The sequence below is a fragment of the Plectropomus leopardus genome, chromosome 23, assembly GCF_026936395.1.
Source record: "Plectropomus leopardus strain MGB_pleo_1.0 chromosome 23, ASM2693639v1, whole genome shotgun sequence".
Lineage (NCBI taxonomy): Eukaryota > Metazoa > Chordata > Actinopteri > Perciformes > Serranidae > Plectropomus > Plectropomus leopardus.
Genome location: NC_142198.1, coordinates 3,882,054 through 3,941,211, shown reverse-complemented (window position 1 = coordinate 3,941,211; position 59,158 = coordinate 3,882,054). Strand labels below are relative to the sequence as shown.

Here is a 59,158-nt window from a genome sequence, read left to right as displayed (position 1 = left end):
GCTCTTTATCTGGTTTGATCACAAGGTTCGCACTGAAGCTAACTACTTTATAATAATGCGTTAAGACTCTGAACTTTTTTTCAGTTATATTTCTACCGACAGTCCATGAACGCAACATCAGCATGGCCATTAAGAGGAAAGACACGTGACTTAAGACAGACGGGACAAGTAACTTTTTTGTTAATCACATTTACATGCGTACATTTTTTTTCGCTAACACATCTAAAAAAGTACAAATTATAACTTTCTTTTTCAAATAATTGTCAGTTCGTAGAGTCTCATGAGAGCATTTTTATCCCACTGTACTTTTTGCGTTTATGTCACATAAAATATTATATTAATTTTAAACCAAATAACTGAGTGTATATTTTCGCTAAGCATTGAAGTAATACAACATTTTCAAAACTCAGTAATGTTACTCAACATGCTCAACATCCATGTCGAAATCCCGGAAACTTCCGGTGTTCCGTGACGGTCACCTGACAGGACAAGTGACAGATGTTTAATCAGCGAGTTCGCTTTGCCTTACAGAACTCAGCTGAGCTGGACGCAGTTTAAACATGTGTGGGCTGATTTGTGGACCAAAACTCGCCGCGTGTGGGATTGTGTTGAGCACGTGGGGAGTTATAATGTTGGTGAGTTTTCATTTCCTTTACGTTTCTTTAATCTTCGGTGATCAACCTTGATCCAGTCTCACTCAAACCGTGTCCAAAGAAGCCTGCTCCTTGTAATGAGGTTCTGAGTGTATTTCTTACTTTCAGTACTGTACTGTATGGGAGACAATTGATGACAAGAACGGCAGTAAAAATTAAAATTTACAGAATGTGTAGATTGTGGTACATATCATTGTAGGCATATGGTTTTGTTTTTTATGTTTTCTTTTTTGTTTGTTATTTTTTGTTTGTTTTTTTTCTTAGAATTACTTATGTATTTTTATTTATTTAATTTTTAAATTATTAGTATTTTTTGAAAAATTTTGTTTTTTATATATACATATGAATATGAGACATTTGATTTGATGACCATAGGTGACATTTTAAGTGGAGAAAAGTTCAGTAAAATATAAACATATAAAAAATACATACAGAGAGAGAGAGAGTTTACTCAAGCTTTGATTATTCCCTGTATAATGTTAATTACACTCTGTATAAATATGGGCCCTGAAGGTTAAAAATGTCTGATAAGATAAAGTGCCTTGCAGATTTTCCAAAACATTAATCTTAGTTATAACCTTTAGCTTCAGTTAGATTTGACATAACAAAACCCATCAACTGTGCGTTATTGACTGCAGGACTCATGACGTGAATGAGCCTCTCAGTAACAGGTGTCTTTCTTCTGTTTCAGGCCATGCTGGGGATTTTTTTCACCACACATTCAGCTTTGCTGATTGAAGATGTGCCGCATTCAAGTAAAGCATTCAACCTGTGAGTCTTTAACTGTCACACCGAGGCTTTACGTGCACTGAGGCTGGATACCTGTCAGAGTTTCATATTAGCACTAGACCTGTTTATCTGCTGATTGTAGCTTGGTGTGGATATATCAGTATCTATGTGTGTGTTTGTTATAATTACAGTTCTTAATGCCAAACTGGAGCTGCCTTCTGAACTGCATACTTTTTCTTTTTACTTTTAGTAGCTCCTGCAGTTGACCTTACAAAGTATTTACTGTTGCATTCAGTATGAACCCAGCCGCGATATACTACTTCCTCATAATATTGAACTTTGACCGTGTTGCTCATATATCTGTTACCATGGAGATCAAACAAATTGCCATTCACTGCTCGCTAAAGACAGAGATTGACCCAGAGAGCTCCTCTGTCGCTACTTTGTAATGTTTAACTGTATACATTGTATTTTAGGGGGGTCCAAACTTTTTTAAATGAGGGCCAGATTAGAAAAGGTGAAAAATGCTTAGGGCCCAGCAGCTATTAAAAAAACAACAACAAAAAAACACCATACCAATGAGATAAATGCAACTGTTTCATTGTTCAGTGAAAAAGTATTCAGCTTTCCACTGCTCCTGGAAACGGACTTTCCGCCTCTTTGCCACAGCCATGCTTGCTACCTAGCAGGAACTTTCTCCTGTTAGGTAACTATTATGTTTGCTTGTTTACCATCTCAGTCAGAAAAAAGGACAAAATAAGCTCAGAGTGAACACTGTACTGTAATTCACAAACACAACTGTAGGGGCTGTATTCACAAAGCTCCCTAGTATATTGAGTTGCTCTTAGTGACAAAAATGTAAAAAATTCTTAAAATGATGATGTCTTTTAACCCTTTGAAACCTGAGCATATTGTGTTGATTTCTTAGAAAAGGGAAAAGGCAATGAGCAACCTGATTAGAAATGACACAAAAATTAGAAAAAAAAAATAAATAATACAAGAAAATTACCTGAAAATGTGAGAAAAGACAAAAGGAAAAAAAAGTTAAAAAGAAATAAATAAACATGTAAATGACTTGAAAATGGCACTTAAAATAAAAGTAACTCTGTAAAATAATTTTAAATATAGAATTCTAAAAACAGTTTTGTGGATATTTTTCCCAAGCTTTGTTTTTTAAAACGAAATAAATCTTCAAGTGTAATTTCTTGCAATTTGTGCAGTTGTTCACATCCTTTTCCCCCATTTTTGAAAGAAATAAAAACAAGGCTCAGGCTTTAAAGGGTTAAACGGCTTTATCAAGTAAGGATATAATGCCAAAAATTAAGTTATCACAACACTGAGATATTTGGCAACTGGAAATGCAACAGTACAGCAGTATCGCTGTAGACTCGGACGGTATGTAATATTTTATACCTCCATTCCCTAATGAAATAATATGAATAAGACTGATTTTGAAACAGGGAAAAACAACTGTAAACCTTTCCATTTCAACTTTCTGTGCTTTACATTTGTAGGCATCAGTGTTCTTGAACGTTCTTGCTGGGTTCCTTTGTTCAAGTCAGTATGCTAAGCCTGGCTGTCCACATCCATCGTTTTACTGAAGACACACACATTGATACTGATCTTCTCTTCTCATTCGTAGAAACTGTTAACAGCACATCTTATTTTTATTCTTTCCTAACAAAATGCATATATTAGAGGTCAACAAATTATTGGCCTAGTTGATTATTTGGGTCAATATTTGGCTAAATATTGACAAAAAGATTTTCATTTTTGTTGTTAATGCATATTGATTCCAAATAACAGTTAAAACCTCAAAAACCTCAATTTTTCATCGGCTTTTATGCTGCTGTGTTCCCCCTCAGTACTGACACTCCTGAGCTGGTCTACGAGCTTTACAACAGGGTGGGCTACAACTGCTTCATAGCGTCTGCTATCTACATCCTGTTTGGAGCATTCTCCTGCTACCAGATGAGGCTCAACCAACGGAAGGTGATGTCATTTTAATAAAACATTTTTTATTTATGGGCACCTTTCAGGACACTCAAGGTCACCTAACAAAAAACAACAGCAATAATAAGCAAAAATTAAAATTAAATTCAAATCATTACTGCTGCCGTCTTAAAGTTGTTGTCATATAAGTTTTCTTTGACTTGTTCTATAGGAGTACCTGGTGCACTAGTGCCACCTGCTGGACTGAGGAGCTCCCAGCAGTGCACTGACAGCAGGAGGCTCTCCTGTCCACTGGTTGATGTCTTCTGTGTCAGGGTTAAAATTCTTAATCATAAACTAAAGGGAGGAGACTGGACACTGTGTGAGAGCAGATCAATACTCCGCACCTGCATGTATTTAAGAAGAGATCAATTCTACCTCGGCTCACAAGTGTTGAAATGCAAGCAGATTTTCTCCAGTAACTGTTGTTGTTATGTCTTAACTTGCTCTTTAATACCCACTGTATTGCAGAATGTATTCCTGATTATTGCCAGTATCCCACTGTGTTTGTAATGCTAGTCATCAGATCAAATTACTGATTTCTTTCAGCTTATTTCTGTCACTACATAGCCTCAGAGAAATCGTATTATGAAGGTTGTAATTGTTTTAATATCCAAGTTTACAGTCCAGCATTTCAAACATTAAAAGGTATATATGTGTAACATTTCCAGATTTTTCATTGTGTAAGCTTTAAAAAACCCTGTATATTTATGTGTATATATATATATGTGTGTGTGTGTGTGTGTGTGTGTGTGTGTGTGTGTGTGTGTGTGTATGGGTTGGTTGGTTGGTTGGATATGAAGTCTGCACCAATGGCATATACCGAGCGGCCAGTCAGACCAGAGGGGAGAAACAAAACAGAAAGCTATGGCTAAAGAGAGGGAGGAGAGCCGGCATCAGGGCGAGGCTGACCCGACTTAGACCGACCAAGCCTTCCTCTGGCTAACGTCCAGTTGCAGGAGAGTGGAGTGGATGAGATGTGACTGAGGCTCACTCACCCAACATCCTGGATCAAGCTGTTGCACTGGATGGGCGGACCTTGTTCAGAGCAGACAGGACACAAGACTGGTAAGTGGAGAAGAGGAGGGCTTTGTGTCTACATAAATAATGCTTGGTGCTCAAACACAGTCAAAGTGGACGGACCGTGTCCACCAGATGTTGAGTTATTGGTGTTGTCTGGTCGTGGTCGTATCTGCCCAGAGAATTCACCAGTGTTTTTATAATTGCTGTGTATATAAACCCCAAATGCAAAATTAAAAAAATGTACTGCAGGAATTGTATGATAACAACAATAACAATATAATTAATTTGGGAGTGATTTACACTGAGACATGGTAATGATTTTAATGCAGATGGAATCAATTCCTCAAATTTAGCTACAGCACATTCAGACAGGCATCTACTACAGTAAATTCTGCCGAGTGGTGTGTAATTAGGTAATAAGAAATCAAGTCATTAAGTTATGATCAGACATATACTAGTGCGGTAAACTATAACAAACTGGCTGTCAAGTTTTCCAGGTTGGGTGTGTAAGACTAAGAAAAAGTCTGAAATTAATTATAATTTATTATACGTTTACTATCACTAAGCTTGAATCAAAAATGGCAGCAACTGCACCTCCTCACCTAGTGGCTCAAGCAATATGAGCATTTATATGACTGGGAGGAGTGGATTCATTCAGGCTAACATAATCATCAGGACACAACCAGGACTCAGTCAGTTTTTATAGACTTGCTTTAATGTGATGTTGTCTATTTTAATTGAAATCTCAATCTTAATTTGTCTGTCTTAATACATCTATTTTAGTTTGTACTTTATTGTAGCTTTGAATTTATTCTTTATTCTGGCCCGATCGTGTTTAATTCAATCAGAACATTATTCTGTGTTCACCACTAACATTCTTCCAAAAGCATTAACTCTTATTTGTATGGTTTGTGGTTGTTATTTTTGCTCTGTAATTGTCTTTTGTCTGGCCTTAGTTGGTATAACTGTTTGGCTCATATTATTATGTTCTTCACACTATCTGTCAAAGCACCTTGTTAACTCTGATTTTAAAGGTGCTACATAAAGAAAGTTACAATTATGACATTCTTCCGATATTTTGGACAACATACTGCATCGAAGTTTTTAGGTATTTTTTGACAACCTATGACGTTTTTATGCGATTTTGATGACATATTATACTATGACATTTTGGACCATTTTGGATAACATAATTTACTATGATGTATTTATGCCATTTTGGACCATATAACATACTATGATGTTTTTATGCCATTGTTGATGACATACTATACTATGATGTTTTTAAGAGGTTATGGACCATTTTGGATGAAATACTATAGTATCGCGTTTTTGTTTTTGGTTTTTTTTTGCCATTTGGACCATTTGCCATTTGGACATACTATACTATGATGTTTTTATGACATTTTGGATATTGTCCAAAATGTCATAAAAACAATAATAACAATACTATGACATTTTATGCCATTATTGACAACATACTCTACTGTGACATTTTTATGATATTTTGGATGATATACTGTACTATGACATTTTCATGCCATTTTGGAAAACGTGACCTTTGAAGCAATTTTGGACCTTTGAAGACAACATACTAAGCTGTGAAGTTTTTATGCCATTTGGACAATATACTATACAATACTATGACGTTTTATGCCATTTTTGACAACATGCTCTACTGTGACATTTTTATGACATTTTGGATGACATACCATACTATGCCATTTTCATGCCATTTTTTGACGACATACAATAGTATTACGTTTTAAGGCCATTTGGGATCATTTTGGACAACATACAATACTATGATACTTTTGTGCCATTTTGCACCATTTAGGACCACATACTATATACTATGAGTTTTTTTATGAAATTTTGCGCCATTTTGGATGACATGCTATACTATGACCTTTTTATAAATTTTGGACCTTTTATACTATTACGTTTTTATCAACTTTTGGAAAACAAACATTTTAATCATACTGTGATGCTTTTAACAATTTTTGGATGACATACTATACAATGTTGTTTTTATCAATTTTTGGACGACACTATACTATATTGTTTTTATTAATTTTTGAACATCATACTACAGCTGAAAACCTCTTATCTGAGACAGCCATAGTATAGTATGGTGAAAAAATGACCATAAACATCAAAATATAGCATGGCAAAAAATCCACAGAAAAAGACATAATAATGAAGTCAATTTGTTAACTAGGTTCGGGAGCATGACTATGCCCCAACACTCCTCTAACACACCTCTAATTACCTGCTTGCCTAATTATACCTGGTCAGCTCAGTCTGTTCTGTTTGTCTCAGATTTCTCGGCCTGCCCTCCCTTTCCCTTGTCTGTTTGTGCCCCAGCCTTGTCCATTTTCGTCTCCCCTCTCCTTGTTTCTACCTTGTTTCCTTCTCCCCTTGATCTCATTGTTCATCCCTGTGCACACCTCTCCTATGTCTCCTTCCAGGCACATCTGGAAATGAAATCAGGTGGACACACAATGACACGGTACCTCCAATCTGAGTATACCTCTACCCGGCCATCAAGACTTCCTCCCAGACCATCCTTTACCAGCGTCACCCAGATTCTGCTACTCACATCTATTCATCAACCCCTACAACCAAACCTTCAGATTACATTAAATCTTTGAATGATATACTGTTGTGGCATGGTCCTTGCTAGTGAATAGTCTGTCAAAAAATGCCAGGGTATGACATGTCCAAAAAAAGCTGAAAAACTCTTAGTATAGCATGTAGAGACACCTCATAGTTAAAACAGCATAAAACAGCATAAAACAGCGTGCAGAGACACCCCACAGCATAGAATGTTGCAAAAACAGCCAAAAACACCATAATATAGCATGTCGAAAAAACCACCTAAAATGCCACAGGCTACTATGGCGTGGTGAAAAATGTCAAAATATGACATGTCCCCAAAACAGATTGAAACCACATAAAATAAAATGCCAAGAAGCATCATATTGGCTTTGCAAAAACGGCCAATAACACCACTATTCACAATCTATGCGTCTGTCTCGCGGGATGGGCGTGCCCAGGTGCACGAGCGAATTGCCGGTTTCTGCAGACACTCATCCGTCACGCCGTTTCGGAGGCTAACAGGTTTCCTGTTCATGTTGGCCCTGCTCGAGACCTACAGCTACATCCTGGATCAGTGAGTCCCGTGACGCTGCAGAGCCTCGGCGATGCCTCGCGTGCGTCCGGGACTCTGTCGGTGCCGATGGTGGTGAGTCAACATGACTGGACTGTTTTAACACATGCAAACTTTACGCAGTTGAACTGTAGTGACCGGGACAGGTTCAGTTTCTCTCTCTCAAATTCCGTCGTGGACTCCGCTGGGTCGCAATCCTGCAGTGAGGAAGCAGAGGACATTTCAAACTGTCCAAACTGTCAATCGCGAAAGTTCTGTGGGACCCGAAACTGAAGCCGAGGAGACTTTTTGGTGGCCATTTTAACATCAGAGGCAACACTGTAAAGACCATCCGACTCAAATCTGGACTGTCTGAAACAGACAACTTCCGCGAGACTGTTTTTGGTACCTGATATCAATGTTTAAACGAGACAGAACTGATGGCGGGGGGAATATTGTCTTTTATGTGAAAGACAATATAAAATGTGAGTGAGAGGTTTTGCACAAAAATAATTTCGTCTCAGCAAATGTCATTTAACAAGTATTTATAGACCTCCCTCTGCAGACGACACTTTCTGTGATGAACTTGCTGAAGTTTTGATGCAATCCCAACAAAAAAGTAATTCTCATGGGTGTTTTTAATGTGAATTGGGATGATAAATTTAAGAGAAAAGAATTAAAAATGATCACAGATAAATTTCACCTATATCAATTAATTAAGGGCCCGACAAGGATAGCACAAAAACTGACATGATATTTACCAACAAGCCATAGAGAGTATTCAAAACTTATAATTAGGGTTGGGCGATATGGCCTAAAAATAAAGTTTTTCACACCATTTTTTTCCTTCCTTAAAACAAACTACAAATGACAAAGCAATGACTCAAAACAAGTTTTGTTTTTGCTTTTAGCAATAAAAACTAAAGGCATCTGTTAATATAGTAAACTGAATTTCACATCTGTTAATAAAATAAACTGAATTTTCCTTTAGGGGTTAAAGTGCAAGCTGCAAACTTGTCTTTAACACTGAGGGCTGCAGTAATTTCACAAAACATATTTGCATTAATTAATGTGTATCATATCTTTAGCAATGTGCAGTGTGACTGTATCAGTAACAGCTTCCAGTGTTTCTACATCACCTGCACTCATCTGTATTAGTTACACTGAGGGTTTAAAGAACAGTATAACGTCCTCTGCAGCTGCAAAAGGCCCACCATCACTACAACTTAAAGAATGAGTGAAATCAAAGCAAGGCAGGTGGGCACCAGGCCCCCAAATCACTAAATCCGCCCCTTAGCATTTGGGCTCAGTTACTTTGGTTTGGACAGGAATGTGTGGCATGAGCTGCGCTCTAGTATCCAAATGCGCACAAACACCTGGTGCACAGTCTGTATTCAGGCACATTTCATAAAAACAAAACGATTTTTTTGAAAACTATTTTTGTGCATTTTGAGTATTTACTCTCTGACCAACTGCTGTCGGATGATCTGTCAAATTTCCCTCTTTTATATGTTGAGGTAGACGTGACCCCAGGTTCTTCTTGGAGATTACGTGTGTGGTCGGGGGCTTTAAATCGGGAGAAATAGCTTATGGGAGAGATGGGACGCCGGAAGACACCGGGAGAGGGCACTGAAAAATGGGAGGATTTGGCAAGTTTGCTTCTGTCTCCTAAGGGGAAAGATACAGTGTACTTTGTCGTCCTACGCAAACCTCGCTAACCTTTCGGCCTGCAGGGGGGTCTCTAGTCTTATTAACACTGTAGGGAAACTGCAGATTTACAGCGGGTTGTTGTCCTGTCATACGGGAAAATGCTTCCACTAATTTCGGCTGCTTTTTTCTGGCTTAAAATCGTGATTTCCATTTTCAAAAATCGCCCTGAACCACAAATTCCACATAATTGAGAAAATTGATTCATCGCCCATCCCCATTAATGATTTAATCACCGGTCTGTCAGATCATAACTTTACCCTGTTTGCGAGAAAATTGCAAAAAATAGATTTAGGAACACAGCAACTAAGACTAGGGCCTGTCAGTGCATCCCAATAGCCTAACAGGCAGAATTTATCAGTGAAATTAATAACTTGAACTGGGATGATGTCCTGTCCTCTGATGAGCTAGACTATGGCTGTAACACCTTAACTTGTAGAATCAGCTCTGAAGGAAAGAGTTAACATGGATGTCCAGTTAGAATAAAAAAGTACAAATTATTTACTCGGATTCAATGTAAACTTAAAGAAGCTGATTAAGAGCAGAGATGCCACAAAAAGCACAAAGAAAGCAATTAAAACTACGATCAACATGTTTATCTACAAAGGTCCAAGAAAATAGACTTATTCATGAGCTAATATGAGTTAAATCTTAGTTTTATCTTAATATAATAAGTAACACAAAAGGGAACAGAAAATTGATCTGGAAAAAACACTGATAACCTCACAGGAAAGGACCAAAAAATTTCAGGTGATTATGAACACTATAATATAGCATGTTGAAAAACAGCCCTAAAAATGCCATACTATAGCATGCCCAGACACATCATAGCATAGAATGTTGCAAAAAGAGGCAAAACACCATTATATAGCATTTTTAAAAAAATGTCAGAAAATGCCATACTATAGTATGGTGAAAAATGTCAAAAAGTGACATGTCCAAAAAACAGCTAAAAAGCATATAAGACTGCGTGCCGTGAAATGCCATAGCATAGAAAGTTGCAAAAACTACCCAAAACACCACAATACAGCATGTCGAATACATGACAGAAAATGCCATACTGTAGTATGGTGAAAATATCAAAATATGACATGTCCCAAAAACAGCTGAAAACGCCTGAAATAAGGTGCCATAGCATGGAAGTTTGCAAAAATGACAGAACATACCATAATATGGCATGTGAAAAAAAAACTGAATGAAAATGCCATACTTTGGTGAAAAATGTAAAAATATGACATGTCCAAAAATCAGCTAATATGAAATAGCGTGCTGAAATACATCATAGCATAGCTTGTTGAAAAACAACCGAATACACCATAATATACTATGGCGAAAACTGTCAAAAAATGACATGTCCAAAAATCAGCTGAAAACCACATAATATAGCAGCCAAGACATGTCGTAGCATAGAATGTTGCAAAAAAGACCCAAAACACCATAATATGGTATGCTAAAAAAAAACGATCTACAATGCCATGCTATAGTATGGTGAAAAATGTCAAAAAATGACATGTCCAAAAATGAGCTGAAAACTGCTTAGGATAGCATATACAGGCATGTTATAGTACACAGTGATGAAAAGATATTTCAAAACAGCTCCCAGACCCATAACATAGCATGCTGAAAAAATGACCAAAAATTCAAGGCTATAGTATGGCAACAATGTCTAAATCTGACATGTCCAAAAAAAAAAAAAAGCTGAAAACCACTTAGTGTAGCATGTAGAGGCATGTAATAGCATACAGTGTTGGACAGACTTCCCAAGACAGCACCAAAAACCATGAAATACCATGTTGAAAAAATGACCAAAGAAGCAAGGCTATAATATGGTGAAAATGTAACAATTTGACATGTCCAATAAACTGCTGTAAACGACTTAGTATAACATGTTATAGTATGCAGTGCTGAAATGCATCCAAAAACAGCCTCAAAACCCATAAAATAGCATGTTGAAAAAATGACCAAAGAAGCAAGGCTATACTATGGCGAAAATATCAAAATTTTACATGTCCAAAAAACTGCTGAAAACCACTCAGTATAGCATGCAGAGACATCTAATAATATGCAGTGCTGAAATAAATCCCCAAAATGGCCCAAAAACCCATAAAATACCATGTTGAAAAAGTGACCAAAACAGCAAGGCGAAAATATCAAAATCTGACATGTCCAATAAACTGCTGAAAACCACTTAGAATAACATGTAGAGGCTTATTATAGAAAAAAAGACATTCCAAAACGGCCTCAAACCCCAAAAAATAGCATGTTGAAAAAAATGACCAAAGAAGAAAGGCTATAGTATGGCAAAAATGTCAAAATTTGACATGTCCAAAAAAACTGCTGAAAACCACTTAGTATAGCACGTAGAGGCTTGTTATAGTATGCAGTGTTGAAAAAACATCCCAAAACGGCCTCAAAACCCATAAAATAGCATGTTGAAAAAATGAGCAAAGAAAGGCTATTGTATGGTGGAAATTTCAAAATTTGACATGTCCAAAAAACTGCTGAAAACCACTTAGTATAGCACATAGAGGCTTGTCATAGTGTGCAGTGTTGAAAAAATGACCAAAGAAACAAGGCTATAGTATGGCGGAAATTTCTAAATTTGACATGTCCAAAAAACTACTGACAACCACTTAGGATCGTACGTAGAGGCTTGTTATAGAATCCAGTGTTGAAAAAACATCCCAAACAACAAGCCATGAAATAGCATGTTGAAAAAATGACCAAAGAAGCAAGGCTATAGTATGGCGAAATTATCCAAATTTGACCTGTCCAAAAAACAGCTGAAAACCACTTAGGATCGTACGTAGAGGCTTGTTATAGTATGCAGTGTTGAAAAAACATCCAAAAACAGCCTCAAAACCCATAAAATAGCATGTTGAAAAAATGACCAAAGAAGCAAGGCTATAGTATGGTGAAAATGTCAAAATTTGACATGTCCAAAAAAATGCTGAAAACCACTTAGAATAACACGTAGAAGCTTGTTATTGTATGCAGTGTTGAAAAAACATCCAAAAACAGCCTCAAAACCCATAAAATAGCATGTTGAAAAAATGACCAAAGAAGCAAGGCTATAGTATGGCGAAAATGTCAAAATTTGACATGTCCAAAAAACTGCTGAAAAACCACTTAGTATAGTGTGCAGAGACATGTAGTAATATGCAGTGTGGAAATAAATCCAAAAAATGGCCCCAAAACCCATAAAATAACATTTTGAAAAAATGAATATGACCAAAGAAGCAAGGCTATAGTATGGCGAAAATGTCAAAATTTGACATGTCCAAAAAAGTGCTGAAAACCACTTAGGATCGTACGTAGATGCTTGTTATAGTATGCAGCGTTGAAAAAACATCCCAAAACGGCCCCAAAAGCTATGAAATAGCATGCTGAAAAAATGACCAAAGAAGCAAGGTTATACTAAGGCGAAAATGTCAAAATTTGACATGTCCAAAAAAATGCTGAAAACCACTTAGAATAACACGTAGAAGCTTGTTATTGTATGCAGTGTTGAAAAAACATCCAAAAACAGCCTCAAAACCCATAAAATAGCATGTTGATAAAATGACCAAAGAAGCAAGGCTATAGTAAGGCGAAAATGTCAAAATTTGACAAGTTCAAAAAAGTGCTGAAAACCACTTAGTATCGCACGTAGAGGCTTGTTATAGTATGCAGCGTTGAAAAAACATCCCAAAACGGCCCCAAAAGCTATGAAATAGCATGCTGAAAAAATGACCAAAGAAGCAAGGTTATACTAAGGCGAAAATGTCAAAATTTGACATGTCCAAAAAACTGCTGAAAACCACTTAGTATCGCACGTAGATGCTTGTTGTAATATGCAGTGTTGAAAAAACATCCAAAAACAGCCTCAAAACCCATAAAATAGCATGTTGAAAAAATGACCAAAGAAGCAAGGCTATAGTATGGCGAAAATGTCAAAATATGACATGTCGAAAAAAGTGCTGAAAACCACTTAGGATCGTACGTAGATGCTTGTTATAGTATGAAGTGCTGAAAAAACATCCAAAAACAGCCTCAAAACCCATAAAATAGCATGTTGAAAAAATGACCAAAGAAGCAAGGCTATAGTATGGCGAAAATGTCAAAATTTGACATGTCCAAAAAAATGCTGAAAACCACTTAGAATAACACGTAGAAGCTTGTTATAGTATGCAGTGTTGAAAAAACATCCAAAAACAGCCTCAAAACCCATAAAATAGCATGTTGAAAAAATGACCAAAGAAGCAAGGCTATAGTATGGTGAAAATGTCAAAATTTGACATGTCCAAAAAAATGCTGAAAACCACTTAGAATAACACGTAGAAGCTTGTTATTGTATGCAGTGTTGAAAAAATATCCCAAAACGGCCTCAAAACCCATGAAATAGCATGCTGAAAAAATGACCAAAAAGGCAAGGCTATAGTAAGGCGAAAATGTCAAAATTTGACAAGTCCAAAAAAGTGCTAAAACCCACTTAGTATCGCACGTAGAGGCTTGTTATAGTATGCAGTGTTGAAAAAACATCCCAAAACGGCCTCAAAACCCATAAAATAGCATGTTGAAAAAAATGACCAAAGAAGCAAGGCTATAGTATGGCGAAAATGTCAAAATATGACATGTCTAAAAAAGTGCTGAAAACCACTTAGGATCGTACATAGAGGCTTGTTATAGTATGCAGTGTTGAAAAAACATCCAAAAACAGCCTCAAAACCCATAAAATAGCATGTTGAAAAAATGACCAAAAAGGCAAGGCTATAGTAAGGCGAAAATGTCAAAATTTGACATGTCCAAAAAAATGCTAAAAACCACTTAGTATCGCACGTAGAGGCTTGTTATAGTATGCAGTGTTGAAAAAACATCCCAAACAGCCTCAAAACCCATAAAATAGCATGATGATAAAATGACCAAAAAAGCAAGGCTATAGTAAGGCGAAAATGTCAAAATTTGACATGTCCAAAAAACTGCTGAAAACCACTTAGGATCGCACATAGAGGCTTGTTATAGTATACAGTGTTGAAAAAACATCCAAAAACAGCCTCAAAAGCCATAAAATAGCATGTTGAAAAAATGACCAAAGAAGCAAGGCTATAGTATGGCGAAAATGTCAAAATTTGACATGTCCAAAAAACTGCTGAAAACCACTTAGAATAACACGTAGAAGCTTGTTATAGTATGCAGTGTTGAAAAAACATCCCAAAACAGCCTCAAAACCCATAAAATAGCATGCTGAAAAAATGACCAAAAAGGCAAGGCTATAGTATGGCGAAAATGTCAAAATTTGACATGTCTAAAAAAGTGCTGAAAACCACCTAGGATCGTACATAGAGGCTTGTTATAGTATGCAGTGTTGAAAAAACATCCAAAAACAGCCTCAAAACCCATAAAATAGCATGTTGAAAAAATGACCAAAAAGGCAAGGCTATAGTAAGGCGAAAATGTCAAAATTTGACATGTCCAAAAAAATGCTAAAAACCACTTAGTATCGCACGTAGAGGCTTGTTATAGTATGCAGTGTTGAAAAAACATCCAAAACAGCCTCAAAACCCATAAAATAGCATGATGATAAAATGACCAAAGAAGCAAGGCTATAGTAAGGCGAAAATGTCAAAATTTGACATGTCCAAAAAAGTGCTGAAAACCACTTAGGATCGCACGTAGAGGCTTGTTATAGTATGCAGTGTTGAAAAAACATCCCAAACGGCCTCAAAACCCATAAAATAGCATGTTGAAAAAATGACCAAAAAGGCAAGGCTATAGTAAGGCGAAAATGTCAAAATTTGACATGTCCAAAAAAATGCTAAAAACCACTTAGTATCGCACGTAGAGGCTTGTTATAGTATGCAGTGTTGAAAAAACATCCAAAACAGCCTCAAAACCCATAAAATAGCATGATGATAAAATGACCAAAGAAGCAAGGCTATAGTAAGGCGAAAATGTCAAAATTTGACATGTCCAAAAAAGTGCTGAAAACCACTTAGGATCGCACGTAGAGGCTTGTTATAGTATGCAGTGTTGAAAAAACATCCCAAACGGCCTCAAAACCCATAAAATAGCATGTTGAAAAAATGACCAAAAAGGCAAGGCTATAGTAAGGCGAAAATGTCAAAATTTGACATGTCCAAAAAAATGCTAAAAACCACTTAGTATCGCACGTAGAGGCTTGTTATAGTATGCAGTGTTGAAAAAACATCCAAAACAGCCTCAAAACCCATAAAATAGCATGATGATAAAATGACCAAAGAAGCAAGGCTATAGTAAGGCGAAAATGTCAAAATTTGACATGTCCAAAAAAGTGCTGAAAACCACTTAGGATCGCACGTAGAGGCTTGTTATAGTATGCAGTGTTGAAAAAACATCCCAAACGGCCTCAAAACCCATAAAATAGCATGTTGAAAAAATGACCAAAAAGGCAAGGCTATAGTATGGCGAAAATGTCAAAATTTGACATGTCCAAAAAAATGCTGAAAACCACTTAGAATAACACGTAGAAGCTTGTTATAGTATGCAGTGTTGAAAAAACATCCAAAAACAGCCTCAAAACCCATAAAATAGCATGTTGAAAAAATGACCAAAGAAGCAAGGCTATAGTATGGCGAAAATGTCAAAATTTGACATGTCCAAAAAACAGCTGAAAACCAGTTAGGATCGTATGTAGAGGCTTGTTATAGTATGCAGTGTTGAAAAAACATCCCAAAATGGCCTCAAAACCCATAAAATAGCATGTTGAAAAAATGACCAAAAAGGCAAGGCTATAGTATGGCGAAAATGTCAAAATTTGACATGTCCAAAAAACTGCTGAAAACCACTTAAAATAACACGTAGAAGCTTGTTATAGTATGCAGTGTTGAAAAACATCCAAAACAGCCTCAAAACCCATAAAATAGCATGTTGAAAAAATGACCAAAGAAGCAAGGCTATAGTATGGCGAAAATGTCAAAATTTGACATGTCCAAAAAAACTGCTGAAAACCACTTAGTATCGCACGTAGAGGCTTGTTATAGTATGCAGTGTTGAAAAAACATCCCAAAACGGCCTCAAAACCCATAAAATAGCATGTTGAAAAAATGACCAAAGAAGCAAGGCTATAGTATGGCGAAAATGTGAAAATTTGACATGTCCAAAAAACAGCTGAAAACCACTTAGGATCGTACGTAGAGGCTTGTTATAGTATGCAGTGTTGAAAAAACATCCCAAAACGACCCCAAAACCCATAAAATAGCATGTTGAAAAAATGACCAAAAAGGCAAGGCTATAGTATGGCGAAAATGTCAAAATTTGACATGTCCAAAAAACAGCTGAAAACCACTTAGGATCGTACATAGAGGCTTGTTATAGTATGCAGTGTTGAAAAAACATCCAAAAACAGCCTCAAAACCCATAAAATAGCATGTTGAAAAAATGACCAAAGAAGCAAGGCTATAGTAAGGCGAAAATGTCAAAATTTGACATGTCCAAAAAACTGCTGAAAACCACTTAGTATAGTGTGCAGAGACATGTAGTAATATGCAGTGTTGAAATAAATCCAAAAAATGGCCCCAAAACCCATAAAATAGCATGTTGAAAAAATGACCAAAGAAGCAAGGCTATAGTATGGCGAAAATGTCAAAATTTGACATGTCCAAAAAAGTGCTAAAAACCACTTAGTATCGCACGTAGAGGCTTGTTATAGTATGCAGTGTTGAAAAAACATCCCAAAATGGCCTCAAAACCCATAAAATAGCATGTTGAAAAAATGACCAAAAAGGCAAGGCTATAGTATGGCGAAAATGTCAAAATTTGACATGTCCAAAAAAATGCTGAAAACCACTTAGAATAACACGTAGAAGCTTGTTATAGTATGCAGTGTTGAAAAAACATCCAAAAACAGCCTCAAAACCCATAAAATAGCATGTTGAAAAAATGACCAAAGAAGCAAGGCTATAGTATGGCGAAAATGTCAAAATTTTATATGTCCAAAAAAATGCTGAAAACCACTTAGTATCGCACGTAGAGGCTTGTTATAGTATGCAGTGTTGAAAAAACATCCCAAAACGGCCTCAAAACCCATAAAATAGCATGTTGAAAAAATGACCAAAGAAGCAAGGCTATAGTATGGCGAAAATGTCAAAATTTGACATGTCCAAAAAACAGCTGAAAACCACTTAGGATCGTACGTAGAGGCTTGTTATAGTATGCAGTGTTGAAAAAACATCCCAAAACGACCCCAAAACCCATAAAATAGCATGTTGAAAAAATGACCAAAAAGGCAAGGCTATAGTGTGGCGAAAATGTCAAAATTTGACATGTCCAAATAACAGCTGAAAACCACTTAGGATCGTACATAGAGGCTTGTTATAGTATGCAGTGTTGAAAAAACATCCAAAAACAGCCTCAAAACCCATAAAATAGCATGTTGATAAAATGACCAAAGAAGCAAGGCTATAGTAAGGCGAAAATGTCAAAATTTGACATGTCCAAAAAACTGCTGAAAACCACTTAGTATAGTGTGCAGAGACATGTAGTAATATGCAGTGTGGAAATAAATCCAAAAAATGGCCCCAAAACCCATAAAATAGCATGTTGAAAAAATGACCAAAGAAGCAAGGCTATAGTATGGCGAAAATGTCAAAATTTGACATGTCCAAAAAACAGCTGAAAACCAGTTAGGATCGTATGTAGAGGCTTGTTATAGTATGCAGTGTTGAAAAAACATCCCAAAATGGCCTCAAAACCCATAAAATAGCATGTTGAAAAAATGACCAAAAAGGCAAGGCTATAGTATGGCGAAAATGTCAAAATTTGACATGTCCAAAAAAATGCTGAAAACCACTTAAAATAACACGTAGAAGCTTGTTATAGTATGCAGTGTTGAAAAAACATCCAAAAACAGCCTCAAAACCCATAAAATAGCATGTTGAAAAAATGACCAAAGAAGCAAGGCTATAGTATGGCGAAAATGTCAAAATTTGACATGTCCAAAAAAGTGCTAAAAACCATTTAGTATCGCACGTAGAGGCTTGTTATAGTATGCAGTGTTGAAAAAACATCCCAAAACGGCCTCAAAACCCATAAAATAGCATGTTGAAAAAATGACCAAAGAAGCAAGGCTATAGTATGGCGAAAATGTGAAAATTTGACATGTCCAAAAAACAGCTGAAAACCACTTAGGATCGTACGTAGAGGCTTGTTATAGTATGCAGTGTTGAAAAAACATCCAAAAACAGCCTCAAAACCCATAAAATAGCATGTTGAAAAAATGACCAAAGAAGCAAGGCTATAGTATGGCGAAAATGTCAAAATTTGACATGTCCAAAAAAATGCTGAAAACCACTTAGAATAACACGTAGAAGCTTGTTATAGTATGCAGTGTTGAAAAAACATCCAAAAACAGCCTCAAAACCCATAAAATAGCATGTTGAAAAAATGACCAAAGAAGCAAGGCTATAGTATGGCGAAAATGTCAAAATTTGACATGTCCAAAAAAATGCTGAAAACCACTTAGGATCGTACGTAGATGCTTGTTATAGTATGCAGTGTTGAAAAAACATCCCAAAATGGCCTCAAAACCCATAAAATAGCATGTTGAAAAAATGACCAAAAAGGCAAGGCTATAGTATGGCGAAAATGTCAAAATTTGACATGTCCAAAAAAATGCTGAAAACCACTTAAAATAACACGTAGAAGCTTGTTATAGTATGCAGTGTTGAAAAAACATCCAAAAACAGCCTCAAAACCCATAAAATAGCATGTTGAAAAAATGACCAAAGAAGCAAGGCTATAGTATGGCGAAAATGTCAAAATTTGACATGTCCAAAAAACAGCTGAAAACCACTTAGGATCGTACATAGAGGCTTGTTATAGTATGCAGTGTTGAAAAAACATCCAAAAACAGCCTCAAAACCCATAAAATAGCATGTTGAAAAAATGACCAAAGAAGCAAGGCTATAGTATGGCGAAAATGTCAAAATTTGACATGTCCAAAAAAATGCTGAAAACCACTTAGGATCGTACGTAGAGGCTTGTTATAGTATGCAGTGTTGAAAAAACATCCAAAAACAGCCTCAAAACCCATAAAATAGCATGTTGAAAAAATGACCAAAAAGGCAAGGCTATAGTAAGGCGAAAATGTCAAAATTTGACATGTCCAAAAAAGTGCTAAAAACCACTTAGTATCGCACGTAGAGGCTTGTTATAGTATGCAGTGTTGAAAAAACATCCCAAAACAGCCTCAAAACCCATAAAATAGCATGTTGAAAAAATGACCAAAGAAGCAAGGCTATAGTAAGGCGAAAATGTCAAAATTTGACATGTCCAAAAAAGTGCTAAAAACCACTTAGTATCGTACGTAGATGCTTGTTATAGTATGCAGTGTTGAAAAAACATCCAAAAACAGCCTCAAAACCCATAAAATAGCATGTTGAAAAAATGACCAAAGAAGCAAGGCTATAGTATGGCGAAAATGTCAAAATTTGACATGTCCAAAAAAATGCTGAAAACCACTTAGAATAACACGTAGAAGCTTGTTATAGTATGCAGTGTTGAAAAAACATCCAAAAACAGCCTCAAAACCCATAAAATAGCATGTTGAAAAAATGACCAAAGAAGCAAGGCTATAGTATGGCGAAAATGTCAAAATTTGACATGTCCAAAAAACAGCTGAAAACCAGTTAGGATCGTATGTAGAGGCTTGTTATAGTATGCAGTGTTGAAAAAACATCCCAAAATGGCCTCAAAACCCATAAAATAGCATGTTGAAAAAATGACCAAAAAGGCAAGGCTATAGTATGGCGAAAATGTCAAAATTTGACATGTCCAAAAAAATGCTGAAAACCACTTAGGATCGTACATAGATGCTTGTTATAGTATGCAGTGTTGAAAAAACATCCCAAAACGGCCTCAAAACCCATAAAATAGCATGCTTAAAAAATGACCAAAGAAGCAAGGCTATAGTATGGCGAAAATGTCAAAATTTGACATGTCCAAAAAAATGCTGAAAACCACTTAGTATAGTGTGCAGAGACATGTAGTAATATGCAGTGTGGAAATAAATCCAAAAAATGGCCCCAAAACCCATAAAATAGCATGTTGATAAAATGACCAAAGAAGCAAGGCTATAGTATGGCGAAAATGTCAAAATTTGACATGTCCAAAAAAGTGCTAAAAACCATTTAGTATCGTACGTGGGAAGCTTGTTATAGTATGCAGTGTTGAAAAAACATCCCAAAACAGCCTCAAAACCCATAAAATAGCATGTTGAAAAAATGACCAAAGAAGCAAGGCTATAGTATGGCGAAAATGTCAAAATTTGACATGTCCAAAAAACAGCTGAAAACCACTTAGGATTGTACATAGAGGCTTGTTATAGTATGCAGTGTTGAAAAAACATCCAAAAACAGCCTCAAAACCCATAAAATAGCATGTTGAAAAAATGACCAAAGAAGCAAGGCTATAGTAAGGCGAAAATGTCAAAATTTGACATGTCCAAAAAAATGCTGAAAACCACTTAGAATAACACGTAGAAGCTTGTTATAGTATGCAGTGTTGAAAAAACATCCAAAAACAGCCTCAAAACCCATAAAATAGCATGTTGAAAAAATGACCAAAGAAGCAAGGCTATAGTATGGCGAAAATGTCAAAATTTGACATGTCCAAAAAACAGCTGAAAACCACTTAGGATCGTACATAGAGGCTTGTTATAGTATGCAGTGTTGAAAAAACATCCAAAACAGCCTCAAAACCCATAAAATAGCATGTTGAAAAAATGACCAAAAAGGCAAGGCTATAGTAAGGCGAAAATGTCAAAATTTGACATGTCCAAAAAAGTGCTAAAAACCACTTAGTATCGCACGTAGAGGCTTGTTATAGTATGCAGTGTTGAAAAAACATCCCAAAACAGCCTCAAAACCCATAAAATAGCATGTTGAAAAAATGACCAAAGAAGCAAGGCTATAGTATGGTGAAAATGTGAAAATTTGACATGTCCAAAAAAGTGCTAAAAACCACTTAGTATCGTACGTAGATGCTTGTTATAGTATGCAGTGTTGAAAAAACATCCAAAAACAGCCTCAAAACCCATAAAATAGCATGTTGAAAAAATGACCAAAGAAGCAAGGCTATAGTATGGCGAAAATGTCAAAATTTGACATGTCCAAAAAAGTGCTAAAAACCACTTAGTATCGTACGTAGATGCTTGTTATAGTATGCAGTGTTGAAAAAACATCCAAAAACAGCCTCAAAACCCATAAAATAGCATGTTGAAAAAATGACCAAAGAAGCAAGGCTATAGTATGGCGAAAATGTGAAAATTTGACATGTCCAAAAAAATGCTGAAAACCACTTAGAATAACACGTAGAAGCTTGTTATAGTATGCAGTGTTGAAAAAACATCCAAAAACAGCCTCAAAACCCATAAAATAGCATGTTGAAAAAATGACCAAAGAAGCAAGGCTATAGTATGGCGAAAATGTCAAAATTTGACATGTCCAAAAAACAGCTGAAAACCACTTAGGATCGTACATAGAGGCTTGTTATAGTATGCAGTGTTGAAAAAACATCCAAAACAGCCTCAAAACCCATAAAATAGCATGTTGAAAAAATGACCAAAGAAGCAAGGCTATAGTAAGGCGAAAATGTCAAAATTTGACAAGTCCAAAAATAGCTGAAAACCAGTTAGGATCGTATGTAGAGGCTTGTTATAGTATGCAGTGTTGAAAAACATCCCAAAATGGCCTCAAAACCCATAAAATAGCATGTTGAAAAAATGACCAAAAAGGCAAGGCTATAGTATGGCGAAAATGTCAAAATTTGACATGTCCAAAAAAATGCTGAAAACCACTTAGGATCGTACATAGATGCTTGTTATAGTATGCAGTGTTGAAAAAACATCCCAAAACGGCCTCAAAACCCATAAAATAGCATGCTTAAAAAATGACCAAAGAAGCAAGGCTATAGTATGGCGAAAATGTCAAAATTTGACATGTCCAAAAAACTGCTGAAAACCACTTAGTATAGTGTGCAGAGACATGTAGTAATATGCAGTGTGGAAATAAATCCAAAAAATGGCCCCAAAACCCATAAAATAGCATGTTGATAAAATGACCAAAGAAGCAAGGCTATAGTATGGCGAAAATGTCAAAATTTGACATGTCCAAAAAAGTGCTAAAAACCACTTAGTATCGCACGTAGAGGCTTGTTATAGTATGCAGTGTTGAAAAAACATCCCAAAACGGCCTCAAAACCCATAAAATAGCATGTTGAAAAAATGACCAAAGAAGCAAGGCTATAGTATGGCGAAAATGTGAAAATTTGACATGTCCAAAAACAGCTGAAAACCACTTAGGATTGTACATAGAGGCTTGTTATAGTATGCAGTGTTGAAAAACATCCAAAAACAGCCTCAAAACCCATAAAATAGCATGTTGAAAAAATGACCAAAGAAGCAAGGCTATAGTAAGGCGAAAATGTCAAAATTTGACATGTCCAAAAAATGCTGAAAACCACTTAGAATCACACGTAGAAGCTTGTTATAGTATGCAGTGTTGAAAACACATCCAAAACAGCCTCAAAACCCATAAAATAGCATGTTGAAAAAATGACCAAAGAAGCAAGGCTATAGTATGGCGAAAATGTCAAAATTTGACATGTCCAAAAAACAGCTGAAAACCACTTAGGATCGTACGTAGAGGCTTGTTATAGTATGCAGTGTTGAAAAAACATCCAAAAACAGCCTCAAAACCCATAAAATAGCATGTTGAAAAAATGACCAAAAAGGCAAGGCTATAGTATGGCGAAAATGTCAAAATTTGACATGTCCAAAAAAGTGCTAAAAACCACTTAGTATCGCACGTAGAGGCTTGTTATAGTATGCAGTGTTGAAAAAACATCCCAAAACAGCCTCAAAACCCATAAAATAGCATGTTGAAAAAATGACCAAAGAAGCAAGGCTATAGTATGGCGAAAATGTCAAAATTTGACATGTCCAAAAAAATGCTGAAAACCACTTAGTATCGTGCGTAGAGGCTTGTTATAATATGCAGTGTTGAAAAACATCCAAAAACAGCCTCAAAACCCATAAAATAGCATGTTGAAAAAATGACCAAAGAAGCAAGGCTATAGTATGGCGAAAATGTCAAAATTTGACATGTCCAAAAAAGTGCTAAAAACCACTTAGTATCGTACGTAGATGCTTGTTATAGTATGCAGTGTTGAAAAACATCCAAAACAGCCTCAAAACCCATAAAATAGCATGTTGAAAAAATGACCAAAGAAGCAAGGCTATAGTATGGCGAAAATGTCAAAATTTGACATGTCCAAAAAAATGCTGAAAACCACTTAGAATAACACGTAGAAGCTTGTTATAGTATGCAGTGTTGAAAAAACATCCCAAAACAGCCTCAAAACCCATAAAATAGCATGTTGAAAAAATGACCAAAGAAGCAAGGCTATAGTATGGCGAAAATGTCAAAATTTGACATGTCCAAAAAACAGCTGAAAACCACTTAGGATCGTACATAGAGGCTTGTTATAGTATGCAGTGTTGAAAAAACATCCAAAAACAGCCTCAAAACCCATAAAATAGCATGTTGAAAAAATGACCAAAGAAGCAAGGCTATAGTATGGCGAAAATGTCAAAATTTGACATGTCCAAAAAAATGCTGAAAACCACTTAGAATAACACGTAGAAGCTTGTTATAGTATGCAGTGTTGAAAAAACATCCAAAAACAGCCTCAAAACCCATAAAATAGCATGTTGAAAAAATGACCAAAAAGGCAAGGCTATAGTATGGCGAAAATGTCAAAATTTGACATGTCCAAAAAAATGCTGAAAACCACTTAGGATCGTACATAGATGCTTGTTATAGTATGCAGTGTTGAAAAACATCCCAAAACGGCCTCAAAACCCATAAAATAGCATGCTTAAAAAATGACCAAAGAAGCAAGGCTATAGTATGGCGAAAATGTCAAAATTTGACATGTCCAAAAAACTGCTGAAAACCACTTAGTATAGTGTGCAGAGACATGTAGTAATATGCAGTGTGGAAATAAATCCAAAAACGGCCCCAAAACCCATAAAATAGCATGTTGATAAAATGACCAAAGAAGCAAGGCTATAGTATGGCGAAAATGTCAAAATTTGACATGTCCAAAAAAGTGCTAAAAACCATTTAGTATCGCACGTAGAGGCTTGTTATAGTATGCAGTGTTGAAAAAACATCCCAAAACGGCCTCAAAACCCATAAAATAGCATGTTGAAAAAATGACCAAAGAAGCAAGGCTATAGTATGGCGAAAATGTCAAAATTTGACATGTCCAAAAAACAGCTGAAAACCACTTAGGATTGTACATAGAGGCTTGTTATAGTATGCAGTGTTGAAAAAACATCCAAAAACAGCCTCAAAACCCATAAAATAGCATGTTGAAAAATGACCAAAGAAGCAAGGCTATAGTATGGCGAAAATGTCAAAATTTGACATGTCCAAAAAAATGCTGAAAACCACTTAGAATAACACGTAGAAGCTTGTTATAGTATGCAGTGTTGAAAAAACATCCAAAAACAGCCTCAAAACCCATAAAATAGCATGTTGAAAAAATGACCAAAGAAGCAAGGCTATAGTATGGCGAAAATGTCAAAATTTGACATGTCCAAAAAAATGCTGAAAACCACTTAGGATCGTACGTAGATGCTTGTTATAGTATGCAGTGGTGAAAAACATCCAAAAACAGCCTCAAAACCCATAAAATAGCATGTTGAAAAAATGACCAAAAAGGCAAGGCTATAGTATGGCGAAAATGTCAAAATTTGACATGTCCAAAAAGTGCTAAAACCACTTAGTATCGCACGTAGAGGCTTGTTATAGTATGCAGTGTTGAAAAACATCCAAAACAGCCTCAAAACCCATAAAATAGCATGTTGAAAAAATGACCAAAGAAGCAAGGCTATAGTATGGTGAAAATGTGAAAATTTGACATGTCCAAAAAAGTGCTAAAAACCACTTAGTATCGTACGTAGATGCTTGTTATAGTATGCAGTGTTGAAAAAACATCCAAAAACAGCCTCAAAACCCATAAAATAGCATGTTGAAAAAATGACCAAAGAAGCAAGGCTATAGTATGGCGAAAATGTCAAAATTTGACATGTCCAAAAAAATGCTGAAAACCACTTAGGATCGTACGTAGATGCTTGTTATAGTATGCAGTGTTGAAAAAACATCCAAAAACAGCCTCAAAACCCATAAAATAGCATGTTGAAAAAATGACCAAAGAAGCAAGGCTATAGTATGGCGAAAATGTGAAAATTTGACATGTCCAAAAAAATGCTGAAAACCACTTAGAATAACACGTAGAAGCTTGTTATAGTATGCAGTGTTGAAAAAACATCCAAAAACAGCCTCAAAACCCATAAAATAGCATGTTGAAAAAATGACCAAAGAAGCAAGGCTATAGTATGGCGAAAATGTCAAAATTTGACATGTCGAGAAAACAGCTGAAAACCACTTAGGATCGTACATCGAGGCTTGTTATAGTATGCAGTGTTGAAAACACATCCAAAAACAGCCTCAAAACCCATAAAATAGCATGTTGAAAAAATGACCAAAGAAGCAAGGCTATAGTATGGCGAAAATGTGAAAATTTGACATGTCCAAAAAAATGCTGAAAACCACTTAGAATAACACGTAGAAGCTTGTTATAGTATGCAGTGTTGAAAAAACATCCAAAAACAGCCTCAAAACCCATAAAATAGCATGTTGAAAAAATGACCAAAGAAGCAAGGCTATAGTATGGCGAAAATGTCAAAATTTGACATGTCCAAAAAACAGCTGAAAACCAGTTAGGATCGTATGTAGAGGCTTGTTATAGTATGCAGTGTTGAAAAAACATCCCAAAATGGCCTCAAAACCCATAAAATAGCATGTTGAAAAAATGACCAAAAAGGCAAGGCTATAGTATGGCGAAAATGTCAAAATTTGACATGTCCAAAAAATGCTGAAAACCACTTAGAATAACACGTAGAAGCTTGTTATAGTATGCAGTGTTGAAAAAACATCCAAAAACAGCCTCAAAACCCATAAAATAGCATGTTGAAAAAATGACCAAAGAAGCAAGGCTATAGTATGGCGAAAATGTCAAAATTTGACATGTCCAAAAAACAGCTGAAAACCACTTAGGATCGTACGTAGAGGCTTGTTATAGTATGCAGTGTTGAAAAAACATCCAAAAACAGCCTCAAAACCCATAAAATAGCATGTTGAAAAAATGACCAAAGAAGCAAGGCTATAGTATGGCGAAAATGTCAAAATTTGACATGTCCAAAAAAGTGCTAAAAACCATTTAGTATCGCACGTAGAGGCTTGTTATAGTATGCAGTGTTGAAAAAACATCCCAAAACGGCCTCAAAACCCATAAAATAGCATGTTTAAAAAATGACCAAAGAAGCAAGGCTATAGTATGGCGAAAATGTCAAAATTTGACATGTCCAAAAAAATGCTGAAAACCACTTAGAATAACACGTAGAAGCTTGTTATAGTATGCAGTGTTGAAAAACATCCAAAACAGCCTCAAAACCCATAAAATAGCATGTTGAAAAATGACCAAAGAAGCAAGGCTATAGTATGGCGAAAATGTCAAAATTTGACATGTCCAAAAAAATGCTGAAAACCACTTAGAATAACACGTAGAAGCTTGTTATAGTATGCAGTGTTGAAAAAACATCCAAAAACAGCCTCAAAACCCATAAAATAGCATGTTGAAAAAATGACCAAAGAAGCAAGGCTATAGTATGGCGAAAATGTCAAAATTTGACATGTCCAAAAAAATGCTGAAAACCACTTAGAATAACACGTAGAAGCTTGTTATAGTATGCAGTGTTGAAAAAACATCCAAAAACAGCCTCAAAACCCATAAAATAGCATGTTGAAAAAATGACCAAAGAAGCAAGGCTATAGTATGGCGAAAATGTCAAAATTTGACATGTCCAAAAAACAGCTGAAAACCAGTTAGGATCGTATGTAGAGGCTTGTTATAGTATGCAGTGTTGAAAAAACATCCCAAAATGGCCTCAAAACCCATAAAATAGCATGTTGAAAAAATGACCAAAAAAGGCAAGGCTATAGTATGGCGAAAATGTCAAAATTTGACATGTCCAAAAAATGCTGAAAACCACTTAAAATAACACGTAGAAGCTTGTTATAGTATGCAGTGTTGAAAAACATCCAAAAACAGCCTCAAAACCCATAAAATAGCATGTTGAAAAAATGACCAAAGAAGCAAGGCTATAGTATGGCGAAAATGTCAAAATTTGACATGTCCAAAAAAATGCTGAAAACCATTTAGTATCGCATACGTGAGGCTTGTTATAGTATGCAGTGTTGAAAAACATCCCAAAACAGCCTCAAAACCCATAAAATAGCATGTTGAAAAAATGACCAAAGAAGCAAGGCTATAGTATGGCGAAAATGTCAAAATTTGACATGTCCAAAACAACTGAAAACCACTTAGCATCACACGTAGAGGCTTGTTATAGTATGCAGTGTTGAAAAAACATCCAAAAACAGCCTCAAAACCCATAAAATAGCATGTTGAAAAAATGACCAAAGAAGCAAGGCTATAGTATGGCGAAAATGTCAAAATTTGACATGTCCAAAAAGTGCTAAAACCATTTAGTATCGCACGTGAGAAGCTTGTTATAGTATGCAGTGTTGAAAAACATCCCAAAAACAGCCTCAAAACCCATAAAATAGCATGTTGAAAAAATGACCAAAGAAGCAAGGCTATAGTATGGCGAAAATGTCAAAATTTGACATGTCCAAAAACAGCTGAAAACCACTTAGGATCGTACGTAGAGGCTTGTTATAGTATGCAGTGTTGAAAAACATCCAAAAACAGCCTCAAAACCCATAAAATAGCATGTTGAAAAAATGACCAAAGAAGCAAGGCTATAGTATGGCGAAAATGTCAAAATTTGACATGTCCAAAAAACAGCTGAAAACCACTTAGGATCGTACATAGAGGCTTGTTATAGTATGCAGTGTTGAAAAAACATCCAAAAACAGCCTCAAAACCCATAAAATAGCATGTTGAAAAAATGACCAAAGAAGCAAGGCTATAGTATGGCGAAAATGTCAAAATTTGACATGTCCAAAAATGCTGAAAACCACTTAGAATAACACGTAGAAGCTTGTTATAGTATGCAGTGTTGAAAAACATCCAAAACAGCCTCAAAACCCATAAAATAGCATGTTGAAAAAATGACCAAAGAAGCAAGGCTATAGTATGGCGAAAATGTCAAAATTTGACATGTCCAAAAAATGCTGAAAACCACTTAGAATAACACGTAGAAGCTTGTTATAGTATGCAGTGTTGAAAAACATCCAAAAACAGCCTCAAAACCCATAAAATAGCATGTTGAAAAATGACCAAAGAAGCAAGGCTATAGTATGGCGAAAATGTCAAAATTTGACATGTCCAAAAACAGCTGAAAACCAGTTAGGATCGTATGTAGAGGCTTGTTATAGTATGCAGTGTTGAAAAAACATCCCAAAATGGCCTCAAAACCCATAAAATAGCATGTTGAAAAAATGACCAAAAAGGCAAGGCTATAGTATGGCGAAAATGTCAAAATTTGACATGTCCAAAAAAATGCTGAAAACCACTTAAAATAACACGTAGAAGCTTGTTATAGTATGCAGTGTTGAAAAAACATCCAAAAACAGCCTCAAAACCCATAAAATAGCATGTTGAAAAAATGACCAAAGAAGCAAGGCTATAGTATGGCGAAAATGTCAAAATTTGACATGTCCAAAAAAAAGTGCTAAAACCATTTAGTATCGCACGTAGAGGCTTGTTATAGTATGCAGTGTTGAAAAACATCCCAAAACAGCCTCAAAACCCATAAAATAGCATGTTGAAAAAATGACCAAAGAAGCAAGGCTATAGTATGGCGAAAATGTCAAAATTTGACATGTCCAAAAAAATGCTGAAAACCACTTAGAATAACACGTAGAAGCTTGTTATAGTATGCAGTGTTGAAAAAACATCCAAAAACAGCCTCAAAACCCATAAAATAGCATGTTGAAAAAATGACCAAAGAAGCAAGGCTATAGTATGGCGAAAATGTCAAAATTTGACATGTCCAAAAAAATGCTGAAAACCACTTAGAATAACACGTAGAAGCTTGTTATAGTATGCAGTGTTGAAAAAACATCCAAAAACAGCCTCAAAACCCATAAAATAGCATGTTGAAAAAATGACCAAAGAAGCAAGGCTATAGTATGGCGAAAATGTCAAAATTTGACATGTCCAAAAAAATGCTGAAAACCACTTAGAATAACACGTAGAAGCTTGTTATAGTATGCAGTGTTGAAAAACATCCAAAAACAGCCTCAAAACCCATAAAATAGCATGTTGAAAAAATGACCAAAGAAGCAAGGCTATAGTATGGCGAAAATGTCAAAATTTGACATGTCCAAAAAACAGCTGAAAACCAGTTAGGATCGTATGTAGAGGCTTGTTATAGTATGCAGTGTTGAAAAAACATCCCAAAATGGCCTCAAAACCCATAAAATAGCATGTTGAAAAAATGACCAAAAAGGCAAGGCTATAGTATGGCGAAAATGTCAAAATTTGACATGTCCAAAAAAATGCTGAAAACCACTTAAAATAACACGTAGAAGCTTGTTATAGTATGCAGTGTTGAAAAAACATCCAAAAACAGCCTCAAAACCCATAAAATAGCATGTTGAAAAAATGACCAAAGAAGCAAGGCTATAGTATGGCGAAAATGTCAAAATTTGACATGTCCAAAAAACAGCTGAAAACCACTTAGGATCGTACATAGAGGCTTGTTATAGTATGCAGTGTTGAAAAAACATCCAAAAACAGCCTCAAAACCCATAAAATAGCATGTTGAAAAAATGACCAAAGAAGCAAGGCTATAGTATGGCGAAAATGTCAAAATTTGACATGTCCAAAAAAATGCTGAAAACCACTTAGGATCGTACGTAGATGCTTGTTATAGTATGCAGTGTTGAAAAACATCCAAAACAGCCTCAAAACCCATAAAATAGCATGTTGAAAAAATGACCAAAGAAGCAAGGCTATAGTATGGCGAAAATGTCAAAATTTGACATGTCCAAAAAAATGCTGAAAACCACTTAGGATCGTACGTAGATGCTTGTTATAGTATGCAGTGTTGAAAAAACATCCAAAAACAGCCTCAAAACCCATAAAATAGCATGTTGAAAAAATGACCAAAGAAGCAAGGCTATAGTATGGCGAAAATGTCAAAATTTGACATGTCCAAAAAACTGCTGAAAACCACTTAGTATAGTGTGCAGAGACATGTAGTAATATGCAGTGTGGAAATAAATCAAAAATGGCTCAAAACCCATAAAATAGCATGTTGAAAAAATGACCAAAGAAGCAAGGCTATAGTATGGCGAAAATGTCAAAATTTGACATGTCCAAAAAAGTGCTAAAAACCATTTAGTATACGTAGAGGCTTGTTATAGTATGCAGTGTTGAAAAAACATCCCAAAACGGCCTCAAAACCCATAAAATAGCATGTTGAAAAAATGACCAAAGAAGCAAGGCTATAGTATGGCGAAAATGTCAAAATTTGACATGTCCAAAAAACAGCTGAAAACCACTTAGGATCGTACATAGAGGCTTGTTATAGTATGCAGTGTTGAAAAAACATCCAAAACAGCCTCAAAACCCATAAAATAGCATGTTGAAAAAATGACCAAAAAGGCAAGGCTATAGTATGGCGAAAATGTCAAAATTTGACATGTCCAAAAAACAGCTGAAAACCACTTAGGATCGTACATAGAGGCTTGTTATAGTATGCAGTGTTGAAAAAACATCCAAAACAGCCTCAAAACCCATAAAATAGCATGTTGATAAAATGACCAAAGAAGCAAGGCTATAGTAAGGCGAAAATGTCAAAATTTGACATGTCCAAAAAAGTGCTAAAAACCACTTAGTATAAATGCGTAGATGCTTGTTATAGTATGCAGTGTTGAAAAAACATCAAAAAACAGCCTCAAAACCCATAAAATAGCATGTTGAAAAAATGACCAAAGAAGCAAGGCTATAGTAAGGCGAAAATGTCAAAATTTGACATGTCCAAAAAAATGCTGAAAACCACTTAGAATAACACGTAGAAGCTTGTTATAGTATGCAGTGTTGAAAAAACATCCAAAAACAGCCTCAAAACCCATAAAATAGCATGTTGAAAAAATGACCAAAGAAGCAAGGCTATAGTATGGCGAAAATGTCAAAATTTGACATGTCCAAAAAACAGCTGAAAACCACTTAGGATCGTACGTAGAGGCTTGTTATAGTATGCAGTGTTGAAAAAACATCCAAAAACAGCCTCAAAACCCATAAAATAGCATGTTGAAAAAATGACCAAAGAAGCAAGGCTATAGTAAGGCGAAAATGTCAAAATTTGACATGTCCAAAAAAGTGCTAAAAACCACTTAGTATCGTACGTAGATGCTTGTTATAGTATGCAGTGTTGAAAAAACATCCAAAAACAGCCTCAAAACCCATAAAATAGCATGTTGAAAAAATGACCAAAGAAGCAAGGCTATAGTATGGCGAAAATGTCAAAATTTGACATGTCCAAAAAACAGCTGAAAACCACTTAGAATAACACGTAGAAGCTTGTTATAGTATGCAGTGTTGAAAAAACATCCAAAAACAGCCTCAAAACCCATAAAATAGCATGTTGAAAAAATGACCAAAGAAGCAAGGCTATAGTATGGCGAAAATGTCAAAATTTGACATGTCCAAAAAAATGCTGAAAACCACTTAGGATCGTACGTAGAGGCTTGTTATAGTATGCAGTGTTGAAAAAACATCCAAAAACAGCCTCAAAACCCATAAAATAGCATGTTGAAAAAATGACCAAAGAAGCAAGGCTATAGTATGGCGAAAATGTCAAAATTTGACATGTCCAAAAAAATGCTGAAAACCACTTAGGATCGTACGTAGATGCTTGTTATAGTATGCAGTGTTGAAAAAACATCCAAAAACAGCCTCAAAACCCATAAAATAGCATGTTGAAAAAATGACCAAAGAAGCAAGGCTATAGTATGGCGAAAATGTCAAAATTTGACATGTCCAAAAAAATGCTGAAAACCACTTAGGATCGTACGTAGATGCTTGTTATAGTATGCAGTGTTGAAAAACATCCAAAACAGCCTCAAAACCCATAAAATAGCATGTTGAAAAAATGACCAAAGAAGCAAGGCTATAGTATGGCGAAAATGTCAAAATTTGACATGTCCAAAAAACAGCTGAAAACCACTTAGGATCGTACGTAGAGGCTTGTTATAGTATGCAGTGTTGAAAAAACATCCCAAAACGACCCCAAAACCCATAAAATAGCATGTTGAAAAAATGACCAAAAAGGCAAGGCTATAGTATGGCGAAAATGTCAAAATTTGACATGTCCAAAAAACAGCTGAAAACCACTTAGGATCGTACATAGAGGCTTGTTATAGTATGCAGTGTTGAAAAAACATCCAAAACAGCCTCAAAACCCATAAAATAGCATGTTGATAAAATGACCAAAGAAGCAAGGCTATAGTAAGGCGAAAATGTCAAAATTTGACATGTCCAAAAAAGTGCTAAAAACCACTTAGTATCGTACGTAGATGCTTGTTATAGTATGCAGTGTTGAAAAAACATCCAAAAACAGCCTCAAAACCCATAAAATAGCATGTTGAAAAAATGACCAAACAGGCAAGGCTATAGTAAAGGCGAAAATGTCAAAATTTGACATGTCCAAAAAATGCTGAAAACCACTTAGAATAACACGTAGAAGCTTGTTATAGTATGCAGTGTTGAAAAACATCCAAAAACAGCCTCAAAACCCATAAAATAGCATGTTGAAAAAATGACCAAAGAAGCAAGGCTATAGTATGGCGAAAATGTCAAAATTTGACATGTCCAAAAAACAGCTGAAAACCACTTAGGATCGTACGTAGAGGCTTGTTATAGTATGCAGTGTTGAAAAAACATCCAAAAACAGCCTCAAAACCCATAAAATAGCATGTTGATAAAATGACCAAAGAAGCAAGGCTATAGTAAGGCGAAAATGTCAAAATTTGACAAGTCCAAAAAAGTGCTAAAAACCACTTAGTATCGCACGTAGAGGCTTGTTATAGTATGCAGTGTTGAAAAAACATCCAAAAACAGCCTCAAAACCCATAAAATAGCATGTTGAAAAAATGACCAAAGAAGCAAGGCTATAGTATGGCGAAAATGTCAAAATTTGACATGTCCAAAAAACAGCTGAAAACCACTTAGAATAACACGTAGAAGCTTGTTATAGTATGCAGTGTTGAAAAAACATCCAAAACAGCCTCAAAACCCATAAAATAGCATGTTGAAAAAATGACCAAAGAAGCAAGGCTATAGTATGGCGCAAAAGTAAGAATTAGACATGCCCAAAACACAGCTGAAAAACATTTAGGATCGTGCGTAGAGGCTTGTTATAGTATGCAGTGTTGAAAAACATCCAAAAACAGCCTCAAAACCCATAAAATAGCATGTTGAAAAAATGACCAAAGAAGCAAGGCTATAGTATGGCGAAAATGTCAAAATTTGACATGTCCAAAAAAATGCTGAAAACCACTTAGGATCGTACGTAGATGCTTGTTATAGTATGCAGTGTTGAAAAAACATCCAAAAACAGCCTCAAAACCCATAAAATAGCATGTTGAAAAAATGACCAAAGAAGCAAGGCTATAGTATGGCGAAAATGTCAAAATTTGACATGTCCAAAAAAATGCTGAAAACCACTTAGAATAACACGTAGAAGCTTGTTATAGTATGCAGTGTTGAAAAAACATCCAAAAACAGCCTCAAAACCCATAAAATAGCATGTTGAAAAAATGACCAAAGAAGCAAGGCTATAGTATGGCGAAAATGTCAAAATTTGACATGTCCAAAAAACAGCTGAAAACCACTTAGGATCGTACATAGAGGCTTGTTATAGTATGCAGTGTTGAAAAAACATCCAAAAACAGCCTCAAAACCCATAAAATAGCATGTTGAAAAAATGACCAAAGAAGCAAGGCTATAGTATGGCGAAAATGTCAAAATTTGACATGTCCAAAAAACAGCTGAAAACCACTTAGGATCGTACATAGAGGCTTGTTATAGTATGCAGTGTTGAAAAAAACATCCAAAAACAGCCTCAAAAGCCATAAAATAGCATGTTGAAAAAATGACCAAAGAAGCAAGGCTATAGTATGGCGAAAATGTCAAAATTTGACATGTCCAAAAAACTGCTGAAAACCACTTAGTATAGTGTGCAGAGACATGTTATAGTATGCAGTGTTGAAAAAACATCCAAAAACAGCCTCAAAACCCATAAAATAGCATGTTGATAAAATGACCAAAGAAGCAAGGCTATAGTATGGCGAAAATGTCAAAATTTGACATGTCCAAAAAAGTGCTAAAAACCATTTAGTATCGCACGTAGAGGCTTGTTATAGTATGCAGTGTTGAAAAAACATCCCAAAACGGCCTCAAAACCCATAAAATAGCATGTTGAAAAAATGACCAAAGAAGCAAGGCTATAGTATGGCGAAAATGTCAAAATTTGACATGTCCAAAAAAATGCTGAAAACCACTTAGGATCGTACGTAGATGCTTGTTATAGTATGCAGTGTTGAAAAAACATCCAAAAACAGCCTCAAAACCCATAAAATAGCATGTTGAAAAAATGACCAAAGAAGCAAGGCTATAGTATGGCAAAAATGTCAAAATTTGACATGTCCAAAAAACAGCTGAAAACCACTTAGGATCGTACGTAGAGGCTTGTTATAGTATGCAGTGTTGAAAAAACACCAAAAACAGCCTCAAAACCCATAAAATAGCATGTTGATAAAATGACCAAAGAAGCAAGGCTATAGTAAGGCGAAAATGTTAAAATTTGACATGTCCAAAAAAGTGCTAAAAACCACTTAGTATCGTACGTAGATGCTTGTTATAGTATGCAGTGTTGAAAAAACATCAAAAAACAGCCTCAAAACCCATAAAATAGCATGTTGAAAAAATGACCAAAGAAGCAAGGCTATAGTATGGCGAAAATGTCAAAATTTGACATGTCCAAAAAAATGCTGAAAACCACTTAGAATAACACGTAGAAGCTTGTTATAGTATGCAGTGTTGAAAAAACATCCAAAAACAGCCTCAAAACCCATAAAATAGCATGTTGAAAAAATGACCAAAGAAGCAAGGCTATAGTATGGCGAAAATGTCAAAATTTGACATGTCCAAAAAACAGCTGAAAACCACTTAGGATCGTACGTAGATGCTTGTTATAGTATGCAGTGTTGAAAAAACATCCAAAAACAGCCTCAAAACCCATAAAATAGCATGTTGAAAAATGACCAAAAAGGCAAGGCTATAGTAAGTGAAAATGTCAAAATTTGACATGTCCAAAAAGTGCTAAAACCACTTAGTATCGCACGTAGAGGCTTGTTATAGTATGCAGTGTTGAAAAAACATCCCAAAACAGCCTCAAAACCCATAAAATAGCATGTTGAAAAAATGACCAAAGAAGCAAGGCTATAGTATGGCGAAAATGTCAAAATTTGACATGTCCAAAAAAATGCTGAAAACCACTTAGGATCGTACGTAGATGCTTGTTATAGTATGCAGTGTTGAAAAAACATCCAAAAACAGCCTCAAAACCCATAAAATAGCATGTTGAAAAAATGACCAAAGAAGCAAGGCTATAGTATGGCGAAAATGTCAAAATTTGACATGTCCAAAAAAATGCTGAAAACCACTTAGAATAACACGTAGAAGCTTGTTATAGTATGCAGTGTTGAAAAAACATCCAAAAACAGCCTCAAAACCCATAAAATAGCATGTTGAAAAAATGACCAAAAAGGCAAGGCTATAGTAAGGCGAAAATGTCAAAATTTGACATGTCCAAAAAAATGCTGAAAACCACTTAGGATCGTACGTAGATGCTTGTTATAGTATGCAGTGTTGAAAAAACATCCAAAAACAGCCTCAAAACCCATAAAATAGCATGTTGAAAAAATGACCAAAGAAGCAAGGCTATAGTATGGCGAAAATGTCAAAATTTGACATGTCCAAAAAAATGCTGAAAACCACTTAGGATCGTACGTAGATGCTTGTTATAGTATGCAGTGTTGAAAAAACATCCAAAAACAGCCTCAAAACCCATAAAATAGCATGTTGATAAAATGACCAAAGAAGCAAGGCTATAGTATGGCGAAAATGTCAAAATTTGACATGTCCAAAAAAGTGCTGAAAACCACTTAGGATCGTACGTAGATGCTTATTATAGTATGCAGTGTTGAAAAAACATCCAAAAACAGCCTCAAAACCCATAAAATAGCATGTTGATAAAATGACCAAAAAGGCAAGGCTATAGTATGGCGAAAATGTCAAAATTTGACATGTCCAAAAAAGTGCTGAAAACCACTTAGGATCGTATGTAGAGGCTTATCATAGTATGCATTGTTGAAAAAATATCCCAAAACGGCCCCAAAAGCCATGAAATAGCATGCTGAAAAAATGACCAAAGAAGCAAGGCTATAGTAAGGCGGACCCTCCTCTCTAGTACCCCTGAATAGACCTTTCCAGGGAGGCTGAGGAATGTGATCCCCCTGTAGTTGGAACACACCCTCCGGTCCCCCTTCTTAAAAAGAGGGACCACCACCCCAGTCTGCCAGTCCAAGGGCACTGCCCCCGATGTCTATGCAATGTTGCAGAGTCACGTCAGCCACGACAGCCCCACAACATCCAGGGCCTTGAGGAACTCCAGGCGGACCTCGTCCACCCAGGGGCCCTGCCACCGAGGAGCTTTTTGACCACCTCGGTAACCACAGCCCCAGAGATAGAGGAGCCCACCCCCGAGTCCCCAGGCCCTGCTTCCCCAACGGAAGGCGTGTCGGTGGGATTGAGGAGGTCTTCGAAGTATTCCTTCCACCGATCCACAATGTCCCCGGCCTCCCCCGGGACATGGTCGAAGCTCTCCCCAAGGTGGGAGTTGAAGCTCCTTCTGACGGGAGACTCTGCCAGACGTTCCCAGCAGACCCTCACAATGCGTTTGGGTCTGCCAGGTCTGACCGGCGTCCCTCCCCACCATCGGAGCCAACTCACCACCAGGTGGTGGTCGGTTGACAGCTCCGCCCCTCTCTTCACCCGAGTGTCCAAGACATACGGCCGCAAGTCCAACGATACGACTACAAAGTCGATCATTGAACTGCGGCCTAGGGTGTCCTGATGCCAAGTGCGCATATGGACAACCTCATGCTTGAACATGGTGTTCGTTATGGACAATCTGTGGCGAGCACAGAAGTCCAATAACAAAACACCACTCGGGCTCAGATCGGGGGGGCCATTCCTCCCGACCACGCCCCTCCAGGTCTCACTGTCGTTGCCAACGTGAGCGTTGAAGTCCCCCAGAAGCAGGGAGTCCCAGAAGGAGCACTCTCCAGCACCCCTCTAAGGACTCCAAAAAGGGTGGATACTCTGAACTGCTGTTTGGACCATAGGCACAAACAACAGTCAGGATCCGTCCCCCAACCCGAAGGTGGAGGGAGGCTACCCTCTCATTCACCGGGGTAAACTCCAACGTACAGGCACCAAGCCGGGGGGCAACAAGTTTTGCCACCCCTGCCCAGCGCCTCTCACCAGTGGCAACTCCAGAGTGGAAGAGACTCCATCCCCTCCCAAGAAGACTGGTTCCGGAGCCCAAGCCGTGCGTCGAGGTGAGGCCGACTATATCTAGTCGGAACTTCTCAACCTCGCGCACCAGCTCAGGCTTCCCCACCAGTAAGCAGTGTTGAAAAAATATCCCAAAATGGCCCCAAAAGCTATGAAATAGCTTGGTAAAAAACTGGAAAATAAAGCAAGGCTATAGTATGGCAAAAATGTCAATCAACACCACTTAGTGTAGCATGTAGAAGCATGTTATCGTGTACAGTGTTGAAAAGACTTCCAAAAACAGAAGAAAACAGCAAAAAACACCATAATATAGCACTTGAAATGACCGAACATGCCATACTATAGTATGCAGAAAAATGTCAAAATATGACATGTCCAAAAAACAGCTGAAAACCTAATAAAACCACATACGATCACATGCCGAGACACGCCAAAGCATAAGATGTTGCAAACACGGCCAAAAACACCATAAAATAGCACTTTCAAAAAATGACCGCAAATACCATGCTATAGTATGGCAAAAAATGTCAAAATCTGCATATCCAAAAAACTTATGAAAATTGCATAGAATAGCGTGATGAAACACGCCTTAGCCGCCCTAGAATATTGCAGAAACGTCCAAAAACACCATAATATAGCATATCAAAAAAACAACCTAAAATGCCATACTATCGTATGTCGAAAAATGTCAAAATATGACATGTCCAGAAAACAGCTGAAAACCACTTGGTGTAGGGATTTGCCTTTTACACGGGGGCTAAAGTATGGCTATCAGAAATAATTGATTATGTTAAATAATGTGACTTAATTTACATTAAATCATCTTGTGAAAAACACTACCTCAGCATATACCTCCCACCTTGCCGTTCACAGTCAAGTGAAAAAAGCACAAAAAATAAAACAGTAACAATAGCTATAATTAAATATCAACCAAAGTTGAAATCAAACAAAATAAAAACCCCAAAGAGGAAGAGGAACAAACATTTAAAAAAGCAGACAAAAACAAAACAAAAGCAAATTTATAAAAGAAATAAAAACCTGGAAAAAAGGTCACTAGATTTCTTGCATCATCATTATTAACAGAGACCACTGTTCATTAAGTCTGACCATTTTCAGCTGTAACTTTAATGTGATGTTTTTTCCAAATTAAATTTTTTCATTTCATTTTCATTTTTGTCTTCTTTCCACTGATTCATACTGGAGGGCTCTTTTTTAGCCAGGAGGCTTTTACTTTATTTTGTTGTTGTTGTTTTTCTCTCTGTTAAATCACCTGGTGTGATACCCTGTGTGCTAATATGATGTAAATACCTAATACTCTCTTAATTTTGCTTTGAATATATTTCCAGTATTCCTGTATTTTTGGTCAGTCCCACAATATATGTGTGGCGTCTCCTTCCTGTCCGCAGTCCCACCAGCACATCTCAGATGTGTTAATTTATTTTGAAGCATTTAATTTAAAGTACTTTAAAGTAATTTTCACCTTCCATTCAAATTCTCTCCATACAGGACTACTGGTTAATTTATGTCAAGCCTTAAATGTTTCCTTAGAAAAAGGAATCATACCTAGAATTTACAAAGCATTTACAAAGCATTTCAATGATTTCAATGTCAAAGAAAAATGGGAATCAGAAATAAAGATTCTAATTCTAAGCCCTTATCTATAGACAACATTAGAAGTTCCTCTGGTCTGGTTGGTATTTTGCAGATATTCTCCAAAAACTTCTGCAACATAAAAAAAACAACATATGCTGATAGATTAAATTCCAGTTTAATTTGTTCAAATAACAAATAACAAATTTAATTGACAATTAAAAATGTGTGCTATATAGAGATATATACATATACATGAGCCCTTTATTTGTCCAAATTGTATATCCTTACTCCATGGTAGAAGGACAAACGTTTTTATGATAATTTTGGCAACATTTTATACTATAATTTTTCTTGTATTTTTGAAAACATTTTATACTGTAATTTTTATTTTACTTTTTGATGACATACTATGTAGTATGACATTTTCCTGACAATTTTGATGACATCCTATTCTTATGATTTTGTTAAGAAATACAATACTATGACATATTTCTGACATTTTTGATGACACTATACTATAATGTTTTTATATTTTTGACAACATATTATACTATGACAGTCTTATGATTTTTATGACCACAAACTATGCTGTGCAGTTTTATGATATTGTTAATGACATACTAGACTGTGATATTTTTGAGGACATATTATACTATGGCGTTTTTTTTATGAGATTTTAGTATATTGTCAAAAATATCAGAAAAATGTAATAAATAGTAAAGTATGTTGTCTAAAATACCATAAAATGTCATAATGTAGTATTTCCGCAATAGTATGTCATCAAAAATATCAAATAAAAGTCATTGTATAGTGTGTCCAACAACAAATCATCAACACTTTATGATATAGTATGTTCAATCACGAAATACCAGACTGTCATCAAAAATATCACAAAATCGTCATAGCACTCTATGTTTAAATAGCAACATTTCTTTCAAGGTTGCTCGTTGCCTATTTTCCCCCAAGTTTTTTCTTTTTTTTTTTTTAAAGAAATTGCAACAGGCACGGGGTCCAAATGTTGAAATACTTGTGAAAGTTGCTGAAAGCTTCAAAAGTGATGGCTATCCAGGTTTGTGGGTTTCAGAGGGTTAACAAAGACACATTACCTCGTCAGTCACGTTATACAAATCATAAACTGCCTTCAAATCATTCCTAATAATAATAATAGATTTTATCTATAATGCACTCTACATTTAGAGAAAACTGCCACAAGATAAAAGGATTAGCATTAAAAAAAGATAAAAATAAACCATATTTAAAAGTCATAAAAAAGAGCATAAAAGTGAGCAGAGCAACCAGCAAGAAGTCATTTAAAGTCATAAGTTCTGCTAAAAAGGAATGTTTTGAGTCTCTTTTTGAAACACTCGACAGTCTGTGGTGCCCTCAGATGATCAGGGAGGGCATTAAACAGACGAGGGGCGGCAAAAGGCCCGATCCCCTATAGTGTGCAGCTTAGTCCCGGGGGGATGGAGACGGATGGAGTGTGTGGAGCAGAGGGATCGTGTTCAGGTTTGTGGGGTGAGTAGTTCTTTCAGGTTAGGGGAGGCATTGCCGTGGATGCACAGACGAGTGAGGAAGGAGACATTGTATTTAAGAAGTTGTGCATGCCTTTATCTCCCAGACTCTCCTCCAGACAGGCGGTGAGTGTGGACAGAGATTGTGATGATGATGAAGTTGGTGGTGAAGCTGCAGGGGTGTGTGTTTCTTTTTTTCATGTATAATTGTGTGTCATCAGCGTAGCAGTAGAATGAGATTCCGTATTTACTGATAACACGGCTGACGGGGAGCATGTAGAGCGTGAAGAAGGTGGGGCCGAGAACCGACCCTTGAGGGCCCCCGCAGGTGACAGTGTGCGTCCGGGACCTTGCACCTCCCATGGAGACATGCTCAGTTCTGTCAGTGAGGTATGAAGGCCGATGTCAGTGAGTCCAGTGGTGACGTAGCTGGTTGGGCAGTATGCCATGGTCAACGGTGTTGAATGCTGCAAACAGGTCAAGCCGAATGAGGAGAGAGGGTGAGCCAGCATCGGCCGCCATCAGCAAGTCATTTGTGATCCTAACCAGAGGTGTTTCTGTGCTGTGGGCAGAGTGGAAACCAGACTGGAATTTTTCAAAAATGTTGTTGGATTTGAGGTGATCCTGTAGGTGGGCAGCACCTACTTTCTCCAGTACCTAGGAGAGAAATGGAAGGTTAGAAATGGGCCTGATGATGGCCTCAACCTCCTGCTGTAATCACATACGTAAATGAAAAAAGTAATTTCTCCTGCTTAGACATTCTTAGTTTTGTTTTGTTTTTTTTTACAAGATTGTATTACAGCAGCGCTACTGTAATTACATTTTTTTTTTACCTCAATCAACAAGAAAATAATTTCATTTCAAAGTTAAAAAAAAAAAAAAAAAAGTCAGGGATGCTCTTACATGTAGTCCGTTAGTCCTTCTAAATCGTGATGCTGTTTTCCACACAGCTGGGCCGGAGGAAAAGGTACTGAAGCTCCAGTCCTTCGTTCTGACTCACAATGTGGTCCTCAATCTCCTTCAGCTCTGTTCTGAACTGGTCAATCAGCTCCTGGGCCCGCCCCTCAGTGAAATGCTCCTCTGTGTATTGGCCCAAAGGAATCTACACAGGAGAAAACAGGAAGCTACTGAAAAAAAGTGGTGTAACATGTCAAATCAAGTTTAGATCAGATCAAACTAGAATTACAAGAATAAGACAAACAAGGTCACAGTGATCTTAATCTTTGACCACCAAAATTGAATCAGTTCATTGTAAAGTCCAAGTGGACATTTGTTCCAATTTGAAGTAATTCCTTTAAAGGTATTCTCCAGATATCACGTTCATGAAAAGAAGAAGGATGGACAGACGGACAGACAAATGAGCTTTGTAGGATGTCATCTCCTGCAGAGTATTGTTGCCACTGACAAAGTCTGCTAATTTTCCACTTAGTCTGGAACCTCATCGGTATGTCAGCCTATCAAATTTAGAACTTGGTGTCCTCATTTAAATTGTGACTTATTACCATATAAAGCAGACAGAGATGGACTCACTGCGTCTGGCTGTGCTCGCCCCAGATGCCACGTGATAGCCATCTGCACACAGGACTGACTGACATCAGGAAGGGTGGCCATGATCATCTCCATGGTGACAGCATCCTTGTCTGTTGGTGGGGGTTCTCTCATGGTGCAAGGGGTGTTAGGGACCCAGGCGCACCAGTCGAACTGAAAAAACATTAACAAAGAGTAAGACAGAGACATTTAAAGCCCCTCTATGATTGATGTCTCATACTGAAAGACAGTAGGTGGAGGTCAATGTGTGTGTCCAGCACCTGTCCATTGTTAGTGGCAGCGTGCTGGGCTGTACCGGTGAAGATTGCCACTGACAGCAGGGTGGAGAGTTCCTCTCGGGTATGAAGCTTACTGGGGAGACCTGAACAAACATGCAGAATCAAGAATTAGATGCACAAATAATACATCATTTTTTCTGCCTATACCGGCACTTTATATGGATGACTCCACTAATGTCTTTAAAAACTGGACATTTGATTGTACATGAGGCATCACTTTTACATTAAGTATCTGGTAAAAACTAAATTCTCTGCTTTGCTGTTTGTGTACCTCTGCGAACAAGTCAAGATGCAGTTATAATTTACATCCATGTCTGTGAAAAAAATGGATGCTTCACACACACCTTCCCAGCAGTGCAGAAGATCTCAGCATACTTTACAGATGGACACCCAAGATTATTGTCACAAATTCAGTATCTGACCAAATGTCTCCCCTTTTGTACCTGAGATATGTTATTTTACAATGGCCAGAACAGTTCAGAACATTATGATGTCACAGTGACATTTGACGTTTTGGTTATAAAATGTTGTCACAATCCATCATATATGGATATGATTTCTTAACTTTTGGCCAAAAATATGTTTTGTAAGGTCATAATGACCTTGACTTTTGAACAACCCATTAAATTCTAATCAGTTCATCCTTGGGTCCAAGTGGACGTTTGTGCCGATTTTCAAGAAATTCTTTCAAGGTTATATTGCATTCCTAAAAATGAGACAAACGAGGTCACATGACCTTGACCTTTGACCTATGTCCACCAAATTCTTATCAGTTCATCCTTGGGTTGAAGAGGACATTTGTGTCAAATTTGATGAAAATCCCTACAGGTGTTCTTGAGATATTGCATTCATAAGAATGAGACAAACAAGGTCACAGTGACCTTGAGTTTTGGCCTATGTCCACCAAATTCTAATCAGTTCATCCATTTGTCCAAGTGAACATTTGTTTAAAATTTGACAAAATTCGCTCCTGGCGTTCTTAAGATATTGGGTTCCCAAGAATGAGACAAACTAAGTCACAATGACTTTGACCTTTGACCTATGTCCACCAAATTCTACACACTTCATTGTTGTGGCCATGTGGATTTGAAGATTTTCCCTCAAGGCGTTCTTTAGATGTTGCCTTCACAAGAATGGGACCGATGGAATCTCAATCCAACCATTTACATTTTCACAGATGACACTGCTGCATGGTGTTGTTAAAATAAAGGCTTACAATATTTGTAAAAATGCCCTGCTGGAAATAAATGTTCAAAATTTTGAAGTCAAATGTTAGAATTAAGGATGAAAATGCACAATGATATTAACAACTAACCAAAGTTGGGGAGCTCTGTGAAGCCTTCCTGTGTTATGTCTCTGATCCAGGCTTGAAGCTCCAGGTCCTCCTGCACATCATGGTCTGACTGGTAGTACAGGTTGACTATACCTGTGACAAAACTGGAGGAGGAGGTACAGTTAGAGTTAGGACTGATAGAGGCGCAAACACATCTGGCTGTATGTGCTGAGGTGTTGTTAAGCGCCATTCAATACTGCCACCTTGAAAGATTAGCAGAGGCACCTTTGGATTAATTAGATTATATTTCCTAGTTTTATATTATTATCATATGACATTATGATGGTTCATACCTGATGATCTAGTCATGGTGAATTCAAGGAGTTCTGATTAAGCTCTAGATACTCAACCTGGGGGCCACTTTTGCTAAATGAAAGGAGGCCAGGGGGCAGTCAGAACAGCCCCATACATGTTTCTGGGATTTATTGGGAATTTAGGATGTTCTTCCGATTTTAGGACGTTTCTAGGATTTTAGGAAATTTCTTAGATTTGTAAGATTTTTTTATCACATTTTGTGAATTTTAGGACATTTCGAGAATGTCAGGACATTTCTAGGATTTTAGGACATTTTCAGAATTTTAGTAAGTTTCGAGAACTTTAGTAAATTTCAAGTACTTTAGGATGTTTCTCAGATTTTAGGATGTATCTAAGATTTTAAGACATTTCTAGGATTTCAGGACATTTCGAGAATGTCAGGACATTTCTAGGATTTTAGAACATTTCTAGGACTAGGATTTCAGGACGTTTCAGGAATTCGGGATGTTTCTCAGATTTTAGGACGTTTCTAAGATATTTGGGTGTTTCTAGGATTTTAGGACATTTTGAGAATGTCAGGACAATTGTAGCATTTTAGGATGTTTCTGGGATTTCTGGACATTTCAAAGAATTTAGGACATTTTTAGGATTGTACGACATTAGGGGCTTAGCTATGACCTCTGTCCTGTGATTATCTTCGGCACTGAATCACAGCTGTGATGATATATAGTACAACATCACTCCCTCTTGTGTGATATTGCTTAGCTAACCAGTAAAGGCACAAGGAACTAGCCAATCAAAGGCAGAGTAGGGCGGGTCATGACTTCTACTGTCGAAGGGGAAAAATTACAGTGTACTTCACCTACCCACGCATACCTTGCCATCATTTAGGCCTGGTGGAGGGGTCTCATTGGCCTGACAGTGGAAAATTTTGGGGAAACACTACCACTGATGTCTTTATAGTCTACACTTTTGGTCCAAATGCTGAACTATCAAAAATTAGGTGCAGGAATCTGAACAGAACCTGTTCCATGTTGGGCTGAGAGTTTGTCTTGTACCTGAGTATGGCGTCCCACAGCATCAGACTGTGCTCTCTGTAGAAATATTTTGGGAGCTGGGAAACTCCTCTGTCAGTAAAGTCATGGTGGGGCTGCAGGGAGCGGTAGGTCAGCACCTTGTACTCCCTCTGAGCCAGAATCAACAGGCCATCACCGCCTGTAGACACAACCTACACACAAACATGACAGTAAGCTAGAAGCATCATCAGACTGTGTGACACTAAAAGTCTTAATTAAACTAAAAGTTTAATAATGTGGCATTGATGAGGTCGAAGGCCGAGTGACATTAACAGACTCTGGAACAGCACATTTGGACTTTCAAATGTTTGAACTTATTGATGTATTTTGCCAGAGTAACACACCCTTTTGAAGATGCCGTTAGCTGAGATGAGCTGACTGCGCCCCCTGCAGTTAATCTCCAGAGTGTAGCGCAGATGAGGAGCCAGGAGCTGCAGCAGGAGGACACAGAAAAACCTTCAGGGTACAACTTTACTGTGTTTTTGATTGATTGACTGATTGATTGGTATATATTTTGAACATGTGTAACAAACAAAACCAAAAGAAAAAGAAAACAAAATAACAATAATTGAAAAGGAATGCATGTTTTCTTTGAAAGGTTCCGGCTTTTTTTCTTCTTCAAAAAGTTTAGTGAATTAACAAAAAAAAAAAAAAAAATGATTTCATGAAAACATACAAGCATGCTTTCTTTGAGAAATAATGGCAATTTTTTGTGAAAAATTTTGGGCGATTTTTCTAAAGAATGTTTTTGGCAATTTGAAAAAAAAAACAAACAAAAAAAAAAAAACATGCCTGCAGGTTTGGAGGGTATATTTCCCTTTTTTTCATTAAAAATTTTTGATTACTTTTTCAAGAAAAACATATATATTTAGTTTTCCAAAAATTAAACCCTGACTTAATAACAACTCTCTGCTTTGTCTTCAGAAATATAAATGGCATGGGCTAATGGTGTCTGACCTTATATATCGGGTGCACAGCAGGCAGCTGTCTCAGAGTGGCCACACAGAACACCTCGATCACCAGGTGAGTCCTGAGCAGGTGAGACAGCACCTGGAACACCTGGAACTCAGAGTGACGCACCCACATCTTAGCCAGCAGCCAGGCCAGGGGGGGGTCTTTGGGCAGGAAAATGGGTGTGTCCGGGCCAGGGTTCTGCTCAAGCTGAGGACCAGGAGAAACTGTTATTGGCAGTCCTGTTCCACTCCATGAGAAGGGAACTTAACCCTTTGAAACCTGGGCAAATTGGCTTGATGCATTTCAAAAACATGGGATGAAGGCAACAATCAGTTAAAGAAGAAATAACTCAGAAAGTAGCTAGAAATGAGTAAAAAGTACAAGAAAATTCCCTAAAAATAAGAAAAGAAATGAAAAGTTTTTAAAAAGTAAAAAATATGTAATAATAGTAATAATAATAATGATAATAATAATAATAATAGTAATAATAAACTTTATTTGTATAGCACCTTTTATACAAGAAAGGCAGCCCAACATGCTTTCCAGGAAAGAAATTAAATGTGTTAAGTGCCTCACATCAAAACACTTAGAAGACAAAATAAAACCTGCGTGTAAAAATAAAATAAGATGAGAACAGAATACACAGAACGCATCTTCAAATGGATAAAAGCCACTTAATAATACTAGTAAAAGTAAGACAAAATAGGGATAAAAATTGAATTCACAGAAGGTATAACAAATAAAATAAAACCTACTGCTGTTATTACACACTATTATTACACACTATATATCACTATATTACACACACTATATTAGATAATATATATATATATAGGCTTTACAACATTAAAAATGTATAATAGGAAAATGCAACATGAGGGTTGTGTAACTTGCTCTCTCACCACATGTATCCCAGAGGGATATTTTTAGAGGTTTTAATATGAAATGAGACTGTGTGTGCACATCGATGACATGTTGAGTATTTCCACACAGGTCTTTGGGCGTGGCAGGTGTGAATGATGTACCTGTATAGCTATAGGTATGAGCCCGTCGTCTGGGTGCTGGTACAGCAGGCAGAGCGGAGCAGCGATGTACTGAAGTTTACCATTGATTGTGTTGGCGGGAATCCCATCCATGATGGCGTAGTCTAACAGGTGGATATTCCCTGCCTAGTCATAGAGAGAGCAGAGACAATGAGACATAACTGTCACATTAAAGCCTGTATGGATCGTAGAGACGGATATTTCTCCACCTTGAGTTCTTTGTTGAGGTTGGTCCTGGGAGCCATGGAGCTCTGCACCATGTCTGCTGTGACTGGAAAGTTCTCTGGCAGCTTCTTACACCTCTGAATCATTCTTGGGTTCGAGCCGTTCATACACTGGTAGCCAAAGAAACAGTCCTCCTTCCAGTGCTCCATACAGTACTCTACACAGTCAAGCACACATGCACGGGATGAGTAGTTGGCCCCTCGAGGACATTGTAAGGGACTGTTCAATATTTTTGAGAAACAGGGGAGGCATGTCAAATATTTTTAAGCACTGAGAAGGGACTTGTGGGTTTTTAGCTCAGGAGATGCACAAAAAACTTTAACTGGGTTTATTTTGTATTTATTTTACTGTCAATTTAATAAAGAAAAAAAATATGCCTTTTAAGTCTGCTGGCAAGTTTTGAGATTCAGGGTGTATTTAATATTAATTTAAAAAATACAAACTACATATTGCCTTTTTTTTTTTTAGCAGAATAAATTGCCAAAATTTTTCAAAGAAAACATGCATTCCAAACACAAGGGAAAGGCATTTTTTATTTTATTTTTTATTTTTTTAAATGTTTCCTCAAAAAAACAAAACAAAACATTGCCGTATTTGTATTTAGTTTGTATTTTTATTGTATTTTTTTAATTAATATTTAATACAGTCTGAACCTCAAAACTCACTGGCAGGCTTGAAAGGCATGTTTTTTTCTTCTTTACTGCTAAAATGACATCATTTATCATAGCAAGAAACTGTGAAAAAAAGTCAAAATTATTATTGGATTTTTAAACAGACATTCTGGAAACAAATCGTGTACAATGAATGCTTCCATCGGAAAATAAAACCAAATCTAAGCTTAAAATAATGATACTTGATCAACAGCACTTCACTCCAGGTCCAATTTAAAATTTCACCCAAATATATAAATAAATCTTGTACTACAGAAATAGAGGAGGAGGATTATGCTTTCCCCCCATGCACTCATGAAATAATATTTCTGGCTCTCTATATTTTTTTTTTTTAAAAGAAGAAATAAAATTGCACCCTAGCCACACTCCTCCTCTGATAAACAACAAACAGTCCCTTAGATGAATGTGTTCTGTACCTGCTAGTCATTTATATTCAGCCTGGCAAGTTTTAACAAAGATAATAAGTACTTGAACAACTCTACCTCCCATGAGGCTTTGATACAGCGTCTATGATGCATGTAAGAGATTTAAAGAGAGAGGTGACAGATACTCTGTTTTTGTAATAGAGGCTTTTAAAGGAAGCTTTTTCAGAAACTCATAAAATGTACATATAATAACTTTATATAGTTTATATCAAACATGCTGCATTTCTCGTGCATTAGAAACATATTGTGTAACAGAACACTGCCCAGCCTTTGGTTTTTGGTTGTTTTCTCCTTCAGGTTTTGCAAGAAGTGTGTAATGTGTATTGACTCACCTGCTATTGGGCTCCGCAGCTTCCAAAAGATCCGTTTGAAATCGTCCAGGTCGCTCCAGGACTTTCCAAACCTGATGGCCAGCTTCTTCAGAGACAACTCCAGCAAGCTGATGAGAAGAGAGGGTGCATACTTAATCTTCATCATGTTGTCACCTCTTATCTAGGGACCAAAACTCTTGATGTCATTTGTCTTCACTACTTTAATCCTTAAGGGCCCGCTTTAATATTACACACAATCGTATCGCTCAGCGCACAGAAATGCGCTTTTCAAAATCAAGCTTTAAAAATATTATACATTAATATAATTTTCTACTTTCATTTAGTTATTAGTCCTAATCATAATCATCAAATAGTCATTAATTTTCAGAATTTTAACCATATAAATGCCATTTTCTTGTTATGATGCCACTATGTTTTTAATTTAAAAAACACACAGTTATTTTAAAAAATACTACATGTAAAGTAGATTTGTTTTTTGATGATCACAGCCTGGTTTATGTCAGTGATTAGCATTTTTGTACTTAACAGTATGAATGTAACAATTTTATTTACAGTGTGTTTTAGACTTATTGTAGGAGCTGAACTAAAAAACTCCAAGATTAAACAAAAATATGCAATCTTGCCAAACTTAATACCATATGCATGAACACAGCCAAAATGATCAGAAAATGAAGAATGAAAAGTGCATAAAATGCACCAAACAGACCCTATGTGTTAAAAGACTGATGGTTCAGACTTGGTGTTTAAAGTCAAGCTTTGTATTAAGTTTAGATTAGAGTAAGACTAAGGTTAGGGTTAAGTATTGTGTTAGAGAAATGCATTCTGTCAGCTAGGGTCCTCACAACTATACAGACAAACACGTGTGCACCACCCACGCATAGTGTAAGGAATGTTCAAAGTCGCTCCGTTTCTCATTGTCAAAGCGAACGTCTTGGGGTAAATCTGCCTCTGTTTTAGCGTCAATACATCTAGGGATCCCTGCAGCCCACGTTACCCATCTGAAATACAGAAGCACACAGTGTGATACAAATATTAACACACACAAAATCTGATGCTGTATCTTTGTGTTGTTGTGTGTATTGGACCTGAAAGTCGTCTGCCTCTCCTGCAGCTCTGTCTTCCTGTGTGCCAGCAGCTGAGGTAAGGAGTCGTCCCTGTGTGTCTTTGCTACAGGAGCAGAAGAAAGGGGATTTGTAGATAGTAACATCCTTTGCACAGGCCTTTGCATTTACCACTGGTGTTATCTCCATTCTGCCCATTTTGTGATTAGATTTCAATATGCAAATAAAGTTTAGTGGACGTGTCATGTTACTGATTCCGGGGGAGAAAAACTAATGTGCAGAAGGACTAGTGCATCTATGCACTGCGAGATTTAAAGATTAAGGGTGAGCTGTAATGTTAGCTATCAGTGGTGCTAAGTGAGCCAGTAGTAGATGCATGCTTCCTTCTGCACAGGGATACAGACAGTGGGTGTAGTTAGGTAGAAATAAGGTGATGATACAGGCTTCAGTTACATCTCCTGTTAACAAGTGATCAGTATCTAAATAGCAGCATCCTATTCACAGGCCTTTGCATGTAAAATCCTGCTATTAACTGTGTAAACTATTTACTGCCCGCATTGTGACAGGATCTCAATATGCAAATAAGTTAGGAGAGATTAGCAGAATTGTCATGTTCCAAACTCCAGTAAAGCAATGCCACTGTGCAGAAGGAAGAGTGCATCTACTCATGGAGGAGCAGTTGTGCTCCTGGCAGTGCAAACTTAAATGGTGTCCTCCTTAGCTGAACTGTAAGGTTAGCTAGCTCAGTGGTGCTAGTTGAGCTAGCAGTGGATGAACGCTTCCTTCTGCACAGTGATACAGTTGGCAGGTGTAGTTTGGTAGAAAGACATACAGACATTATTTACACAGGCCGTAGCATTTATGCTTGGTAATAGTGTAATCTCCATTCTGCCTGCTTGTGATTGGATCACAATTTGCAGATAAGTCGGGTAAAGTTAATGACTTGTCACATTACTGATTCCAGGAAGGCAAAGCCAATGTGCGGAAGGAAGGGAAGGAAGGGTGCATCTACTCATGGACGAAGAGCCAAGCCTTGTGACAGTACAAAATGTAATCACTAATAGCATCCTCCTTTGCTAAGCTGTAACATTAGCTAGCTCAGTGATGCTAGGTGAGTTAGCAGCGGATGCACATTCCCTTCTACGCAGTGATGCGGTTGGCGGGTGTAGTATATCATAAAAAGAAAATAGTTCCTACATGAAACTGGTCACAACAAGATCTGTGGATTATTTTGAGTAACTACGTCATGATTTCTGGAAAGACATTGCTGTTGAGTTATTTTTTGGTTGCTTTGAGCACAACAAGCTGATTGCCATCTAATTTCATTGTATTGGAGAGAGGATTTGCATGTCACTGTGGCTGCACAAACACAAAGCCCAGTTGTTGATTTTTTGCTATCATGAGAAATTTGAATCATCCCATTGGTTTGGATTTTGCTTCCTTTCTCAAAAGCACCTCTACAGTCTGTTTTACAGCTGAAAATAAAGAGCTGATTCTAAAAGCATGGATTCTTTCCTACCTGTTCCCTCTCTAATCTCCACCTTGATGTCTCCTATAAGCCAGCGGTAACATGGGAACGTCACTGCCGTCCCGCCACCTGGAGGTTTCACTGTGATGTAGCGACAGTACCAGTTATCTTCCAACCAGTACCTCTGTTTCTCCAGTCTGACCAGTAGCAGGGTCCCTAAATGTGAAGGGCTGTTCACTTTGTACTCATCCACCTGACAAAGATGGAGAAGAAAGAAGATAAAAAACCTGATAACACTGTTTAAACACACATCGTGGTTTCATCACCACTCCACACACTTACTGCTCCTCTACAGAAGTCCAGTCCGGGGTTGTCCAGCAGGGTGCGTTCACTCTCCCCGTTCTCTCCCACCAGGGTCACAAAGATGTAGTTGTTGGTGCCTGAATACTCTGATGTACCAGTTGCTACCGTCACAGTGTAGACTTCCATCTGGGGACATAAACACACACAAACATTTTGTTGCATTTGTCTCACAAATGGTGTCCATCTCCTTGTCAACAGTTTGTGTTTGTCTTAATCAACATGAAAGTGTCTTTGGGAACAAAACCAGCTCTATAAGGACATGATCTCCTCAGATCCTGTGTAGGTACCAGATATGCTCGGGTGGTCAGATTGGCTCAAACAAGAAACACTGATTTTTTATTTATTTTTTTTTGCTGTTATTTTGAGTCTTTGGTTTTTTTTTTTTGGTCTTTTTGTGTCTATGTGGTCAAATTGTATATTTTTGTGTTTGTTTTGCCCTGTTTGTTGTTATTTTGTGTCTCTTTGTGGTCAATTTATATTGCTTTATGGGTATTGTGCCGCTTTTTGTTCTTATTGTGAGACCCTCTGTAGCCATTTTTTGTCTCTGATGTTTTTTTTTTTTTTTTCTTTTTGTGTGTCTTTGTGGATGTTTTGCCCATTGTTGTTATTCTGAGTCCCACTGTAGCCATTTTGGGTCAATTTGGTGTCATTTGTGTAGTTTTTTTTTTTTGGTCATTCTGTGTCTGTAATAAATTTGTGTCTCTTTGGAGTTGTTTTGCACTTTTTGTAATTTTGTGTCACTCTGTAGTCGTTTTGGGTGTCTTTACGGTCATTTTGTATCGTTTCTTTGCTCCTTTTGTGTCTCTGTGGTTGGTTTGCCCCATTTTTGATGTTATTTTGAGTCTCTTTGTAGTCAATTTGTGTTTATGATTCTTTTGCTGCTTTTTGTCCCCCTGTAGTCATTTTGGGTCATTTTATGTGGTTTTTGGGGTGTTTTGTGTCCTTTAGGGGTTGGTTCTGTTGCATTTTTTGTGATCAATTTGAGTCTTCTCAGGTAAGTATGAGTTAATTTGAGTGACATTTTGCAGATTGAAGGCCAAAGGGGCCCCAGGGCTCAATCCTTCATATTCCCAACCCAATTCAACATCTTTGGGATCGACTGGAACAGCAACTGGGAGACCTAATCAACCACTGCTAATAGTTCTAGATATGTGACCCTACCTAACCCTAAAAAGCTGGCTATCAACTGACTCTAATAACTATGGGTTTACACACATCAACAGTGCAGCCTTAGTAAATTAGATAAGGTGATCCGGTTTTATCTTTGAGGAAGCCCACATATTTCAAGAGGAAATGCTGTGAACCCCATTAACTTTTAGCTTTCACAGTTCAAGCCATTGCATGCGAGCTAATATACTGTTGAGCACATAGTTAAAATCTCCATCAAAAGTGAATCAAATGTAGCTCTCACATTTTGTGTGAGGACACTGGCGTGTTGGCATGAGTCACTTTCCTGGTAATAATTTGAATATTATTTCTACAGTAAGCAAATGTGTAAACCGCACTGATGCAAATGTTATGATCTAATAACAGACTACTGACATGACACAACACATAGCTGTGGCAGGATGTGACTATGACTAGCTATATTTCAAGTACAGAGAAAAATAATACCGATGAATTTATATTAATAGCACTGACAATCTGAGCAAACATTTTAACCCTTTAAAACCTGAGAAAATTGACTTGATTTCTTTCAGAAACACAGGAGTAAGGCGAGAAGCCACATAACAAGAAATAGGACCAATATTAGGAAAGAACTCAGAAAAATCTATTTTTAAAAATGATCTTAATTTGATATCTAATAATCCCCAACAGCTATTTTTCAGGTCTTTTTTGTCACCTTTTACTAATTTATTAACTTCCCTATAATACATCCATGGTATAAAAAAACAAGAGTTAATAAATTCAGTAGAGGCAGCACCACAAACACAGCTCTGCAGTCCGCCATTGTTGTTATTGTTGTCCTCCTACTCGCACACGGCTATTTTTCACAAACATGATGCAAATGCACAAAGTGTGGATTTGATGTCATTGTTCTCACATCGTGCGCTGACAATTTACACGTGGACAGAAAATTACACTCTGGAACCTGCTTTGCCTTCTCAGGACCTCAAAAACGCTGTTATACTCTCAACGAAAGGCCAAAAAAAGTTTAACGTTTCATGCAAGAACTGTTTCTGCATAAACAGGCCATGAGACTTCAAATATACCGTCATTCAACATTTCCCCTGCCTCCTGGACTTGAGTACATAAGAAATGCAGGTGTCACATTTTCTTGCACTGTGGGTTTGTTATGTAATACAGTTTTGTCTGCATGTTTTGGTTTTGTAATTGTGTCTGGAGAATCCCCTTAAAAATGAGATGTTATATCTTCCGGGGCAATCCTTTTAGTAAATTCCAGTGTGTATCTGGTTGCAGCAGTAACTTCTCTACTGCATCGAACCAACTCTGTAGTTTTACCAAATACACTGATGAAACCTGTGTGTGTGTGTGTCAGCTAAAGTGTGGTAAGAGCGCACAGAGCCACTGAGCAGGTTCCTACACTTCTCGCAAACTCACTTAGTCAGTCTAGTGACATAATTGAGTTACTTCAGTGGTTATCAGCACCTTAGCAGGAATATGACATTTTTTTGACATAGCTGGCATGCCTGGAATACTTTACTAACCCAACTCTACTACGCAGCCGTCAAGAGTCTAAAAGCATATTTGAAAATATGGAATGACTCAAATTTGAATTCCAGCACAAAATCTCCACATGAGCTAAATGCTAATGTGCTTATAACCCTTTGAAACCAGAGAATATTGCCTTGATTTGTTTCAAAAACATTAGATGAAGGCAATGAGCAGCAAAAGAAGAAATGACCCAAAAATTTGCAAAGAAAAAGGAGTTTGAAAAAGTACCTGAAAATTACCTATTTATTTATTTATTTATTTTTATAAATGATTACATTTTTTAAGGAAAGAAAAAGACAGATTTAAAAATGGAGATGACCTGGAAAAAAAGCTTAAAAATTAGAATTTTGGTGCAAAATTTGAAATATGTAATTATAATCATTTTAAATAACATTTTTTTTTCTAGCTTTTCTTTTTTCTCCCAGACTTATTTTCCTTTGGTTTTTCAAAAATAATTTTTGACTCATGAGCACTTTTAATGTTTACCTCTATGCCAATGATACCATGCTGTTTTACTTCTAAAATCTAGCATATGCTACTATTGTAGTCGCAGTCTTAACCCTTTGAAACCTGGGCATATTGGCTTGATTTCTTTCAAAAACATGTGAAGAAGGCGATTAGCAATGAAAGAAGAAATTAACCCCAAAATTAGTAAGAAATTTGTAAATAAATAATAAATTAAATTAAAAATAATTAGAAAAACACAAAAAGGCATAAGAAAGGAGCTAAAAAATAATACAATAATTTAGGACATAATTTTAAACATGCAATTGTTAGTTACAGGTTTAGTTTTACTAACAGCTTTTTTTTCTTTAGACATTTTTCCCTTTTAAAAATTAGTTCTTGCAATTTGTGAAAAAAACGTCTTACCAAGATGCTCATTGCTTTTTACGCATGTTTTTGAAAAAAAAAAAAAAAAAAGCATCAACATGTTCAGGGTTCAAAGGTTTAAATACTTGTGTAAGGCGTCCAAAAGCAGAGCAAGAACAGTGATGTCACTCCAGGTCTCAAAGGGTTAAATGTAACTGTCAATGCAATATATGCACATTAGAGCTCATTTAAAGTAAATAATCATAGTCAGCTTTACATGATAGTATTATAGCCGCTGCAGAATGTCAGAAGCCAAGAGTCAACAGAAAAGCACTGACCTCGGTCCACGGTGGAGCTCCAGTGGAGCGTCAGTTCCCTCTTCTTCTTTTCCTCTAGATTCTCTCAGACTCCGTTTTCTGGACCTTCTCTCTTTTCTTCCTTTCCTTTTTGTATCCAGTTTCTTCTCTTTCTCGTTTTTTTAAGTCCTCACAGAACTGTAAGTTCAACAGTTATCCAGTCAGCATGGAATTCCTCTATGCAGAAAGTCTCTGTCGTTTCTCAGTTTAAATGTTTTCAGCAACAGCTTCTCCAACACACTCACTCTCACTGCACAACTCCACTGGCTCTGTGCTCTCACACTCCCCTCAGTCAGTCCCCTGTGTCGTCTCACCTTGCTCTATAACCTACACACACAAATACGTGCACACACACACACACACACACACACACAGAGAGAGAGAGAGAGAAAGAGAGCTGTGAAAGGGAAGTTGGGTGTGTGGGCTGCACAGATGAGGCTGTCAGATAACATTCACATTACAGAGCAACATACCAGCAGTTAAAATAAATACATTAAGTGACTTTAAAGGTGTACTCACTTGTAAAAAGACACTTGTATAATACTCACTTGCTCGTGTAACGTTGAATTTGCGAAGAAAACATTGTCTTTTCTCAATCCTTCACCGTGAATGGAGAATCCAAATTAAGGTCATCATTTTTCATGAATTGAAGTAAATGGAGTCCCCAGTTAATAACAGCAAAACTATATCAAAACATCAGATTACAAACTCTCACATAACTTGTGCAGTACAGTACAAGTCTCAGTTATCCAGTCATATGCTCAGCACCTCCCAAACACATGCATTTTCACTAAAGCCTCACTATTTACTAAACAACAGTGCAAACAGCCTTATGCACAGCTGAGTGTGCCTGGGCATGTGCATATGTTTGTACTCAACTCAAGGGCTCATATGCACGCACATGCTCAGGCACGCTCAGGAGCGCTACTCTTGGAGAACCGGAGAAGTCTGTCTAAAAACTTGGAAATCCGTTGGAAATCCGCACCTCGTCTAGAAGTCAGTGGGTTTTTAGTAAGAGGCCAGAATTAAGGTCGGCTTTGGCTTTGGTTAACATAAGCTGAAGAGATTTTCATGTTTTGTTCTACGACATAAAATACATCAGTAAATAACCCACTCGTGAACTTCGAAACTTGTATGTCTTAAAAAAAGGTGGTTGCTAACAAATGGCGAAATGAGACTACAGAACGCCATCGAGTCAAACCGCGCCAAACACTGCTTTGCAGCCTTGTAGTGGTGTTAACATGAATTTAGTGCAATTCCTTTGTAGCCTAACATTAGCTTTTTACTTCTGGAGATTGCATTAAGGCTTCAAAAATCCAGAAAATGGCATTTGCATGTGAAGTTATCTTGCTGAACAAAACTTGTAAGAATCATAAATGTTTGTTTACCGCAGAGCTTCTTTTCTACAACGATCCACAATCCAATGGAAAAATCCCATAGGCTTTTTGACCAGGGAACCAGGGAAACATTAGCTTCTGGGTAGGCCGACAGAAAATTGTCAGTCCTGGGGTAGAAGTTTTTTAAATTTTATGTTTTAACAAAAATACAACTGCAGATAAATGAGACTTGGTTCATACTACCAGTTGTGTGAGAGTTTGTAAAAGAATGTTTTGATATAGTTTTGCTGCTGCTAAACGTGGGAACAGTTTTCTACACAGCATAAGATGTGGAGACATTGATATACAAATGATCGTTCTGCGGGTGAAGTATTCTTTTGAGTAATACACCTAGTTTAAGGGAGATTAACTGATAAAGTATCCACTGATCATGGTAGATGTCTGGCTCAAGTCTAATGGTAAAACTTAAAAGAAACACTCCAAAACTTTCAGAAATTAATTTGTCTACTGTTTGTTGGTTTAAAATGATACACAATTAGAGGCATGTTTGCTTTTAGTGACTATTTCAGCTCGCTATCTTAAAAGAAGTTAACATTTTACTCGAAACAGTATGAGCTGTCTTTCCCACAAAGTTACAGTTGTAATACAAGAGGCCAGGGTTACAACACCTCATCCTCCAGATGATGATGCAATCAGCCTTGAATAACACAAAGCTTTGCTGTAAAGACTGACTTTCAGCTTGTGCATGTCTGTGGGAGTATTATTAATGAACTGACGGTGTGCAAGTTCAAAGTTATACCGAGTTTTTCCTGGCTCAAAATAGGGCCGTAGTGACAGGCGCCGAACATTGTTTGATTTTTCCACCTATTGTGGGTCAAAACCCCAGGCTCTGTGTTTATTGTGTTTATTAGATCAGGATTAGATTAGATTAGGAAGATGAATTAAAAAGTGATGTTAACACTAGAAGGGCCAGAACTCCATAGCTACTGAAATGTTTGTATTATTTAGGTGGAGGCTTCAAATAACCCAGTGGGTTGTCTGTCTCTCCTTGCACTGCATGTCTTTATTCTTGTAGGTTTTTTTTAATTATTTTTTTATCATTAATATTTTGTAAAATATATACCAAAGAAGTTGTTAACATTGCTACTTGTCAAAAGCCTCCATCAAAGCACTTGGGGTCAAAATTTAAGAGCTATAGCACACATTTTCTGCTTGTTATGGCGGCATTTTCTTTTCCTCCTTGGCATATCATTTATCGTATTGTATCGTATCTTATCATATCATATCATATCATATCATATCATATCATATCATATCATATCATATCATATCATATCATATCATATCATATCATATCATAAGAATCACTTTACAATGAGAATGAGACTTTACCAGCCACTCTTGAGGTTCTACTTTTGACAGAGACCATGATAGTTGCCAAGCAACCTAGATGCAGCTGCCACCGTGCAAAATTTACCACTTCAATACGTAACCATGGCAAAATCTGTATGAATATTGTAAACATCTGTGGCCGAAACGGATAAAAAGGATTAAATTTTCTTTACCGTTTATGCAATTTGTATCAATAATAATCATCTGCTCCTCGCCTGGAGTCCTCCTCGTCTCTACTGCACTCTGCTCCTCTCCACACATGGCCCCTCCTGTCTCTTGAGGTTGAGCAACAATATTGTCAGACCTGATACGTTTATCATTTTTATTTATCAGGACAACGCCTGACACCAACGCTCTTCGGACTGGAGGGAATTTCTCAGAGGAAAATTAAAGTTTATCATCATGAAAGTCAGATGTGTTACACAACAATCCACCGGCCTGACCTCTATACCTGCAAACATTTGTCCAATGTGGACGTAATTCCTTGGTAGA

At 36.9% G+C, this 59,158-nt stretch overlaps 2 protein-coding genes across 5 annotated transcripts; one reads left to right on the top strand and one right to left on the bottom strand.

Moving 5' to 3' along the window:
- The first annotated feature begins 410 nt into the window (after positions 1-410).
- On the top strand, positions 411-4,038 carry LOC121962073 (ribonuclease kappa-A). The gene is made up of 4 exons (XM_042512267.2): positions 411-635; positions 1,345-1,424; positions 3,248-3,374; positions 3,547-4,038. The coding sequence occupies exons 1-4, from the start codon at positions 561-563 to the stop codon at positions 3,562-3,564; spliced, it is 300 nt and encodes a 99-aa protein (XP_042368201.1). The 5' UTR covers positions 411-560; the 3' UTR covers positions 3,565-4,038.
- A 35,667-nt stretch (positions 4,039-39,705) lies between these two features.
- On the bottom strand, positions 39,706-58,926 carry alox12 (arachidonate 12-lipoxygenase). 4 transcript variants are annotated; one of them, XM_042512387.2, is made up of 18 exons: positions 58,840-58,926; positions 56,486-56,535; positions 55,920-56,264; positions 52,075-52,221; positions 51,784-51,985; positions 50,289-50,370; positions 50,079-50,201; positions 49,204-49,310; positions 47,760-47,932; positions 47,533-47,676; positions 46,511-46,714; positions 45,898-45,984; positions 45,536-45,705; positions 44,205-44,326; positions 42,872-42,972; positions 42,594-42,764; positions 41,967-42,165; positions 39,706-41,720 (listed from the first exon to the last, which is right to left on the bottom strand). In XM_042512387.2, exons 4-17 carry the CDS (start codon positions 52,219-52,221, stop codon positions 41,986-41,988), a joined length of 2,013 nt encoding a protein of 670 aa, XP_042368321.1. In that variant the 5' UTR covers positions 55,920-56,264; positions 56,486-56,535; positions 58,840-58,926; the 3' UTR covers positions 39,706-41,720; positions 41,967-41,985. The 4 variants fall into 4 exon arrangements, with proteins under 4 accessions (XP_042368321.1, XP_087929384.1, XP_087929383.1 ...); XM_088073258.1 differs by lacking the exon at positions 56,486-56,535 and having other exon boundaries at positions 55,920-56,075; positions 56,183-56,264; positions 58,840-58,858; XM_088073257.1 differs by lacking the exon at positions 58,840-58,926 and having other exon boundaries at positions 55,920-56,075; positions 56,183-56,264; positions 56,486-56,928.
- Positions 58,927-59,158: the final 232 nt, after the last annotated feature.

Bases quoted from the DNA above. Each gene is read 5' to 3' on its own strand.
- LOC121962073 (XM_042512267.2), top strand. From the start codon at position 561: ATGTGTGGGCTGATTTGTGGACCAAAACTCGCCGCGTGTGGGATTGTG. The intron at 636-1,344 runs GTGAGTTTTCAT...CTTCTGTTTCAG, and splicing joins CGTGGGGAGTTATAATGTTG to GCCATGCTGGGGATTTTTTT. The intron at 1,425-3,247 runs GTGAGTCTTTAA...GTTCCCCCTCAG, and splicing joins TCAAGTAAAGCATTCAACCT to TACTGACACTCCTGAGCTGG.
- alox12 (XM_042512387.2), bottom strand. From the start codon at position 52,221: ATGGAAGTCTACACTGTGACGGTAGCAACTGGTACATCAGAGTATTCA. The intron at 46,715-47,532 runs GTACATCATTCA...CCTGGTCCTCAG, and splicing joins TCATACCTATAGCTATACAG to CTTGAGCAGAACCCTGGCCC. The intron at 45,985-46,510 runs GTCAGACACCAT...CTCCTGCTGCAG, and splicing joins CTGTGCACCCGATATATAAG to CTCCTGGCTCCTCATCTGCG.